At 35.8% G+C, this 68,191-nt stretch overlaps 2 protein-coding genes across 2 annotated transcripts; one reads left to right on the top strand and one right to left on the bottom strand.

Annotated features, from left to right (window-relative positions):
* Positions 1 to 3,103: 3,103 nt before the first annotated feature.
* LOC149207783 (uncharacterized) lies at positions 3,104 to 3,841 on the top strand. The gene has a single exon (XM_089398147.1). The coding sequence runs from the start codon at positions 3,104 to 3,106 to the stop codon at positions 3,839 to 3,841; it is 738 nt and encodes a 245-aa protein (XP_089254273.1).
* Positions 3,842 to 31,642: 27,801 nt separating this feature from the next.
* On the bottom strand, positions 31,643 to 37,699 carry LOC149207782 (uncharacterized). Its single transcript, XM_089398146.1, has 7 exons — positions 37,520 to 37,699; positions 35,885 to 37,429; positions 35,033 to 35,206; positions 34,250 to 34,609; positions 33,683 to 34,201; positions 33,316 to 33,372; positions 31,643 to 31,771 (listed from the first exon to the last, which is right to left on the bottom strand). Exons 1-7 carry the CDS (start codon positions 37,697 to 37,699, stop codon positions 31,643 to 31,645), a joined length of 2,964 nt encoding a protein of 987 aa, XP_089254272.1.
* Positions 37,700 to 68,191: the final 30,492 nt, after the last annotated feature.

Here is a 68,191-nt window from a genome sequence, read left to right as displayed (position 1 = left end):
GATTCTATTTTCTTATTAAACAATATTGTACTTATTTATGCATTCAAAAATGTAGATTAAAAAATAAAAACACATATATAAAAAAAAAATATAAATCTATTTAGAAAAAAAAAATTAAATCTCTTCAAATTTAAGACATCAAGATAATTAATGTCTCTTAACACTAATCAGTAATGCCAATTTAAAGTTTTACGATATTGTTCTTAAACAAAATGGATCCAATTTGATTTTGGTAACTAATTAATAGCATATTATGAAATTTTATTCTTCCTTTTACCATTTATTGAATTTTGATAGTAATTTTTCTATATTTAAAAGAGCCATACAAAAGAATAGTGAGATTCTATGTATCAAATTTTAAATTTATTATATTAAATTTCCACCATAATTATGTAGGGTACGCCTTATGAGTAATATTCTTAATATCACCAAGTAATACCAGGAAAGTATCTTATTTTTTTATTATTTCAAACAAATAAAATGTAAATTAGAAAATAAATATATTTTCAAATTTAAAATCTAGAATAAAATTTATAGGTATCTTTACTTTAATAAAGTTATTGTTGTATATATAGGCCATAGTTTAAGTAATAAAGGAAAGGTTTTTTTCGATGGTATTTTTTTTATTTGAGTTTAATCCAATTTTAAAATTTTAAGTTGAAATTGTTGAATATTTAGAGTTCTATTGTTTTAAATTTATTTATGTATTTAAATATGTATTTTAAACATTAAATATATATAACAATTAAAAAAAGTTTTTTAAAATTAATTTATACCTGTTTTTAATACTCTTAAAAAATTAAAATTAATTACCCATTATAAAAAATTATAAAAAATTATTAAATAAAATTGAAAAATCAACTATGCCTTTAAAGTTATCCCTTCCATTTCCATTGATATATTATACGATGCTCATATTATATTTATGAGAATTTATTAATATAATCCTTATCCTCTGGAATAAATATAATGTGCAAATGAATCAAAATATGATACAACGATAATAATATCAACCCTAAAGGGAAAACAATATCAAGAATATCATTCATACATTGTTATTGTAAGTAAAATCTATTTAAAATTAATAGGATTATTTTAATATTTTTTATTCAAATTTGGGTATTTTTATTATTATTTTATTATTATTGAGCACAAAACCTTATTCTATAACTTAATAAGAAGGGACGTTTAATTTTATAAATTTGTATATTGATTTGATATTTATTTCTTTAAAATAAAATAAAAATTATGCTCTAAATAAAAAAATAATAACTGTTTTTAATAAAAAAAAATGAATATGATTTAAAGAAATAAAAATTAAAAAAATAAAATATGAGTAAAATGGTTAAAATTTGTATTTTTAAAAAAATATTTGAAACTATTTCAAGATATGCGTTAACTAATTTATGTCTTTATCAACTTCATATATATCTATCTATCTATCTATCCCTATCTCTCTCTCAATATAAATTATTTTAATATTTTATATAAAAATATATTGAATACAGGTTATAAATATAATATTTTGATAAGAATTAATATTGGCATATACTTATAATTGTATTAATAAAAAAACTATTTTATTTTACACTCATAAACATGTTATGTAAAATATTTTAATATCAATTTTATATATATTATATATAATTTAAAAAAGATTATGAATATACCATGAATAAAAATAAGTTTTTGTGATTAACATATATATATATCTATATACCATTCACAAATACAATTTCAACAAACATTATATTTTACACTCTAAAATTCAAACATTATATTTTACACTCTAAAATTTTTTACAGCTGAAGAACTTTAATGCTTTTCCAAACAAAATTTAAAAATTTAAAAATTTAATACTTTTCCATTAAATTTGGAAGTTAAGAAATTTGATGCTTTTCCAATCACTTAAAATAAATTTATGTTGGTTCCATATTTAAATCCAAGTAAAAAAGACTTATAAAAAATGTTTAAGATTACACCTGCCGACGGCTATGAACTTTCTGAGCTGATCATCCTCTGGATATTCATGAGAATTTATTAATATAATCCTTATCCTCTCGAATAAATATAATGTGCAGAGATTTAGTTCGTTAAAATGAATCAAAATATGAATAATATCAAGTCTAAAAGGAAAACAATATCAAGATTATTTTTCATACATTGTTATGGTAAGTAAAATCTATTTAAAGCAGAGAAAAAAGAAAGGGATGCTTATGAAGTTGGATTTGTCTAAGATCTATGATCAATAGAATTGGAATTATTTAAGAGCGGTTTTAGCAGCTTTTGGGTTTGAGCCCAGGTGGATTGCATGGATAATTAGTATGGTCTCCACCCCGAACTTCTCAATTTTGGTTAATGGGATACCTACAGATACGTTTAATGCCACCAGGGGCATTAGGCAAGGGGATCCAATTTCTCCGTTTTTATTCATACTAGCTATGGAGGGATTAAGCAGAAAACTCAAGAAGGAAGTAAGTGAACGATGGATCAAAGGCATTAGATTGTGGGGAGATAATCTAATCATCACACATCAACAGTTCGTTGATGATTTGATGTTGTTTGGAGAAGCGTCGCTTAGAGAGGTAAGAAGTTTCAAACATGTCTTAGAAGTTTTTATGAACGCTTCAGGTATGGCGGTTAATAATGATAAATCTTGTACTTTTATATTTAATTCGCCTGAAGCTGTCAAGGCTCATTTAACCAGAGTTCTAGGCTTTAGACAGGGAGAGCTACCCACAAAATATTTGGGCATTCAGCTGGATATAAACTCAAACCGCATCAAGAATTGGGAAGGCTTATTGGATAAGATCCGGAAAAGATTAGATTGTTGGACGTTTAGAATGCTGAATATAGCAAGCCGAGTTATTCTTCTAAAATCGGTATTACTATCTATCCCCATATACCCTTTGTCCATTATGGCTGCCCCCAAAGGCATTTTTACTAAATTGAGAGAAATTTTGGGTAAATTTCTTTGGAGGGGCCCACAGCAGCAAAAAAAATGGACTCTGGTTTCATGGAAGAATGTAATCAAGAGGAACGAGGAAGGAGGCCTTGGAGTAAGAGATCTGTAAATCGTAAATAAGGCCTATTGAATCGATGTATGTATACTCAGAGTCTGTGGGAAGAACTTTGGGTACTCTTTGGTAAGTCCAACAGGGATCCCGACAGTCTTAGGAATACCATACTTCAATGGGGAAAGGGGAATTTTCAAAGTAAATTGGTCAGGAGGATATGGAATTTAGCGGTTGGTTTTGTAATATGGGAGGTGTGGAAAGAACGAAATCGCAGAGTCTTTCGAGATAGAAGCTGCCACGAATCAAGAATTTGGGATGAAGTATGTCGATCGATTAAGGAAATGGTCTTATCTGAAACCTGGAGTGACGACGATTGGAAATTAAACCCAGAAGAACAGCAAATACTCTCCAAATTGAATACTGACTTTACAATGTTATATCCCAATACTGACAGGAGTAAGAGATATCAACCGCAGAGCCCAAATCGTTTTCGATTTCCCGGAGAAAGTCGTATTAAATTGACCTTCGATGGGGTGTCGAAGGGAAACCCTGGGCAAGCCGGATGGGGAGGTATTTTTAGAGATAGTAGAGGAATTTCGAGGTGGGCATATGCTGAATGGGGAGGGGAAATGTCGAACAATGAAGCAGAGTTATGGGGGGTTTTTAATGGACTTCGAATTGCAGCACGAAATGGATATAGAAACCTTGAAATTGAACGTGATTCCCAACTCACGATTGATATGCTAAGGAAATTGAGAGGTGGCAAAAGCTGGGACCATGTGGCGAAGAGCTGGCGGACAGCAGGGATCTTACAGGACGATTGACTATATTACGATCAATCATGTTTTAAGGCGAGGTAATAAAGCAGCCGATTTCTTAGCCAACTGGGCATGTGGAGAACCGAACAGGGAAATGGACGGCAGTTGGTTATCGTTCCAGGAGGATCCACGGTGGAATGATTTAAAACTCATCTTAACCCAAGATAATGATGAAGCGATTGAGTATGAAAGGATTGATTAGCTGCCTCCCCATAGTGGATTGGAGGGGAAAAGACAAGATCATTAATGAATGCACAGGGTTTATGCAGGCGAGAGTAACTCAAATTAAAATCCGGCATGGTGTGTATACTCGAACATTGGGAGGAATGATCATCCCGAGAAGGAATGAGGGTAAGGTACTGTGGTGGAGTGGTGGATGCGGCAGGCGGACAGGGACCATATCACATCATGATGCAAGACCTGAGACGTGTATTAATGAGAAGGTTTGGCAGCAACGACGTATCAAGGAGGAAAGGTGGCCGAGCAGGGCTATATTACTGCATGCGTGTAGCCGATCGGCGACAAGGATAAATTTGGGAGGGCATAGCAGCCAAGTGAGGGGGAGAGGTTCAGATTATCCGCTTGCATTCAGTCCGACGGACTTGGGAGAGAATATCAGCAGTGTTACGAAGTTACTGATACCCATAATGGTAGTGAACCCAGACAGGGGAGAAGGTAGGAGGACGCGAAGCCAGGGGGTAAGTCTGGATACGAAAGGGAAGAGTGCGGTTGAGGAATCATCGCAGCGCATTTTCCTTGACATACCGGACGAGTCGGAAGAGGAGGATTTTGATATTCGAGATTATATCGCAGAGGAGGAGCAGCGGCCGACCTCGGGTGGAAAGGTGGGTAACTGGAAGCAGCGCAGCGTTCCATTGGAAGACAGGGGAGAAACGGAGGAGGGTTCGGAAGAAGATGAAGAGGACGAGGGTGACAGGCGTGGAAGGAGTCGAGGTCGGCGGGGACGAGGTAACCTGAGGGGCAGAGGAAGGCCTGCAGCAAGTGGAGGTCGAGGGAACCGAGCTCGAAGATCTGCGTATGAGGAAGGATCAGCCAGTGGGGTCAGAGGCAGGAAGAGAGGGAAAAAGGATATGAGGAAGAAATTGCAGGAGGCTGAGGAAGCTTATATGCATGAAACCAACCCCAACATCCGGAGAATTATAGACCACTTAGAGGAGGATGCTCTGCAGGAACACTCTGAGCCTGAAATGGAAGATTGGGAGAGTTTTCTCCCTGACCCCGGGCACACAAGAGGGAGAATGTCTTTATACAAGCAGTCACTACATGTCTATTGGGGCATGAAGAGATTACTTGCCAAGGCCATGGAACAAGTGGCCATGGAAATGGTGGAGCTAGCTCAAGGAATGCCCACCCTTAAACGGGAGCTGAAGAATATCCAAGTAACTCTTCTCATGCAGGATAGAAAGATGGATAAGCTGGTGCAGTTGTTTAAAGCAAGTGGAATAGAGGTCAAGGTAGAAAGCGAGGCCAAGCCAGATGCAATGAAACAGTAGAACATGCAGATGTTGATAGGAGGTTTTTCTATACTTCTTTTTGTCTTTTTTGAAATATTAGATGGTCCTGCTTCCAGTTAAGAAAAGTCTGTTTGTAGTCAGGATAGAGGGGTTTTTAGCTTGGTTAGATAGACTGGACGTATACCTTTTTTGGATGGCTCTTAAAAACTTTCGATGATCACCCGGTTTCCCTTCTGGGCGGGTGGAGACCTGCGTGTGTATGTAATATTTCTTTTCAGTAATAGAATCATGCCTCAGTTTACAAAAAAAAAAAAATCTATTTAAAATTAATAGGATTATTTTAATATTTTTTATTCAAATTTGTGTATTTTTATTATTATTGAATAGAGAAGTTTATTCTATAACTTAGTAAGAAGAGATGTTTAAGTTTATAAGTTTGTTTATTGATTTGATGCTTATCTCTTTAAAATAAAATGAAAATTATGCTCTAAATAAAAAAATAAATGTTTGTAATAAAGCAAAATGAATATGATTTAAAAAAATAAAAAATAAAATATGAGTAAAATAGTTAAATCTTGCATTTTTCAAAAGATATTTTAAACTATTTCAAGATATATGTTAACTAATTTATGTCTCTATCAACTTCATATATATCTATCTGCCTATCTATTTTTATCTCTATATATAAATTATTTTAATATTATATATAGAATATATTAAATATAGATTATAAATAAAACATTCCATAAAAATTAATATTGATATACTTATAATTGTATTAACAGTAAAAATTATTTTATTTTACACTTATAAACATGCTATCTAAAATATTTTAGTATCATTTTTATATATATTATATGTAATTTAAAAAAAATTATGAATATACCATAAAATAAATAAGTTTTTGTAGTTAACATATTTATTTCGTTTTATATATATTCTATATACCATTAAAAGGATAAATTATTTTAATATTATATATAGAATATATTAAATATAGATTATAAATAAAACATTCCATAAAAATTAATATTGATATACTTATAATTGTATTAACAATAAAAATTATTTTATTTTACACTTATAAACATGCTATATAAAATATTTTAGTATCATTTTTATATATATTATATGTAATTTAAAAAAAATTATGAATATACCATAAAATAAATAAGTTTTTGTAGTTAACATATTTATTTCGTTTTATATATATTCTATATACCATTAAAAGGACAATTTAAACCAACATTATATTTTACACTTAAAAATTTTTACAGATTAAGAAATTTAATACTTTTCCAGTCAAAATTTGCAAATGTAAAAATTTAATACTTTTCCCATTGAAATTGGCAGGTTAAGAAATTTGATGCTTGTCCATCACTTAAAATAAGTTTATGTTGGTTCCATATTTAAATCCAAGTAAAAAAAGCTTGTAAAAAATGTTTAAGATTACACCTGCCGTATATATGTGGCATCCAGAATAACGGCTATGAACTTTCTGAGCTGATCATCCTCCCATGAAGTTTGTTTACTAAATGCTGCTGGATACCTTATGGGCGACCAGGAATAAATTATAACTATAATATCGAAGAACTTCACATTATTATATAATAATCTGCGGCATGAAACAAATTGCATTTAAAGTATTTCTATTTAATATGGCATCTCTCGCAAAAGACAATTTAATATTTAGCGGCGTGAAACAAATTGCATTTATAGTCTTTCTATTTAATATGGCATCACTCTCATCAGACAATTTAATATTTAGCGGCGTGAAGCTGGATTGGGCTCCGATTTGTCGCTCTCCGTCAATTTAAATGCAACCGTTATTCTCGAACGAGAAAAAATATCGAAGCTTACGTCCTTTGCTAAATATACTTATGTTGTTTATCCAAAGAAACCATAATCTTCAATAACCACCATGGTTTGCTTTAAAAGTCTATCAAATATAATAATGTGATTATTCAAAATATATATATATATATATATATATATATATATTTACAATATAAATTACAAAAATCTTAAATCTAAGAACTCTATTATTTATACATTCGATTGAAGAAATTTTGTTCTCTGAATTTTTTTATATTTTAGAATTTTAATCCGGTTGCTTCCCTTGCATTGAAGGTTAAGTTATTTTTATATCTTAGAAGTCTAATATGTTAAGCTTCATTAATTTTGCACAAAAGCTACCTTGATTTATGGAATTGCACATTTTCTTAACTTATGGAAACCAAGTGCAGTGGTTTCCTTAAGTTAAGAAAATCAACTGCAATTACTAAATTTATAATTGGGAGCTACTAAAGTGGTCCATTACTTTGATCTGATCTCTACCTTGATTTGTGGTTTTTCTAACACATAGCTTTTAGAAGCTTGATGGAAGCTTAGCTATATATTCGTCTGTTTGGTCCCCAAGCTCATATCTCAATCCCCTTCAGTTTTACACCATCTAGCTCAGATAGCAGAGCTTGGAAGTGCCTTCAGAATTCTTGTGTTCTTTTTCTTTTGCTTGGATTGAAGTTGTAGTGCAGAAGAAGTAGAAAGCAATTGGACTGTGGCCTTCATCAAAACATCACCAATGGCTGGAGGTAACTCGTATCCCTGGGTATTAAGTTTCAGTGATTCTTTTGAGTTCTTTCCGCATGCAGAATTGCTGTTTAAGTTTATTAGTTTTCTAACAGTTGGTATCAGAGCTTTTATTTACCTCTGCCTTGGTGTGGATTCGAATATTTTGAAGTGATTTTTTCATTTATTCGAATCGCTGGTGTTGTTTTTGCCGCTTCGATGCTTTCTCCATTGTTGCTCTGCAATTTCGTTTATAACCATTGCGCTATTTTCTTAAGCTCTTCCATGGTTTGGTGGTATTGATATTCAGAGCATTATTAAACTGAATTTGCGGAATTTTGGAGCCTTACCCATTTTGGTTATCAGGGTTTTGGAAGGCTTTTCCGTATTGGGTGATTCTATTTGGGCGCTAGCGTTCATTAATATTTTGAATTTGTTTGCCAAATTGTTTGCCAAATACGTGTTCAATTTGATAATCCCTCCAATTCGGGAAATAACCCCTCAATTTCAATTCCTCTACTAGTATCTCCATATTTAACTTAGTTTAGCACAATAGAAGGAATGACTGCCGTGATCAATTTTCTGGAAGTCCGGAAATCGTCTTCCTTTTCTGTTTTGTGGTAACGATCGCAAAAACTACTCCCTTGATTTATTTATTTTTTTTGAAAATCCTGCAAACTCCATTTACAAGCATAAAACAGAGCATCTGATTCTGTATTTATATTTCATAACTGAATCTTGTCCTTGAGGCTGTGGGACCAGTAGGATTGCTTCGCTTAAAGCAAATAAAGTGTCAGTATTGGCTGGGAGTTTTCTTGATTTATAAACATTTCTGTTCTGTTTGTAGTTTTAGGGAAACAGTTAATGTTAAATAATCAGCCGTTAGCTGCTCACCTGCCTGCGATTTTGCATTCTTTTTGTGCAAATGCTTTCTAAAGAAGAACAATACTTAGGTTCTATTTTATTCTTATAAAATGACCGAAACTCAATCTTTCGATTGAATGCACTTTAAGGCAGAATAGTGCTTATCAATAATACATTGCACTCTTTCCTTGGATGTTCTGATTTATGTTTATAAATGGACTGGATGCCATCCTTTTGTGTAAACGGAGCAGTTTTGAAGCAAAGAATTGAAGCACTTAATCCGCAAAATGTAAATGCCCGATAAGATGCCGGTTTCAAGCCTAGTCAGTTAAAATAAAATATAAACGATTATGTGATGAAATTTGTATGAATCTTAAAGTAATATATCATCACATAAAATCTTTAATATTTGGTAATAAGGAAAAAGGGCAAACTCCGAGTTTCCCCAAATCCACAATAATTGGACTTGAATATTCGGTCGTAGCATCATTTGGACTTTGATGGCATACGTAGCATCATACATAGCTATATGAAATTTGATAACATAACGGGTTAATTTCGTTTTCCCTATGTTTGTGAGTAATTTCGGCTTGTCTTGATTTTTAGTTGTTTCCATGCATATCTATAGGCCAGAATTTATATTTTTCGTCCTTTCTGGTTTAAAAACACTTTAGAGCTCTGCATATGTATTCGGTTGTTGGCCTGTGTGTTTTTTGGGAGTTTCGAGGCGGGCTACTCAAACGAACTTGGGGGTTTGTGTTTTTCGTTTGAGTTTTTTGGCCTCTGGTTCATTAACTTAAGTACTAGTTTCTTCATTTTAGAAACAGGATTCTCCGAATTCTATCAGATTTAAGCTATTTTTTCCCATTAGAATTTTCTAAAGGGAGAGGCTAAGGCTGTGATGGGGAAGATCTCTAGCGTTTTATTGACGGCTATGCCGCCGTTCCTGAGAATCTAGCAGCCGCAATGAAGCCCGTCGTATGATGTATTGGCATTGCCATATGTGGTGAAAGGAGGTCGACGGGTCGAATCCTCCGACCGATGCTCCTCTTGCATTTTTCAACGCATTATATATATCATATATTTAATGATTGGCATTAAAGTTTGTTTATCGTATAATATATGGTTACGATATTAATAAGGTCGTTGCGATATGGCTATGATATGGTTCAGAACCTTCGATTCATCACTTGACACATGTTCAAACTCTGACGGTTAAAATTACCCCCAATTTTAGCCTATATAAGAATTTAGTTTTTTGTTTTGAATATTTCGAATTTGCAGTTTTTGTTTGAAAATTAAAAGAAATAGTTTATGCATTCTTAAATATTTCAATATTTCAATATTTGAATATTTGAAATAGTTTAGTCCTTGAATATTTCAAATTTGCAGTTTTATTCCCAAATTGTTTAGAGCCCATTTTGTAATTAATTTAAGAATTAGTCTTAAATAAATTATGGGACAGTTAGACTAAGGAATGTAAATTTGATTTTGCTGGAAAAATATTACAGTTATATGGAGTTTATTAAAATGTCATTTTGACTTACTCCTTTCAGTAAACATTATTTTTTTCTCTGGTTAAGTTTTGTTTATGCAATAAAATAATGTCTAGTGATCCATATGATTTTAATTAATTAGAGAATAGCCACAACATCTTTAATTAAATAAAATTATATATTGATTGGCAAGATCACATAAAGATTATTTAGACATTAAATTGTAATTAATTACACTGAATATAATAAATTTTATCCCATAGGAATTTTTATTATATTTATGTGATTAATTAGGATAAAATTTCATAACCTACCCATAGGAGTTATGAATTAATAAGTTTTATCATAAAGTTTTATTGAATCTATTTGAATTGAAAATTTAGCCCACAGGCAATTTTCATGTCATTTGATTCAATTCTTTTTAGCATGTTTTACATTGGTAAAACATGAAAGTTCATAAAGTTTTATTGAATCTATTGAATTGAAAATTTAGCCCACAGGCAATTTTCATGTCATTTGATTAAATTCTTTTTAGCATGTTTTACATTGGTAAAACATGAAAGTTCATAAAGTTTTATTGAATCTGTTTGATTTGAAAATTTAGCCCACAGACAATTTTCATGTCATTTGATTCAATTCTTTTTAGCATGTTTTACATTGGTAAAACATGAAAGTTTATTAAGCTCAACATAAGCATGTGATTCTTTATTTTGATGCAGTAGTACAACCTGCAAATTTCTCTGAAATTCGTTCTGACATTCCCGAACTTAAGGAAGTAATCTCGTTTGTTTGTTATGAATCTAATATGGTTAATGTTAATATTAACACATGGTGAATTGATTCTGGATCGACAATTCACATTTCGAATTCCTTGCAAAGATTTGCAAAACCTAAGGAAGCGAGTGGGTAGTGAGCAAAGCATCTTATCAGGAAACAAGATGGGCTCGCATGTAGAAGCTATAGGAACATGTTATTTAACTTTAAGTAGTGGTTTTGTTTTGGAGCTAGAAAAGACCTTTTATGTTCCAAGTTTTTCTAGAAACTTGATTTCAGTTTCAAGGCTTGTACTTTTTGGATATTCCTTAAACTTTTCAGAAAAAATCTTTCAGTCTATTCTATAAATCTGATTATGTTGGGAATGGTATTTTGTCTAATGGTCTTTACTGCATTAATTTACAAAACAATGTCGCATATGATTCAATGCATGTTCACACTGGCACTAAAAGATGTGTTATTAATGAAGTTTCCTCTAAATTATGGCACCAGAGACTAGGTCATATCTCCATAGATAGAATTAAAAGATTGGTAAATGAAAGAATACTTAATACTCTAGATTTTACTGATCTTGAGACTTGTGTGGACTGCATAAAGGGAAAGTAGACCAACAAGTCAAAGAAAGGTGCCAATAGGAATTCAGACATATTAGAAATCATACATACTTACAGATTTTATTGTCCATCTCACAGCACTAGGATTGTGGAATCAAGAAATGCAAAGTTTCTTGAAAATGACTTGATCAGTGGGAGCGATCAAACCAGAAACATAGTTTCTGAGAAAGATCATTCAGAATCTCAACTTTCCACTTCAAGTGATAGATTGGTTATTATTCATAGCACCCCTCAAGTACGAACTGGTGTTGAACAACCAATTGTTGAAGTTCCACATGCTGCTGACGATATTCCAGTAGATCAAGGAGTTCAAGAGTTGCAAAGAACTTTTGAACAACAAGTTGAACCACATACTTCTCAGGAAGATGATGGTACAACATTAAGAAAATCTACTAGACCTAAGAGATCAGCGATTCCTAATGATTATGTTGTGTATATACAAGACCTGACATTGCATTTGTTGTGGGAATGTTGGGACAATATCAGAGTGATCCAGGTTTAGACCACTGGAGAGCTACAAAGAAAGTAATGAGGTATCTTCAAGGGACCAAAGACTACATGCTTATGTATATCCTGTTTGAGGCTGCTTTACATGGTGTATGGCTTAAGAATTTCATTTCTGGGCTTAGAATTATGGATTCTATCTCTAAGCCATTGAGAATATATTGTGATAATTCAGCTGCTCGTTTTATGGCTAAAAAAGTGGGAGTCGAAATAAACACATCGACATTAAGTATTTAGCTATAAGGGAACGTGTTAAAGAAAATAAAGTGGTCATTGAGCACGTCAGCACTGAGTTAATGATCGCTGATCGTTTGACTAAGGGCATGCCACCGTTTAAATTCAAGGATCATGTATTGAATATGGGACTTGGTTCCATTATGAAGTTTTTCATTGTATGGACAATGATATTTTAATGAAATTCTTAATTATTGGGATGGTTTTTCTCATATTTATGTGTACTTTAAGTTGATTTGAGAAAATTCATTTAAGAAGGACCAAGAATAAACATAAGGTTTATTCATTAAGAAATTGTTGCCACATAAATTATAATAAGAATAAATGCATAGTAATACATGGAAGATAATACTCGTCATTAGAGGACTTATCGCCATGATTCATGTATCTATTACTTAATATAGATTATCAATGGTTTTTAAGTTGAGACATTAAGTTTGGAAGTATGGACCAAGTGGGAGAATGTTAAGCTCCATTAATTTTGCACAAAAGCTACCTTGATTTATGGAATTGCAGCTTTTCTTAAATTATGGAAACCAACTGCAGTAGTTTCCTTAAGTTAAGAAAATCAACTGCAATTACTAAATTTATAATTGGGAGCTACTAAAGTGGTCCATCACTTTGATCTGATCTCTACCTTGATTTGTGGTTTTTCTAACACATAGCTTTTAGAAGCTTGATGGAAGCTTAGTTATATATTCGTATGTTTGGTCCCCAAGCTCATATCTCAATCCCCTTCAGTTTTACACCATCTAGTTGAGATAACAAAGCTTGGAAGTGCCTTCAGAATTCTTGTGTTCTTTTTCTTTTGCTTGGATTGAAGTTGGAGTGCAGAAGAAGTAGCAAGCAAGTGGACTGTGGCCTTCATCAAAACATCACCAATGGCTGGAGGTAACTCGTATCCCTGGTTATTAAGTTTCAGTGATTCTTTTCAGTTCTTTCCGCATGCAGAATCGTTGTTTAAGTTTATTAGTTTTCTAACATAATACAGTTGTTTCCTTGGCATTGTAGGTTAAGTTATTGAAGAACAATCTAGATTTTACACGCAAATGTCGAAAAAATTCCCGAGGTCTATAATCTATGCCGACTCTGAATTTATACGTGTCTTCTCATCATCATCTTTAACATTAGCTCCCAAGTCGTCCCTCCTTGCGTGCTCCTCCACATGAACGACCAGATTGTAGTTATGGCATGATGATTACATGAAATGCTGGTTTTGGGCTCATTTTCGCTAGATTCTGTTTAAAATAGAGTAGAGATTATTAAAAGTTATAAGTTTAGATTGTTTTGACTTGTAAAGGTTTATTGTTTCTGGTCTTTTCATTGTACTGAATTCGTTAATGTCTTTTAAATTATAAGGATTTTAAGGGAAAAAATCATTTATATCTATTAATTAAACAGTTTTATCATTTTTTATATTAAAAGGATCTATCCCCATTTTATATCACTAAATAGAGAAGGAAATATTTTAGCAAACAGATTTGTTTAATCTTTTGTATTTTAGTTTTTCTCTAAATTTGGTTATATAATATTAGTGGTTATATAATTTTAGTAGATATTGTGATTATTTAAGATATGTTTCTTACTATGTAAATAGTTTTAACACTTCTAAAAAAATTTAGTCCTTGTGTAAATTTCAAAATTCAAAATTCAAAATTATAGTTATAACAAATTTGTACACATTTTTAAACAAGTTTCACATTTTTTATTTTGATATTTCACCACAATTAACCTGTTTAGTGCTTGAAATATAATCGATAGAATTAACGTAATTTTGAAATTTTGTTTAGGTTGAATTGGATCCAAGCTCTGCAACTTAAACTGAAGTGAAAGTCTGCAGACATCATGGAAGCTCCGGCAAAATTATTCGCTTCACAAAGAAATTTAATTAAGGATTAGTGGATCGGAAGAGCTTTATGAGTGGATTCGCGAGTTTGGCTGCAGGTGTTCGCATGAGGATTTGAAATAGTCCTAAGAATCGGAAAGTATGTGGACTTACTAGCTGGGCCAAGACTCGGGGTCATTAAATTGCAAGGATTATTTAGAAACTAAAAAATTTGATCATTGAGTTCAGTTTAGGAATACTTGTGGCATGAATATTCATGGGATTTTTATGTATAACATAAAATATATGTAGTTGATTTTAAATTTTATGTTTTTTAATTAAAAATAGATCTTATTGTACTTTTAGGTTATTACAATTATATTTAAGTTTTTTATAATTAATTAGTTATTTTGATAGTTTAATAACAGTTTTATTTAGTAAATTAAATTATATTATAGTGTTAGTTTTATATTGAATACTAAGGAGAATATATAAAATGTTGTGAAGTGTAATTTTTTCATAAATTTTATTTTAATTTTTAGGAAATAGAATGTATGAATGATTTTTATTTAAAAAATAAATAAATATTTTGTTTTTCGGAAAAAAAAATAAATAAAATTAATTAATTAATAAAATTAACTATTTATATGATTATTTCATAATTTTAGTTAAAAATTTAAGAATTAATCTTTTAGAATAGGATTAAAATTTTTTGTTTTATTATTGTAAATCAGCTAAAAAATAAATTAAATTAAATTAATACATTGTATTTATTGATTAATATATTAGTACACTTATATTTATGTAAATTTTGCAATATCTTCTTTGTGGATTAATAATATGATTTTTGTTATTATTCATGAATTTGTGATGGCTAGAAGTTGGCACCATCAAAAAAAAGTTAGGAAATGGTTAGTAACAAATTCATAAGATGTTTCTAAATTTGTCGTTGAAAAAAAACATGGTCCACTTCTTTTCTTTCAAATGAGTGACATAGTTCATCGGCAAAAAAATTAATCCACACATTCCTCAGTATTGTTTTTCTCTCTATGTGATAAATATTACAAATGCTTTGGAAATGTCCATACCTTTCCATTATAGTAGGTTGGAATATAGAGATTGAAGAAAATTGAAGGTCAACATTGAAGCAAAACTGCGAGATAGGAAAATCAAAAGAATTTTTGAGTTTTTGTCTTGCAAGCTTGTGCTACTCGCAAGGGAGGCTTTTACTATGCTTTAGTATCTTTTTAGGGTAAGATAGGGTTCTATTATGGAAATGTTGAAGACATATTCCACTAGAATCTCTTCTGCAAGTTACCATGATGCACTTCCAAGAAAATATCGTGAAGATGTGAGTCGAGCATATTTTCAAAGGTATCTGCTAATGACGCTTGGAAATTTATGGTATGTTTATGCGATGAATATGAATATATAGCATTGTTAACATGAGATCAAACTAATAATCATTGGAATTGATGTCAGCAAGTTCATGGTACTGCTTGTCATATGGAGGTGTGATGAGTGCTTTGTAATGTGTGTTTGCTTTTATATCAAGATACTTATGACTAGACCTACTGGAGGTGATTTGGAGATGGATTTTGGATGTGATGTTAAATTGAGGTTGATAGGTTGTATTGGTTGAAGATGTTGCTACTGCGGGTGGTTGGATTACTGCTATATGATGCTTCTACAAGTGTAGGAAGCGTTGGAAATGTGTTGAGTTTTGGCTACATGTGTTGGACGTGCTTCTACTAGTCATGGACGTAGTTGTATGACATGATGTTGTTGCTGCAAGAGTTGGAGATGCTCCTACAGGTGAGGAGTTTAGACAGATTATGGTTGCTTCTTGAGGAGTTGGAGGTGTTGGTCTTGGTGTTGAGGTTGGTAGACTAGGCCTTGCATTTCACTAAATTGTTGGATAGGTTCTTGACCTATTTCATCAACTACAGACTTGTCATTGAGGCTTGGACAAGTGTTCAGGAGCTAAAGATGGTGTTCTGTGACCTAGTAGAGGATCTCAACTAAATTTCCATGGTTTTTCTTCTTCTTTAGTGAGATTCGCTGGCAAACAGACCTATGGGAGCGAATTTGATGTCATAGTTGCACGGAGCCAATGTCATGCATGTGACTGAGCATTTGCACGAGTTTTTATCCAGATTTCTTGAGCTAGTTAGCTACTTTTTGTGTTGTAGTGCGATTCTTATTTGAAATTTTCAGTTTATGGTAAATTTTGTTGGACCTCCATAAGTTAATTAAAGATGAAGATATCAAAAGGTAAGTGGTGTTAGTGGTTTGATAGAGTCAATGACTTAAATCTGATCCACTCAAGCATATGAATACAATTGTGAAGCCCAGTAGTTCTTCATAATTATTGAGTTGAGCATCTCAATTGATCTATATATTTTAGGAAGCTCAACTCTGGTATGTATGAGTGAGTGTGTGTGTGGAGGATTATGTGCAAGCAACACAAATTGTCTAGTGGAGAATTTTCTGGAGCAGTTTGTAGTTGTAGCAGCAGTGAGCCAAATTATGTTTCAATCGCCATATTTGTGCAATAAGTAAGATGTTGAAGTGTGGATTGACGTAGTGAATTGAGGATATTATATTGTAGTTTGTGGAGCATTTTGATTTTGGAGTTTTTCTTTTTATTTGGATTTTGTGAACTTGGATGGTACATTATTGTACTGTTGATGTTTTTTTGTTCTAAGTTCTAGTATGAAATGTATTAAATGAGACCTGAATAAAGGAGTGGATTTCGAGGACTCCAATTGAATCAATATAAGTGAGAAATTTTCTCAATCCAATGGTTGTTGATAGTGCTGAAGAAGGTGGGCAAGGATTGTTGATCGTGGTGGCTTCTAGAAAATCGAAGTCTGTCGACGCAATTGATGGTTAAGGAGTAACCAAGTGAGGATCGTTGATCGTGGTGGCCTTAAGAAGATGGTAGTCTGTCGAAACACATGAGAAACAATCTCCATTTGATGGTATCCATATGTGTATCTTGATGTAAAGAATTGCTTAACATAATATAATTTGAACATTGCAGCAGTAGAGGGTGGTTTTTTCCCTAGAAGAGGTTTTCTTCCATAAATATTTATGTGTCTCATGTTGAATACTTGGATGGTTTTACTTGTGTTTGATGCTTTATTATTTTCTTATGTGCTTCAGTTTATGCATGGTATAGAAAAATAAAAATTTGGAGAAAAGTTTTATATGTTCCCTCACTACTCATTCACCCCCCTCCCCCTAGTAGTGATCTAGTTTCCAACAATTGTTATCAAAGAGGGGCTCTCTGGTGCAACTTGATCATTCGAGAGTGGATCTTGGAGATTTCCATAGAAATTTGCATTTTTTTTAGAATGAGTTCTCCAAATAAATTGGTTCTTACTGTTGCAAATTTCAATGTAGGGAAAGAAAAAGTGAAAAACAAATTATTTCTTTATGGCCCTAACATTAGAGAATTGTTTGTGAAGGACATGATCGATATTTTCCTGCATCTAAAGTATTGAAAAAAATTTCTCAAGCAAGACGTATTATTTTTGAAAATCTCTATAATGTAGATTTAGAAAAAGTTGGAGATTTAAAACCTGCCAAGTAAATTTGGGATAGATTTCATATGCTATATGGAGCTAGTACAAAGAGAAATGATGAAGAGATTGAGAAAAAAAAAAAAATAGAATAAGGAAGCTCCACTTGAACTAGCTATGAAAAAGGAAAACAAATATGAAGGTATAAGCCGCAATGATATACTTTTGAGTTAAATTTATGATAGCGCTAATGAAAATGATTTAGATTTAGTTAGTGAAAGATATGATGGTCACAATTATTTGCTCCTTAAGGCTCAATATGAATCTTCCATGGTTGTTATTGAAGATTTTTCTAGTGAAATTAGTAGACTAATGTATGAAAGGAGCATAAGAATAAATTGCAAGATTGTGATGTAAAGAATAATAATCTCAAGGAAGAAAGTGCTACCTTGAGAACACAATCGGCAGAATAAAAAGGTTTAGAAGATGTCAATTTCAGCAAGAAAAAGATATGAAGAATTATGTTGAAACACTTGATGTTGTGATTGACAAATTGAGAAACGAGCTTGAGGAAAATAACTAGCAGTTGGAGAAAGTGAAGAGAACCATAGCACTAAGCAAACCAAGTAGCAATATTGAAAGGTGTGAGATAACCATGCATGCCTTAAATAATAATAAAGAATAACCAAAGAAGCCTACAACAAAGAAGGACACGAACAACAAAAGTAAGAAAGAAGAGGGGAAAAAATTCACCAGTATTAGAAAAATAGAAAACCAAAAGAAGCCTTTACATCTAGAAGACGATTTTCTCCTATAGTTGAAGGTAGTAGTTTTTAGATGAGAAGTCAAAACTCCTTTTCCCCCTTGATGGACAAGATCGAGTGCTTCAATTGTCACAATTTTTGGCATGTGGCAGTTGATTGTAGGAGGAGAATACAAACTTTCATGCAACAGTATGATCATCCAAAAGGAGGACCTACATTCAGGTATAAAATTTCTCCCCATGGTTATTGTTTTGCTTGTAAAATGTTTGGGCATAAATCCAATGATTGCAAATATAGCATAAGAAGATGGAGGTACAGTATTAGAAGCAATAGATCAATTATTTTGGCTACATATCTTGGTAATATAGAGTGTTATGTGTGCCATAAGTTTTGGTGCTTGACCAAGGATTATAAGATGCATAGATCTTTGGGTCCATTTGTTCAAAATCAGCAGTCAAGGGAGATGGTGCAACCAAGGAAAGCATGGAAGAAGGAGAAGCAGCTAGGAAGATGTGGCATTGCACTTTGTTCTTATGATGTGGACGATGTGAGGCATATAGATAGTATATTCTTAAACCATATGTCAGGAGATAAGAGATAATTTCATTTTCTTAACAAAACCAAGAATGCTCGTGTTGTGTTTGAAGGTAGTGAAACAACGAGAGTGTTGGGAAGTGGTAAAGCCAATATTAGTGAGAAGAGGACAAAGGAAAATGATGTTTGCCTCATTTAGGCTGAAAGCATAATATCTTCAATGTGAGCCAAATTTTTCATGGAGGAAAAGAAGTGGTTATCAAATCCGAAGGTTTCACCACCTCGAAAGAAGGATCAGAGAGAGTGATTGCAAGAGGAATCAAGACCCCAGATAATGTTTATGTGTTAAAGGGATAAGAGAAAAGTAGGAAGAGACCAAGAGAGTATTCTTCCTCATCAGACTCAGAGTAGATGATATCAGACACTACTGTGGTCCATTCTTGCATTTTAGATCTACTTGAGTGCAACAATAAGCATGAGAGTAGCATGTTCTCAAGGGGAGTTTTGGCAGCTTGATTCGGTTCCTTCATGCACCTTCAAATCATCTGAATCACTTCATATGAGGTATATCCACTTTAGGGGTGCTATGATTTTCAAGGATTGATTCTTTATGTTTATCACTTTTCTCTCATTATTTTGAAGCTAATGTATTTGTTGTATATGACTAGAAAAGACATGTCTATGGGCCTTGTTGTAAAATTCATTTATTGTCTTCCGGCTATATTGTTACTGATGGTTTTTAGACAAGTTGCATGTTGATTTATTGTGATGAGATTGGAAGTATGATATCCAAATGGTTGCCTTATGCACATGGTATAGGAGTGATCAAGGATCGCACATTTAGGGGGAGTATGTGTGCTTCCTAATAGATTTGCAAAATGCTGACATTGTTTTGATACATGATGGGTTTTATTGTTGTTGCCACACATTCCTAGTTAGATGAAATAGTGTGGTTGCATGGAAAACTTGGCATGATACTAGTGTTTTCATCGTTAGATCATTGTCATGAGATGCCTTATTATACTTATTGTTGTCATGGGGTTTTTGAAGACGTGATAGAGTTTTCTCATTTAGAGTAGATGTGCCTCATTGCTTATGTTTTCAGTTTTAGATGTATCATGTATGTTGTTGATATGTTTTAGATGATTGAATTATATGTTGATATTGAATGGACAGAAAGAGAATGATGTTGTTGATGATGTGTTGGCCATTCATTTGGTTGAGTCATATTGATTTATATGGCTTCTTATGTATGGAGAGATTGTTGTTGATCATGACAAAGATTCATTTGCTACTACGTCTATGATATATTTCCATGTTTCTTCTATTAAAAGATTTTATTTTTGTACGTATGTGGAGCATGGTGATATTGGTAAAACATATTATTTGTTGGGATGATGATTGCCAACGTGTTGACTAGCCATGTACTAGCATATGATGTTGTTAGTACTTCTATTACTGCTACTATATATGGGGAGCATATATCATTACTCATTGTTTCCATGTACTCATGTTATTTGATGTTTTGGATATATATAGAAGAGAGCACACTTATGTGCATTTGTAAAAGTCATGTCTTATCATTGTTTCATATTTTGGGCACATTGCTCGTGGAGAGACCCATGGTTTCTAATATGTCTAGTCATTATCTGTTCATGGGTCAATGGAAGTCCAAGTCATGTCTTATTTTTAATATCTTTGATGTAGCCCCACTTCATTGGGTGCATGATGTAAACTCGGGTCCATAGAGTCATGGTTGGTGATAAGAGAGTGTATAAGGGATTCATATATCATTTGTATATATTTGTCACAACCATGTATTTTATCCATGAAACATTATATTATATTGCCATTCATTATATATCTTGTCCAACTTAAGTTATATTCATGGTTCATAAGCGTTATATGGAATTCACATATACGGATAAAAACATTTTCCCTAGGTGGGTAGCTACACCTAGAACAACAGAAAGAAAGTAGTTTAACATTCTCCTATAATAGATAGATGAAATGAAGGAAATTACTTGTAGTCTTTCACTTCCTTAATCACCTTTGAATTGCTCCCGTCGCTCCCACTTGAAATAAACCCACTAAATTGGTACTTGTATCAAGAGAAACATAAACAACAAACAATCAAAGCATACATGATCTATCTACTATAATCCAATGGAATCGAAGACATTGAAACGCATAATCATCATAGATATGAAAAATAATATGAGAAAATGAATAAAATATTTATTAATGTAGAAGGAAGAATATCACCCAATACAGTTTGATCCTATGTCACTCCTCCAACTTCAGTCAAACCCTCGCCACATCAAAAGTGCACCAATCCAACAACATAACATTTCTTGACATGAACTCAAATCTCAAACAAATAGATTTTTCTTTCAAAACTCAAATTCTAGCCTCCTAATCAGCATGATGCATGCTCAATTTATAGGAAATGGAGGTGGTTTTGTCATAAATGAGGGTATTCAATGGCCTTCCAAACTTGGAGTTATCTTCCATGGAGCAAGGGATGAGAGGATAAGAGGTTAATGGATCCTTAGCCTATCCAATTTGGAGCTCATAGGAGGAGATAAGAGATGGGATCCTTCTATAATCACCTAAAATCAAGCAATACTCCTAGAGCCGTATGAAAATTTCTCTCAATCTTTCCTAGGGTAGGTCAAAGAGGGCCTAAGTGCACTGTAGTGCAGGCTTGAATGGATCTCCCTGCCCTGCTGCACATTTACCCATAACCAAGGCTGCGCTAGTGTCCCAAGGAGGCATTTCAACAAGGCTTCAGGCCAAGAAACTTTCATATAAGTAAGCATTCAATGTAATCACTTCTCTAGGGATGTAACAACTGAATTAGGGTATGTTGAGCCCTAATTGTACTGATTTGAATTTCAGGAGTGATGTTCCCAAATAGACATGTAACTGTTTCCCTCTAAAGCATGAAATTGAAAATGATAATATCGAGTGATATGCCTTACGATGTGACGAAGAGGATCTGAAGCAGACGGTGACCTGCATCGATTATAATAATATCATGATATTTTGAATTTTTTCATGAATTGTTGAGGGAAGGCAAACCCATACTCATCATATAAACTTTTCATTACATGTACATAGAGAGTCATCTAAAGATATAGACCCATGATAGGATGGCCATCCATGTAAAGCCATTATACAAATGATTTAGTACTTTCCTGAAATCGCAGCCGAGATGGATGAAACTAGATCCGGGGTCTTCTATCTCTTCCAATAGTTTGCTCAAGTACGAGTCTAACGATGTGAAAATGTGATCTGAATTCGAACATGGGAAGACACCGTCTGATTACCAACCAATGATGTAAGCCATTAACAAAGGCGAGAAAGATCACCGATAATGATAATGGTTATCAAGGTACTACAATACATTCTGCATGGTGTGAATAGATGTTTTGATGTCACACACCATACAAAGTCTTTCGGTCAAAGGCTAGTGATGTCAACCTGTCACCGAAAGCGAGAAAATTTCCATTGATGTATGCAAGACTCAAGGTACTGGAAGGGTCTTTCTATGTCAACTTCCCAGATAATGTGCTGATGTCGACAAGAAGTGACTCATCGTAGGAGGGTCTTGATGTATCCCCCACCAATGACACGAAACAGCTGTAATGATTTTAAAGACAAAATTTGACTGACAACACAAGGTTCAGGAATAACGGTCATGAAAATGAAGGTTTATGAGTATTGAAAAGGGTGAATTTTACTGAGTGACTTCTCTTGAACATGTCGAAGACACTGAATTAATTGGTAGCATTGACCCAAAACCAAAGTGATGGACAATGTGATAGACCATATGGATGATTACCATCAAGCAGATAACTTAATCCAAATAGTCATAGAGATGAAGGAAAGTGTCATGTTGAAGAGAGACTTTCTACTATAAAGTGATTTATCACTTTTCCCATTTTCCCGGGTCATTACGAACTTGTACCTCTTTATTTTTTAAGAAGCTTGAGGTTGATAGCATATGATTGTAGTATAATTCCACCCTTCAAGTGAATCCATTGCTATGTGATGTTTTAATGAGTCTAGCAAAGGTGAAACTCAGTCTTTTCATGATGGAAAAGTTTGTCGCTATTTGATGTTTTAACGAGTTTAATGACAATGAGAACTTGGTCCTTTTCATGTTTAGAGAGTTTGAAAAGGGACAAAAAGAAAACTCCACAAGTTATCTTTTCGTAAATTTGTCTCTCAAGCCCGAAAAAGCATAAAATAATACAAGAGAACCTATTGACCATGTTTGATCAACGTATTCCTTTTTCGTAAGTAATCTATCTCAGTCCATAAGAGGGTTAAACTTATACTGAGTAGATGTCATTTCCAATCCGTTTACGAGCTGAAAAGGACAGATGCTTGGGCAATATTTTTTTATTTTGAGAGTCTAAAAAGAACTTAAAGATGACTCCACTTAGACGAATGAGTGGTGTCTAGGATAGCGACTGATTCCGATGATGTTGGAACTTCTCAAAACATGTTGATTTATGTGAAGAGGCTAGCTAATAAGACCACTCATTGCGACTATTCCTCAAAAAGTGTAAAACAATCAAGTGAAAGCGTATCATTGGCCAAGAAAATAGTGATGATGGAAGGAGAAAAACCAAGGCTCATTTGATGGAAGAGGCTGATAGAATGGCAATCATGAGGGTTAAAATAGAGATGGGTTCATTTTTACACAAGCTTGAACCATAGGGAACTATGCTTGGATTCAATTTCATGCTTACTTAAGCTTGAAACGAAAAAAAGTGCTTGGATTCAGTTTCATTATTACCCAAGATTGAAACAACAAACTATGCTTGGATTCAATTTCATGTTTACCCAATATTTAAACGAAAAACTATGCTTGGATTCAGTTTCATGTTTACACAAGCTTGAAACAAAAAACTATGATTGGATTCAATTTCATGATTACACAAGCTTGAAAGGAAAACTATGCTTGGATTGGTTTACATGCCCCCAACATGATGACTTGATTCTAGGTGCATTCTCCCCAGGCTTCATTACATTTACCTAAGTAGACTACTCGTGGCTATCATGTGGATGGAGTGAAGGTTTATTTATGAGATCAAGTGAAAGAATCGAGTAGGATTTTACGAGATATAGTCAAAGACTTGAATTGGAACTTTTCTTCAGGGGACCTTGTTCCATCTTTTAGTAAGCTTGACACAAGATAAGCAACTCTGCTCAAATTACTTGTTTCATTTTTTAACAAGCTTGACATAAGACAAGCAACTATGCTCTGGGACTTTTTTCATTTTTTAATGAGGTTGACACAGTAAAATAACTATCCTCATATTCCTTGTTTCATTTTTTAATGAGCTTGACACAAGAAAATCAACTATTCTCATACCCTTTGTTTCATTTTTTAACGAGGTTGACACAAGACGAGGAACTATCCTCATATTCCTTGATCACGACCCATAAGAGGTCATGATTTCCAAGAGGTTCTCATCATATGGAATAACAATGCTCTAGAAAGGATACGTAGCAAGGAATCCATTAGAGAGATCTGGTTCTAATGCACCAGTATATAATGCACAACATTAGAGAATTGATGTAGGCACGAAATGAGTTGTCACATTATTGACCCATAGCGGGGAAGATACCATTAGGACAAAAGGACCATTTAGGGAAGATGTTTGACTGGAATCCATATTTGAACCTGGAAATGAAAGCTGGTCAATGGTGATAATTCTGTCTTCATGAAGGAAACACATCACTCAAAGAGTGTTGAAACAATAGCTCCAATGTCATAAACATAGTCATACCCAAGAAGTAAATTGTACTCTAAATGGCCTGGGACTACCATCACATTGAGATAAAAAAATTTCCCTCCCAAAGTAATAGGCAACTATGGAAGGATCCCTAATGGTTGATCGGTTCCTCTGTTAAAAGCCAACAGATTGTGCGTAATAGGAACAAGTGGCGATGAACTAAGCACTTGCCGACCAGTGGAGGAAAGAATACTCACAAATGCACCTTCATCTATAATAGTGCCAGATACAATCATATGATAAACTTGTACTATTATCTGGAAAGGCACATAAGAAGGAAGATGACATCCTGCGAGTCGATTCTAATCAAAGGAAGTGATTTGACTACTTGGGGGGGGGTACCATAAGAACAGGAGAATTACAGCGTTGAGTTATGAGAATGGGAGGATTTTCCTCATGTCTTGATGGAACATGAGTATTTCCTCCAAGCTCATTGGAATCTGAAGAAACGAAAAGAACATGAGCCGTATCATACTCACTCTCTATAGAAGAGGTACGATTAACTAAAGGTAAAATTGGGTCAACTATTTCCTTGACCTGTGATTGGTCTAGTATAGACTCGTGGGATTCACATTCATAGAGAGTGGTTTTGACATGCAGTTTATTCGAGCCAGTCAATTCATCAACTAGTGAAGGATTAAGGGAGAGTCTCCTCTAACTAAATGGAAGTTTCTCCGGAGAAGTAGGACGGTTATTGAATGCTTTTTGGGCTTCATGCAGATAGGGACAAAGGTGAATGGTGTCATTCCCTTCGCATAACCTACAGGGAAACTTAACTTTACCCTTCTTTACATGAAACTTACTACCACTAGTTGCTCGTGTGTTACCATCATGGTATCTAGAAGTTAATGACACAGGATGAGATGAACGAGAAGACCATTCCTCTAAGATCTGAGGAATAACAGAGAAATTTTGAAGAAGATGGTCTCTCGTACAAAGTTTGCGAGGATATCAAAGTTTTTGAGGCTTATCGAATGGTTTCTCAATAGAAGTTGGATTCGAAGAAATGGTTGTCTGTTTGCCCCTGTTGAATTTTCTTCTTCTCCTCCTTATTCCCTTTCCTCTTCTTCTTATCCACCTAGTTAGTAGTGCCAATACTTTCACCAGGTGAAGACGAAGAAGGGGAGGAAGAAACTACTGATGAAGAAGGTAAAGGGTCAACTTTAGGATTCACCAGAGCTTGATTGTGTCCAATTGTAGGAATATTCAGTTGTGGGGCCCAGGAGGTTGAGAACAACCATACTGGCAAGCCGATGGTAAGTCCGAGAAGGGACAATGTAGCCATATAAGGAGCACTAATATTTCTGAAATGAGGAAAAGGACTAGGATTCCCATCAAAAGAAATTCCTTGTTCAATGGACTCCGGAGTTGTTTCCATATGTCTCAACCTAAGATCAACTAAGTAGTGACGTGGAAGATGTTATTCGCGGTCAATTAATTTTATTTTAATCAAAATAACATAACAAAACAAAAGAGGGATAATCTAGATAAAAGAATTACCAAGTAAGTGTGAACTGCAATATATTGTCTCAGAGGAGCCAAAGATTTAACATACGTGCAGGTAATCTCCCTTAATGTGTGCTGGATGACGTTGACTTAGACATTAGTTGTAGATCTCTTCTTTTTTTTCAATTGACATTAGGAGGAACTTCTTGTTTCACAAATCCCCTTGTTTCATAATTAATCCAATTCACAAAATCCATGGAACTTTTTGGCATCTTTAAATTTTAATGATCTGATCAAGGAAAGAAGATTCATTCCGATGGCTATCGAGTCTAAATTTACGTAATGTATTATATAATAATGATGCTGCCTAAAATAACTTGGATTTAAAAATAAGAATGCCCATTTAATATTCGGCACCGTCAATCTTCGATCCGCTCCCGTTCCTAGCTCGCCCACCTCAGTCTCTTTTTAAATGTTCTCTGTATAGAAACAAATCAATACTTTTAACATTTTAATTCCCAACGAATTGTCAGAGCCACAAAGTGCAATCAATGCTGCATAAATTTAATGAAAATTAACGAAGTCGAATAATTAATTTCTTTTCTTTATATTCTAAACTCTACAATCAAATTAATATAATTTTTATTATACTGATTTCGATCATAATCCAGATTTTTTAATCCCACAAATGGAAATAGGAGATGGTTTATGCATTTAAATATACACACTACTCTGTGGGGTAGTCTTGATTATTAGTTCTTAATAATATATATTAAGAAACATACGTCCATGAAATAAAAAATATATAATTAATTGATAAAGTGACACACTCCAACTATATATAATTAATTGATAAAGTGAATATCAATTGAATATCGTAAAATGCAAAGGCCAAATGACAGATTGCAGAATAAAGTAAATCTGAAACACTTTCCGGAGAAAAGTCACGGCCATGAGTACAAAAGATATCAATATCTCGATACTAGTGATTTTATGACATTTATTATGGTTTATCAGTTTTTTTTTAGATATTTTAGATATTTTTGAAGTATAAATTTTTGGGGATTTCAAATGCATAATAGACCATGTTAATGGAAAGAACAATACTCAGCAAACTTCATTACAAGGGTGGTTGAGTCGTATAAAATGTATATAGAGTTGTTTTCAGAATTTTTAGAACAACCGATGAATTATCTAAAAAGGGACTACAGGACACAGAAGAAGACATGCACATCATGATAAAAATAGAAGCTAAAGAGACATTAGAAATTGTAAAAGTGCCGAGATAGATCACTGAAGTGGAATAAAAAATGCAGAACCTCATAACAGATATGTTTATATTATATTTATGTCTCTTTTTGAAGTTTTGTATAATTTTGTAGCTAATTTTGTATATAAATCATACAAAAAGGAATCCATTAGGTATGAGATCTTCAGAAATAAGAAAGAGCTGATCCACTTTTCAGCTTCTATATATAATACAAATATGGTGGAAGTACCATAATGCTGTATTCTTTGAATTACTTCACAAATGAATGCTGTATATATCCCAGATTTATGAGGACAATCTGTCCTTTATAAATATGCACTGTTTTAGTCCATAATAATAAAACAAACAATTTTTCAATATCCCCAATATTTTATTTACAAAACTCCTCAAAGATATACCCTTTTGGGATTCATGCCTCTATCTCGAACTGATGTTAGTTGAGTTGGGAATACAAGATAAGGGCTCTTGAATCTATGCCTATCCTTGTGCCTTCCTTTTTTTTTCCCTCACTCGTTGAGGTTCTGTCCAGACAACGTTAATGTTTAATCATTTGAGATTTGGAAATTTAATTAATCTTGGATAGCTCGATTTGTAAAAATTCTTCATGTGAAAATGCGTCAGTATGTCTGTATTTTACCGAGCTTAGTTTTGGGTCTGTCAAGAAAGTCATTTAAGAATATGGAATCAAATTCTGATGGAGGTACTGGCCGTCGAGGGATTAGTATGGTTCATGAGTCTTCATCTCTGTCCGAGCCTCCCCTGGCTGCTTGTAATTTTACTGGAGTCATTAATCACAGGAGTTTTTCAGCCAAGAGGCAATTTGGATCTCTAGAGGCCAAGATTCATGACAGTTGCATGGGGAAGGTGGTGTGAAAAGCGAAGGCAATAAATTTTTGAAGGTTTGGCTTGTCGAAGGGATAACAAATGCTACTGCTTTGCCAGCTTCGACCACGCAACCTCCCCGTTGTCAAGTTGAAGGATGCAACGTAGTGTTGAAAAATGCATTCCAAAGCCCCCAAAGTCATTTTCCTCGGAATCGAACACAGCTTTTATCAGCAATGCAGCCAGGAGAGGATTGCACCATCATTTTTCTATGATCCATACAAACTCGTATAATTTAATAATCGAAATGATTGATTGTGTGTTTATGTTCTGTGTTGCTGAACTTATCTAGATTGCCGGTTCCCAAAATATTGGGTAATCAGATGAGCATGAGATTCCCAAAATATTTAGTAATCAGATGAATATGAGCTGAACGCGCCCATATCAGTTAATATTCGAAAAATCAGTATTCAAGTTAAAAATATGATGCTATGCCAACAGTGCAGCAGCTACCTAGCCAAGAGAAGACTGCACCTTCATTTTTTCACGATTCGTACATACTTGTGTAATTTTATAACCCAAATGAGTAATTGTGCGTTTATGTTAAGGTTGTGGGTGCCTAGACTCCATGCCATGTCATAATTTGACGAAGCAAAGAGGAGTTACGGAAGGAGGATGGCGGGGCACAATGAACTGTGGTGGTAGAATTCATTAGATTCTTTGGCTAACTCTGGTGGGAAAGGTAATTTCGATATACATGAATTTAAGCTTCTTGCTACTATAAGATGGGGATGGAAATACATTCAAATGGTTTGGTGGTAGAATTCATTAGATTCTTTGGCTAACTCTGGTGGGAAAGGTAATTTCGATATACATGAATTTAAGCTTCTTGCTACTATAAGATGGGGATGGAAATACATTCAAATGGTTCATCAGTTGACAAACTTGAACTAGTTAAAAATTTTAATTTTATTTTTCTCAGGGTTTTAACTTTATTTTAAACTTTCTAATTCAAATTATTAGATTGCAAAAACCTACCTTGTTTATTCTTAGCCTATGCACTTTTATGATAATTTATAAATTTCTCCATGAAGCTACAAGTTAGGTTCATGAACTGAAAACCATGAATTCCTTGAATATTTCAAATCTAGTTTTGTGAGGGACTTGACTTCTACTCATAAGTTTTTAAAAATTATTAGAGTGAAAAAACCTACATTGTTTATCTTTTGATCTACATGATTATGGTAATTTATATTTTTTTCTATTCAAGCCTAGGTTAAGTAAAGTACAAGTTCAAAGTACAGATTCATGAGTTAATAACCTAAAATTGATTGAAAAAATTATTTGTAGTTCTGTGAGTAACTTGAATTAGGCATAAGCTTAGTTTCTCATGATTTAGGTCTGTATTTTTATGATAATTTATAAATTTCTCTGTGATGTAACATTCAGTTTTGATTATTTTCCCCATATATTTGGTCTTATAACACCTGGAAATTTTGAAGTGGTAAGATGGGTTGTATATTGTTTTAATTTCTTTTCGGTTTATATATAAATATAAACTAAATTCATTTTAATTTGAGAGTTTTGGTAAATTCATTTTCAATTCAATATTTTTAAATCTTGAGAAATTAAATGTGAGTTAAAATGGATTTATTTTGGATTTATTTTGTTTTGACACACTTTTATTTACTTGATAGTTTTTTCTATTTGAAAGCACGTTAATTTATGATTTTATTATATATTATTTATAAAGATTTTCAACAAGATCTATCTTAATTCAATATTTATGAAGTGTCTAAAGAGATTAAATTTAATTTTGAGTATAAAATTTGATGAAAAGTTTACCTTTCCACAAATTTATTCTTTATGTATACTTGGTAGATTCAAAATTAAAATGTTTCTTTATAATATTATTTTTATTATATTTTTTTATATAAAATTATTCTTATCTTTTGATTTTAAATATATATATGCTCTTAGATTTTTTATTTAATAAGTTCTATATTTTATCTTTTATTTTCTAGTATATAGAATTATTCATATTCTTTTTATCTTTTGAGTTATTAAATACATATGATCCTATATTTTTTTTCACTTACTGGTTCACGGATACCCGGGTCAGTGGGTAGCCGCTACGTCCAGGGTTTTTGTCACGATCCTTTTAAACACATTATATAAACAGTAAAAATTAAATTTTTTTTATAGTTATGGCGGTCAACTCATGAACCCACCCTCAAACTGTTAAGGAATATAATGTAATTGCAATCTAAGTTTAGACGTTGTGCACGTATAATAACCCTTTAATATACACCTACCCCCACTGAGTTGGTATTAGCACCCGCGCATATGCCATAACGATGACAACCTTGGTGTCATGTTAGTCTTAATGGTTGACCCAACACGCATAACTTGATTGCCCAGATGGAGGATGGAGATCCTTCCAGCTCATCCCTTCCGTAACCAGGTGGCAAGGGATCACGTGAACTCATGTGGTTGACTCACTGTGATTTCCGCGCCAGGTTTCCCGCTTTGATGGACGGTGGAGATCATTCGAGCTCATCGTATGGCTCAGATCAGTTCGAGGGTTCCACAGGCATACATAAGGTGTCCGGGTTCTCCGGTTCAACTCATTTGTTCACTTCGTCTCGACCGAGAGCCTCCTCGGCTTGTCAACCCTTCTGCATCGTCTGCCTTCAGGTATCAAACCCTGGCATTCCACACCTGGTATTTCTTTACAGTTTACATTTCAACCCTTGAAGTGATTTAGTATTCGGCTATTCAGGTTTACTCATGGTGATTATTCTATGTGCAGGTGGATTGACCGGTTGCAGCCTCCTTCCGCCGCAGGGGTTTGTCACCTTCATGACACAGGTAAGCTCATCACCTCTTGTGGTTTCTGCGTTGAGATTCGAAGTGTTTTTGCTCTGGTCTGGGGTGTGTCTCATGACCCTTATCCTTCGTGTCTCAGGTTGGTTATTATACTTCAAATTTATGGTTACTTTTGAAAACGGCCTTCTTTGCCGGAACCTGTACTGCGGTGACAGTCAGGGTTTAGCTAGGGTAGTCATGGCTTCCATGCCATCCACATGATGTATATCTGGTACCAACTTTGGTCTACGGACATCCTGTAAATGCATTGAAGTTTGTATATACTCTGTTAAAATTCGTCTGAGCTATGTATGGTCTCATATAGTAATGATTTGGCACAGTGGTTAACTCATTCTGGTTACGAGAGTGCCTTAATACTCTACAGGACCTTTAAGACTTTGTTATTAGTTTATCCCTGATTAAATAAAAGGTTGTTCTGCATACACGGGTTTGTCATATGTTTAATAGCCGGATCTGGCTTGGAACCACCGATGTTTGCTATGAGACGGTTCAATTCACTGTTTAACGCTATTATTGTCTAATCGTTTTCCTTTGCTTACTGTTCAATACTACCCAGAAGGGTTTATGAGGCGGACATACTTTTCTATTTACAGTATTATAATAACTTACCAGTTCGTCTTAGTCTTTGCATGCATTCGATTCGTATGTTCCTCTTCCATTTCTTATGGTTAATGCAGCCTTAAGGGTGTGGTCTTGCATTCGGTAAATGAATGCATAGGCAACCCTTCATCCGCGTATACTATCATTTGTAACCGGGACTCGCCGGAGTTTTGAAATACATATATACTTTGTTTAGCTCGGTTCGCCGGGGTCGGATATACACATATGCATTCAAATGTTTCAGGGTTCTATTATTGCATTTTATTCTGTTGATAACCCGAGGATAGCTTTCTGTACGTTTAATCTATGTATTTACATACTGGTTAATTAGCTCGGATTTGTATATCTATGCGGTAACCCTTGATGGCATTCAGCTATCACGTACTGGCTTACACCTTGTTCATTTCCTTTACAAATCTTTCATTCGGATGAGGTGTTTGTCTGACATTCCAGAATGCCTATTTCGACTCTGTTCCGTAGCCGAGTCTCTGACTGTTTTATTTTCTTCTAATAATCAACACACTACTACGGTTTCCTCTACCGCCAACCGCCCCTTAGGGTCTGGTTCTACCATGGAAGTTTATATTCAACTACCAGATTTATTTTATTGCAGATGAACAAAGATACTGATACAACATTAATCTTTAATAACGACTACCATTAACAAATGAAAGAATACAGATTAGTCTATTCACCTTCAGTCTCAGTTCTTCATGCTATAACTTGATTAGGAAGTACATACCTGGGTAACCTGCTACCGATATTCCTACTTCCAGAAGTCACCTGCAACTGATTTGCTCTTATCCTCCCAACCTTGAGATCCACTTGCACTGGATCTCCCCCCGAGCCATCTTGCAGGCCTGCAGCCCTCAACAAGACTCATGCACAACCGTGCTGGGTTATCTGATCACAACCAGACTTAACCTCTTTTCCTCATTCTGTGCACAACCGTGCTGGGTTATTTGATCACAACCAGACTTAACCTCTTTTCCTCATTCTGCTCTCTCTCCCTGGAATTCTCCTCTCTGTCTGTTCATCAACCGCCCAGAGGTTTTCCTCCCAGGACTTTTCCTTGGGTGAGAAGCAGTTACTTCAGTTTCATAACTGATTCTATTTTCTTTTAATAGAAAATCCTCCTCCAGGAGGCTGCCAGCATTTCATGAATATACACATAAAAATAATCTGATATATATTCATTTCATAATTAACTAATGTCATTTAATGATAACAAGTCACTATTCATACCAATTTTTACCACAGTAAATGTTCCAGAATTACAAGTTACCGGGGTCATTACATCTTCCCCCCCTGGGATTGGACATCGTCCCGATGTCTATTCCCATTAAATAAATTTGGGTAAGCTTTTCTAATGAGTTCCTCGTCTTCCCATGTAGCCTCCTCAGGCCCATAGTGCTGCCACAGCACTTTAACTTGGGTAATAACCCGTTTCCGCAGCCGCACTTCTCTCCGGTCGAGAATGCTCTGAGGTTCGACCAGGACCTCGCCTTCCGGTTCAACCTGCAGACAACCATACTTAATTAGTTCCTATTAAGTTTAGCTGGATAATCAAAACAACCGGATTAATTCTTACCCGCACATCTTGCCATCGAATAACATGTTTAGGGTCATAAACATATTTCTTTAGGACCGAAACATGAAACACATTGTGAATCCTAATATGACTGGGCAGGGCGAGTTGGTAGGCCACTGGCCCCACTCTAGCCAAGATCTGAAAAGGTCCAAAATATCGAGGTGCCAGTTTGGTGCACCCACTCCATTGCAGTGTGCTCCTTCTAGTTTGAATCCTTACAAACACATGGTCACCAACCGTATACTCTGTGAATCTCCTTTTCCTATCCGCAAAGCTTTTCTGTCTGTCTTGTGCAGCCTTTAAGTTTGCACGCACTCTTTTCACCATATCCTCCATGTCCTTAAGCATTTCTGGACCCAAACTCAGCTTGTCTTCAGGTCCACCCCAACTTGAGGGTGTGTGGCACTTTCGTCCATACAGGACTTCAAAAGGACTTAGCTGGGTAGAAGTATGATAACCATTGTTATATGCAAATTCGACCAGGTGCAAATACTCTTCCCACTGACCTGGTTTCAGCATCACATACGCCCTCAACATGTCTTCCAACACTTGATTAACTCGCTCCGTTTGACCATCGGTCTGCGGGTGGTAGGCCGTGCTAAAGTTCAGCTGCGTACCCAACTCCGCAAACAATGTCCTCCAAAAAGTGGAGGTGAATTTCACATCTCGATCTGATATGATTACCTTTGGCAGCCCATGCAATCGGAACACATTTTGCATAAAGAGGTGAGCAATTTGTACCGCCTTGTAAGTGGACTGCACAGGTATAAAGTGTGCCGCTTTACTCAGTTTATCAACCACTACCATGATAGAGTCATTACCCTTCTTTGTTCGTGGCAACCCCGTTATGAAATCCATGGAAATGGTTTCCCATTTCCACTCCGGAATAGGCAAGGGCTGAAGCAGTCCAGCTGGATGCTGATGTTCTGCCTTAATTTGCTGGCATTCTAAGCACCGTGCCAGGTACTCAACTACCTGTTTCTTCATTCCTGGCCAATAATACTCCTTCTTGAGTGCCGTGACCATCTTTTGGTACCCTGGGTGGCCAGTGTAGTGGCTGATATGGAACTCATCTAAAATCAGTCTTTTAAGGTCATTTGAATCAGGTACATACAATTTCTTATTGAAGCACAGCATTCCATCGTTATCTAGTGTATAACCTTGCTGTAATATTTCCTTTACAGCTTGCTGTACTTGCTGTTTTAAGTGCTGGTATTCAGAATCGCGACTTGTTGCTGTTTTTATTTGTTCAACCAGTGAAGTTCGCCACTTGCTAATTGATAATTCACATAAACAATGAACCTCACGACTTAGCGCATCAGCCACTCGATTTTCTTTGCCCTTTAAGTGCTTTATTTTGAAATCAAACCCACTCAGGAAATCTTCCCAACGGCCTTGTCTTGCATTCAAGGTAGGTTGGCTGAAATAATGGGTTAAACTGTGATGATCAGTTAACAACAAGAATTTCCTCCCTAGGAGATAATGTCTCCACATTTTCAGTGCATGAATAAGAGCTGTTAATTCCAGATCATAAGCAGAGTATCTCTGCTCATGCTCCTTTAACTTCCTTCATTCGTAAGCTATTACCTTTCCCTCCTGCATTAATACTCCTCCCACACCCTCCTTACTGGCATCGGTGCACACCACATAATCCTTATTAGGATCAACTATACTCAGGATGGGTGCAGTGGTGAGTAAGTGTTTCAAACGCTCAAAGCTCTGCTGACATTCTGATGTCCACTTAAATATCTTCCCCTTTTTCTGCAATGAGGTGATAGGATAGGCTATCCTAGAAAAGCCTTCCACAAACCTCCTGTAGTAGCCAGCTAACCCCATAAAGGATTTGATATCAGCAACATCTTTGGGTATGGGCCATTCCATAATAGTTTTTATTTTCTCGGGGTCCACTGCAATTCCTTCTTTAGTTATCACGTGGCCCAAATACTGGATTTCCTCCTTAAAGAAATCACATTTACTAAACTTGGCGTATAGCTAATGTTCTCGAAGAGTTTGTAACACCATCCTCAGATGTTTCTCCTGTTCCTCTTGAGAACGAGAGTATATCAGAATATCATCAATAAATATCAGCACAAACTTGTCCAAAAACTGGTGGAACACGCTGTTCATCATGCACATAAAGGTAGCAGGTGCATTGGTCAAACCGAAAGGTAGCACTACAAATTCGTAGTGTCCATAGCGTGTCCTGAAAGCGGTCTTAGAAATGTCCTCATCTTTTATCCTGATCTGATGATAACCAGATCGCAGATCAATCTTGGAAAATACTTTTGCCCCTTTCACTTGATCAAAGAGTTCATCTATCCTGGGTAAGGGATACTTGTTTTTGACCGTGAGCTTATTTAGCTGTCGATAGTCTATACACATACGTAGGGTGCCATCTTTCTTTTTCACAAATAATACTGGAGCTCCCCATGGTGATACACTGGGACGTATGTACTGTTTATCCAACAGTTCTTGTAGTTGCATTTTCAACTCTGTTAACTCTGGTACGCTCATCCGGTATGGTGCCCGTGATACTGGTGCTGCTCCCGGTATTAACTCTATAGTAAAGTCTATGTCCCTCTTTGGAGGCAGCCCTGGTACCTCTTCAGGAAAAACATCTACAAATTCCTGTACCACCGGGATATTGCCTAATGCAGACATCTTATCTTTCTGGTTTGCATAACCAACTTGTATGGCGTAGATCTGACATTTCTTTCTAAGGCACTTGGCTAGCTGAGAAGCAGTGATAGGCCGAATCTGGATAGGGTGTTTAATACCCTGCAATTCTTGTTGCTGCCCCAAATCATCCTTGTAATAAATGGTTTTGGTTTTGCAATTTACTAAGGACCAATGCTTTTCCAGCCAATCCATTCCAATCAAGATGTCATAAGATCCTAATGGAAGCACATTCAGATCTGCTGTCACTGGCTGTCCAGCTATGCTGAAGGAACAATTATTAATTTTAGCTAGAACTCGTCTTTTGGCTCCCGTAGCTAACTGTACTAACCATGGTTTTTTGAACCTTTCTGATGATAGCTTACAATGTTCCACTACCTTTGGGCTAACATAACTTAAAGTAGCACCTGGATCAATAAGAACAGTTATAGACAGGTTTGAAATCTTACCTTCAAACTCCACCATGGTCGGTTGATATTCCGCTTGCCGGTCCTCCAAGGCTGCGTTAATTCTTGGTACGCTGCGTGCCACATCCCCAACGGTTGAGGCTTCGTGGATCTGAGATATTTGGTCGCCTCCTTTACGGTGCGGGCAGTTTCTAACATAATGCGGTCCTCCACAACCCCAACACTGGACTGGAGGTCTGGTTCCTTCGATCTCTGATCTGGCAGGCGGTTCACTAACTCTGCTTTCACTTGGCTTGGCCCGGAAGGTACCCTTGGTTGTATTTCTGTTAAACTGTCCCTTTCCAGCACTCTTACCGCCATTTCCACGACTTCCTTTGTTATTACCAGCAACTCTGTTGCTTTTTCGGTCATTCCATCTTTTGCTTGAGATATCTCCTTTTTGTTTGTTATGATGGTAAGAAATCCTTGCTTTCCGAATTGCCTCGTCCATGGTTCGGGGATTGTCAAACTCTATTCGTTCCCCTATATAGGCTGGTAGACTGCTCACAAATCTCTGTACCTTGGCCTTTTCTTCTTTGATGTATGGCACATAGCGAAGCAGGGAAGTGAAGCGGTTAATGAATTCATCCATGGACTGCTGCCCCAGCCTTAAGTCATGGAATTCTCGTGCCTTCTCGTCATAAAAACGCTCAGTTAGATATCTTTCCTTAAAGTATTTCTGGAATTTTCCCCAGGTGATGCTCTGCTCACTCACTCCTTTTACAGTTGTAATCTCTTCCCACCACAAGGTTGCTTTACCCTGTAGCTGGAAAATGGCCAGCCGCGCCTTCAGATTTTGGTCATATTCATACAGTTGGAAATACTTGTTAATGTTTATTAACCAAGCCTCTGCCGCTTCTTCCTGCTCTCCATCGAAAAGTGGAGGCTTGATTTTCCGGAATTCTCCCTGTAATTCCATTTTCTGTCTCTTTGAAGTCTGCTGTTCCAGTACATTGTCAGAGTGGTCTTCCTTCTCTTCTGAAATCTCAGGTGCGTACTCCCGCTCTTCAGTTCCCCTTTGTTGTTTTGCACTGGGATTGGCTAATGGTGGATTTTGTTTATTTGACAGACTCCTTAATATTCTTTCTTGCTCCTCTGTTAATCGCGCATTGTCTTCTCGTAGACGCGCCATTTCACCTTTCAACTCTTGAACAGTCTATAATATCGCCAGATTGGTACTGCGTGTCTCAGCACCAAGCTGTATCCACAATTCTGGGTTTTCCTGAGGGACGCTGCCTGCTCCCTGCATTTCCTCCATCTTACTTGTTGACTGCTAGCAGATTGTTGTTTCTGTATAGATTTCGTAATGGATAAACAGCAATCAAGTTAGTTACCTTTGTTACTTCCTCTTATATGCACTATATAAATTTTTTTTACAGATGGGCTTCACTACTCCAGAGGCCACAGTTTTGGAACCTTGCTTTGATACCACATTGTCACGATCCTTTTAAACACATTATATAAACAGTAAAAATTAATTTTTTTTTATAGTTATGGCGGTCAACTCATGAACCCACCCTCAAACTGTTAAGGAATATAATGTAATTGCAATCTAAGTTTAGACGCTGTGCACGTATAATAACCCTTTAATATACACCTACCCCCACTGAGTTGGTATTAGCACCCGCGCATATGCCATAACGATGACAACCTCGGTGTCATGTTAGTCTTAATGGTTGACCCAACACGCATAAATTGATTGCCCAGATGGAGGATGGAGATCCTTCCAGCTCATCCCTTCCGTAACCAGGTGGCAAGGGATCACGTGAACTCATGTGGTTGACTCACTGTGATTTCCGCGCCAGGTTTCCCGCTTTGATGGACGGTGGAGATCATTCGAGCTCATCGTATGGCTTAGATCAGTTCGAGGGTTCCACATGCATACATAAGGTGTCCGGGTTCTCCGGTTCAACTCATTTGTTCACTTCATCTCGACCGAGAGCCTCCTTAGCTTGTCAACCCTTCTGCATCGTCTGCCTTCAGGTATCAAACCCTGGCATTCCACACCTGGTATTTCTTTACAGTTTACATTTCAACCCTTGAAGTGATTTAGTATTCGGCTATTCAGGTTTACTCATGGTGATTATTCTCTGTGCAGGTGGATTGACCAGTTGTAGCCTCCTTCCGCCGCAGGGGTTTGTCACCTTCATGACACAGGTAAGCTCATCACCTCCTATGGTTTCTACGTTGAGATTCGAAGTGTTTTTGCTCTGGTCTGGGGTGTGTCTCATGACCCTTATCCTTCGTGTCTCAGGTTGGTTATTATACTTCAAATTTCTGGTTACTTTTGCAAACGGCCTTCTTTGCCGGAACCTGTACTGCGGTGACAGTCAGGGTTTAGCTAGGGTAGTCATGGCTTCCATGCCGTCCACATGATGTATATCTGGTACCAACTTTGGTCTACGGACATCCTGTAAATGCATTGAAGTTTGTATATACTCTGTTAAACTTCGTCTGAGCTATGTAGGGTCTCATATAGTAATGATTTGGCACAGTGGTTAACTCATTCTGGTTACGAGAGTGCCTTAATACTCTACAGGACCTTTAAGACTCTGTTATTAGTTTATCTCTGATTAAATAAAAGGTTGTTCTGCATACACGGGTTTGTCATATGTTTAATAGCCGGATCTGGCTTGGAACCACCGATGTTTGCTATGAGACGGTTCAGTTCACTGTTTAACGCTATTATTGTCTAATCGTTTTCCTTTGCTTACTGTTCAATACTACCCAGAAGGGTTTATGAGGCGGACATACTTTTCTATTTACAGTATTATAATAACTTACCAGTTCGTCTTAGTCTTTGCATGCATTCGATTCGTATGTTCCTCTTCCATTTCTTATGGTTAATGCGGCCTTAAGGGTGTGGTCTTGCATTCGGTAAATGAATGCATAGGCAACCCTTCATCCGCGTATACTATCATTTGTAACCGGGACTCGCCGGAGTTTTGAAATACATATATACTTTGTTTAGCTCGGTTTGCCGGGGTCGGATATACACATATGCATTCAAATGTTTCAGGGTTCTGTTATTGCATTTTATTCTGTTGATAACCCGAGGATAGCTTTCTGTACGTTTAATCTATGTATTTACGTACTGGTTAATTAGCTCGGATTTGTATATCTATGCGGTAACCCTTGATGGCATTCAGCTATCACGTACTGGCTTACACCTTGTTCATTTCCTTTACAAATTTTTCATTCGGATGAGATGTTTGTCTGACATTCCAGAATGCCTATTTCGACTCTGTTCCGTAGCCGAGTCTCTGACTGTTTTATTTTCTTCTAATAATCAACACACTACTACGGTTTCCTCTACCGCCAACCGCCCCTTAGGGTCTGGTTCTACCATGGAAGTTTATATTCAACTACCAGATTTATTTTATTGCAGATGAACAAAGATACTGATACAACATTAATCTTTAATAACGACTACCATTAATCAATGGAAGAATACAGATTAGTCTATTCACCTTCAGTCTCAGTTCTTCATGCTATAACTTGATTAGGAAGTACATACCTGGGTAGCCTGCTACCGATATTCCTACTTCCAGAAGTCACCTGCAACTGATTTGCTCTTATCCTCGCAACCTTGAGATCCACTTGCACTGGATCTCCCCCCGAGCCGTCTTGCAGGCCTGCAGCCCTCAACAAGACTCATGCACAACCGTGCTGGGTTATCTGATCACAACCAGACTTAACCTCTTTTCCTCATTCTGTGCACAACCGTGCTGGGTTATCTGATCACAACCAGACTTAACCTCTTTTCCTCATTTTGCTCTCTCTCCCTGGAATTCTCCTCTCTGTCTGTTCATCAACCGCCCAGAGGTTTTCCTCCCAGGACTTTTCCTTGGGTGAGAAGCAGTTACTTCAGTTTCATAACTGATTCTATTTTCTTTTAATAGAAAATCCTCCTCCAGGAGGCTGCCAGCATTTCATGAATATACACATAAAAATAATCTGATATATATTCATTTCATAATTAACTAATGTCATTTAATGATAACAAGTCACTATTCATACCAATTTTTACCACAGTAAATGTTCCAGAATTACAAGTTACTGGGGACATTACAGTTTTAAACACTGAGTGGACGCCACCCGAAGGGCAACAACACCCATCGCCCTATTTACTGACCTAACCCCAAGAGCTTTCGGGATTCGACCCTCTGACCTCCCATTGGGAAGGCAGTTGATTTGACCAATTGAGCTAAGTCTTGGGGATATATGATCCTATATTTTGTATTTAATAGGTTCTATGTTTTTATATAATTCTTTATTATAATATATGTAAGTTAAGTTTCATATATAGAGAATTTTTTTTAGAAAAAGAATATTATGAATATGAAATTCTTGTATATCTATTAAGAGTGTTGAAATATATCATTATTATATAGTGTCATTATTATTTGAAGATAAAGTCGTAGATATGAAATACAAATCATATAAATATAATTAAAAACAAAAATAAATATATCTATTTAATTAATTTTAATTAAAAACTAAAAAAAAGTTTATTCTTGTTCTCAATCATATATATATATATATATATATATGCGGAAATATCCGTATTACATGTAATTTACCTATATTGTAATATATATATAATTGAAAATAATAAAAATGTGTGATTATTTCAATTCTTAATATAAAATTAATACCCGACACAAAAATATAAATTTGGTTATAATTAAAATATTTCAATAAAAGGAATCATTATTAAAACAATTTAAGTATGCTTACTTTATCATTATTTAAATTTTTGTGTGTTTTCAGGTATAGTTTTTAGTCATTTTAAATCTAGAAAAGATTTATTGGAATTATAAGTTTAAGTTGTGTATTCTACACAATCCAAGTGTTCTCTAAAAGAGATTCAAAAGATTTGATCTCTCTTGGTTCTTCATAGCCCTCTTGAAATAAAATTCAATCATAATAAATCAATAAAATAATTATTAATAAACATTTTAACTACAGTTCGTACTCTCTCATTATTCTCATTTTGGTCCCTTTTCAGGTATAGTTTTTAGTCATTTGAAATGTAGAAAATATTTATTAGAATTGGAAGTTTAAGTTGTGCATTCTATACAAGCCAATTGCTCACGAAGGTTTTCAAGACATTGAATCCATTTATGCATTCAAAAATGCAATTTCTACAACGAATTTTTTTATGTTGCACTCTAAAAGAGATTCACAGCTCAAGAGATTTGATCCCTATCACTTCTTGATAGACCACTGGAAATAAAACTCGATCATTCTATAAATTAAAAGGCTACAAACATTTTTTTATCACTAGGATTATGTTTTCAAAAGCACTTTGCATACTTCAATCATAGTACATTGTTTAGCATTAGAGATATTAAATGCTTCTATGATTCCTTAAGAAGCACTTTTGTTCTTTAACCTTTAATTCCTAACTTTTTTACGGTAATCCACACTTTACAATTGAAAGATAAAGTTCAATTAAGAAGACAGTAAAATGCTAAAGGTTTGTTGGTAAACCTACTTATGTTTAGAAGAGAAATTTACGAGCTTCGAATATAAAACATTGTCTTCATTAAATGCATCAAATAATTTTGTAATTCTTTAAAAAGCACTTATTGTTATTCAACCATTAGTGCCTAACCTCCATAGGGAATCCACACTTTTGCAATCAAGGACATACGAAAGTTCAACAACTAAAATGATAGTGAATTAAAATATTGATTTGTAGAACATTAATACAAATACAAATATGTCTAATTAGCTAAACTAACTATGAAATAAATTAATTTTCAACACAAACCAAGTAGACAACCCTACCTACTGATTTGTGCTACAAAGGAAAACTATAATATAAGTACTTTATTTAGAAATAAAACATAGAATAACATCATTTATATTAAAAAGGGAATACATAGATTCACATTATAATTATAAACACATTCAACAACATGGATCCACATATATTTGGTCATCTAACTACAACATACACCAACATATTGGACGATTTGAACAACTCTACAATACATAGATTGATTGCTTCCTTGACTAATATTGACCTTTAACCTTTGATTTTTCTAGAGGTTATATAATATAGGGGAGGGTGTATTGAAGAATGAATAGCTCCTAAGGACATGGACTTGTTAACTAATTACAGTCCATCGAAAGAGTAAATCATAATCCCATTAACAAATACAACTCTCGTTGACATGGGTAAATACTTGTATGTTGGCATATGATATTTTCATGATAGGGAATGCATAAAGATATGCATGCCACTTTCCAAAACCTCGAAGTTGGTTGAATATTCAATTGTTACTATGTTGTATGCAGTTGCACTTTGCATTTGACTGGAGCACTAAGTGTGAGTTGGTGCCTTCCTTATCTAACATGGGAGCCATCTCAAGCCACCTAGGAGACATCTTGAAACACCAACATTGATCCATCTCAACTCACCTAGCAACAAAAGCCATGTGGTATATATCACCGTAGGGGTGCATAGATATGACAACTAATGACTTGGGTTATTAGGTATTTTCTAGGTTACATGATTCAACACTCACAATAGAAGAAAAAATATATAGCTCAAATAACTCATTAAAAATAAATTAAACATGTTGAATTTAACAACATCATGCCTCATCAGCATGTGATAGTCATAATGCAAGTGATTGTGACAAAAGAAGAATGATAATATGCTCTAAGAGCGAGTAGAAAGGGAAAAAATCACTATTATGATAGTAGTAAAGACCTCAAAATGAAGGCCCAATGTCTCTCCCACGCTTGAGACTTCACAAGTCATCATGCAATCTTGGGTGAACAACCAAAGCTAGATCCATAAATCTTCCTCAAAATGGATCAAAACTATGTTTCCAACGCCTCCCATAGTTATCATAATGATAGTGTATATTTCACATATCTCATATTAATCTAGTTTAGTACATTTATAACACTATTGTAGCGGCTATGACTACCCTCCAATTTTTTTCCTTAGATTCGTTTTGGAGCCTCCCTACCAACAATCCTTAGCAGCATGCCTTTCACTGTCAAGTACATAGGCTTTAGCTAATTCTTAATGTCTTGACAGCCTGTGCATGTCAGTTTTCTTCACTCCCTCCATAGGCTTCCATCCTGAAATTAGGTTATTTGCTAGCTCAACAGCTCCCCCAGAAAATTTCACAATTCTATAGGGGAGCCAACCTTTCCAACAGAAATTGCGCAATTCTAGAGGAGAACTAGCCTTCACTCGAGTAATTACACAAATCTCTTCAACAACCCACTGAGCTCCAAAATTGTACAGAATAGTCACATAGGCTTCCCGCAAGAAATTATGCAATATGGCCCGACACTAGGCCTCAGCCTAGAAATTGCATAATTTTAGGAGACAGCCACCTACTGACCCTAGAAATTGCACAAGCCCTCAGGGACATCTAGCCCAGCTCAACCCAAAAACTGCAAAAATTTTCCTTCAAGGCTTCAGGCTGTTGCATGTTCTTTTAGTTTGATGGTTCCCTCCGGGACCCAACAAACTTGATTTGCATGCATGGGTTTCTTTTCCCCAAATAGAAGAAAGAAACATGCAAAAAGCATCCCTACATTTTAGGGATCTATTTTTAGCAGTTGTAGGTTACATGCAAAGATTGTTTTAGAAAATTCCCTCCAAGTGTCGCTTTTTCCTAGATTTTTGGCATGCGCGTCATTGGCCTCAAACTTATTTATTCGAAATTGTAGAGCTCATTCTACACATCAATATTGGGGCTCTGACATCCCACAACACATCTAGGAGTCTTTGGCCCATTATGCTTAAATATTTCTGGGTAAGTTCGATTTACATCTCTTTTGCAACATTTCTATCGCTTTTTATGCTTTGTCTTATGTGAGTGTTGTCTACTTGACTTCTGTGAACATTTGTTGTCCTTTGCATGCATCTTAGACTGTATAAGCACCATTTCACTTTTTGTTTGCATCTCATTGTTGCCACATGCATGACACTGTTTTGCACTGACAGTCGCTGATACGACGACCCGTCTCACACGTACGCATGTTTTCCCATTTTCTGAATCTTACATTTGTTGTTTGCATGAATGATCATTCACTCTTCATTACACTTAGTTTCTCCATGCATTCGAAGATTCACATGTTTTCAGTCGCCTATCAATAGGTCTGAGCAACCTTGGCCTAGCATTCGAAGATTCACATGTTTTCATTCGTCTATCAGTGGGTTTGAGCAACCTTGGCCCAGGCCTTTCCTTGCCTGAATAACATTGTGCATTTCTAAGAGGGAAGGCTCTACCTTCCTCCTAGAAAATATGAAAAACTGGCTAGACACTGTACTCTAGGCTTGCCCTGTGGAATTCTAAGAGGCAGTGCTTTGGTGGGCCAGAAAATTGCGCAATGCAGCCCTTGGACTTGCATGCCTTGCTAACTGAAATTGCACATTCTGCAATCTCAGCCCCCAACAGGTTAGCCTAGATTGTGCATTGCCCATTTCCAGTAGCCAACCAGCCTTTAGATAGTTCGGACTATCTTTTTCACAGCTTTAGCAGTCAGTTTCCTAGTGTCCCGATGAAAATTGTGCAATCCATTCCATCTGTCTCCCAGATATGTTTCCTATCAGTCCTCAAGTTTTATTTGGTTTTCAACTAAAATATAGCTTTCCATGAATGTCACCATGTCTCCATGCATATCACGTGTTCATTCATCTCTTAATAGTTTAGGTCCAATGGCCCCCAAGAGAGCATGGTCGAAGGACACCAACGGAAGTGCAACTGGAGATGCAGTTGAGAAAGTGTTTATGATTTTTCTGATTTACGAAGACACCAAGTTGCTCGTAGACAAAGACATCAAGTTAAAATGGAAAGATATCAACAATACATTCTTAGGAACATTTGGGGAAGATCTTGAAGACTGCAGGGTTTATGTGTATATTCAGAAGTCTGGCTTATATCAGATTGTATGTTGTGAACCCGCGTTTTCATGCATGGACATGATACATTGGATCATCTAGCACACTGATCCCGAGACAATGATGTTAAGTAGTGTCAGTGGGACAGATATTTCTACCTTCAGGGCACAGGACTATTAACAAATGTAACACTTATCGCAATTGGTGATCATAATAGAGACGCTCTTTAGAAAACCCAACAACAATGCAAACTCTGGGGATATCTTGAAGAGCTGGGTGAAAGATCTAGATAGTTCAGGATGACACCCAACCATGTTTACAAGACAAAGATACTATGAAAGGCATATCAGTACTTGCTCATCTTTGCATCTCGCTCATACGCCAAAAATAGCACTAAGATCTTCCCTGCAGTGTTGGGTGATCGTGTTGGACCAACTGGCTAGTGAAAGAAAACCATGCAACTGGTCCGACATGTTGGCTCACACGATGAAGGAACATGTAACAGGAGCCCAAAAACCACCCAAAGGTTAGCAAGTAGTGATATACATGTCTGCATACATTTTGGATGCAATCTGTGCCCCTGAAAAATTGCCAGGCTAGTGTTGGGCACGAAAATAAACAGAAAGCTCTGTACTTTTCCGAATGCAACTTCCGCAGAGTCATCACACAGTTGTCAGACTATTTTGTTACCCTAGTGTTCAGGATGATATTAGAGTAAGATCCACCTTGCCTGTCACAGGCAGTAATGGATGCATTGATCGATATAGAGGATTGGTATGCATCATGTCTTGGCACCTTCATATGGATGTACAATGTGAAGAAGCCACTGCATGTTTAAACAAAGTTTTCCATGGACAAGCTTGTCATGCAAGAAGTGTTGTACCACATCTTGATAGGACTGGCAGCTTGACTACATCAGAAGAAGAAGGCATCCTATCCTGCTCTTCCATTACGGATCGGGTTGTACGAGATACATAATCTCAAGCATGGTGAGGCCAAGATAGAAGAGTTCAAAAGATTTACTTTCGTTCCGAGACTCTTCAATCCATATAACCAACATTTCTTCGTAAAGGACCTTTGTGTGAGAGTGCAATTTTCTTGTATCCAAGGGATGTGTCATTGGGCCGAGGAAGACCCATGGTGATATTTCCACAACTTCTCCAAGCTCAATGAATTGGTCGGCATAACTGTGGAATGGTTAGCGAAGTAGCATTTAGGAGAGCACTATCATCAGCAGCAACAGGGGATAACATACTTGAGCATGACAAAGGCAAGAGAAACATTGTTGACAATGTAGAGGTATAACAAAGCTGCAAATTCAAGGTAGGCCCACTTGTGGAGAAAGTATCTTTGGAGATAGAGCCGAAGAGCCGATAGCGTGATAGGAGGAACATGCAAAGGTAGATAGATAAACAGAGGATGGAGGAAATAGTGAAGTCGTTGCAAGAGTTGAAGTAGAAACTCTGGGAAGAATAAGAGTTGTGTAGAAAGGAGAAGGAAGCACAATAGCGATAGACATAGAAAGAGGTGAAGCATGCACAGAGTGATGAAACTACACCCATACAGGTTGTAGACTCATCCGGGCAACTGAGACAAAGCAGACATGGTGAGCAGTCGTAGGAGTAGTTCTTCACTTAAGAGATTGAAAAGATACTTGAGTAGATGGATATGGAGATGGAGCAGCCAGAGTTAGAACAAGATATTGACCTCACACCCCACAACCAAGTGGTCAACCCACCGACTTCGCTAGGTCCGGAAGTAAAGCGAGTCTTGAGCGATCAAGGAGATATTGAGATCCTCAAAGACAATCCAAAAGTAGAGATGCACAATATATCATTCGACGAGTCACAACATTGAGTTGTACAATTATGTTGAGTGACTACTTCGGATGTCCGCGCATCTCCCGCTCAGTCTGAAGAATGAGTGATCTTATCTAATGTGTGCAAGCATCTAGCAACATTGGTTGATGCTACTAGAGCATATGCCGAAGCTACCAGCTTGAGTGTTCACTTCTTGATAGCAGAGAACAAGCGAATGTATAAGGAGTTACGAATGACCAAGCATGGAGGAAAACATGTTACAACATCCTCCAGAGCAGAGTTGATGAGAGAAATAATGAATGAGGTATTGTCTCTCGAGACAGTCATGCAAATGTTGTATTCATTTGGCAGTTGTATTCAATATTTGGCACCATGCATAAGTCAGTTCTCCATCTCAACGGTTGGCATCAACATTATGCTAGGAGAGCATGCATCTTTCCAGATTTGGACACTATCCTCAACTGCATGTAGACATGGACAATGAGATACAAAGGAGCCACATTACACTTGCCCAAGTTGATGGAGCCCAAGGCTGTAGAGCTGAAGGCATGCATCCGGAGTCAGATTCAAAACTATGAGTAACTCCCTTAGCTCATCAATAGTTTACAGGCTTCACATGCATGGGTGTTCAGAAGCATGGATGTTGTTGTGCATGCACACGTGATCCCATCTATTGGGACACTCACCGAGGCAAAGAAAAAGAATCAAATCTGACTGGATCTAGACACGTACTTTGATAAGTTGATGCACATAGCCACCAGCGCAAACACTATGCATTAGTATATTACTAGTCTAGACGCATTGAAGACAATGATGCACATGTTATCTGATGAGTTGGATAGAGGAGACAAATTAGTGTACCTGGGTGCAACAGAGGTAAGAGTTCATTTCCAATAAGATGTCACCACAAAGATGGAAAACCCCCAATCATTTTCAAATTTTTGGCCGATATCACTCTGCAACACCATGTATAAATTGATATCTAAACTAATAACTATAAGGATGAATCTAATTCTAACTAAGCATACTACTGAGGAACAATTCAGGTTTAGAGAGGGTACATAGATTTAAGATGCAATTGGTATTACTGAGGAGATTATGCACTCCATTAAATCCAAGAATCTAAATTCTTTCCTTCTCAAGGTGGATTTGACCAAGGCATATAATTGTATTGACTATGAATTTCTTAAATTGATTTTGATCAAAGCAGGTATGTCCTCACCTAAAATTGGTTGGATTATGGCTTGCATAAAGACCACGAATTTTATTGTCATCACAAATGGACTCCTTTCCCATTTATTCTCGGCCCATTGTGGTTTGAAGCAGGGATGTGCTCTATCTCCAATGTCGTTGCTCATGGTTAGTGATAACCTGAGTAGAAAAGTGCGGGATGATAGAGTTCACTGACCAATCTCTAGAGTATTTAGACTGATTGAGATCACCTACTTGATGTTGGTTGATGACCTCCTTTTCAGTGGACATGCTATCATTTTTGAATGGAATGCTATTCATAACACCATTTCATCCTTTGGAATGGCATCAAGTCTATGGATGAATGGACCGAAGTCAATTCTCATTCATAATGGAACTGCAGGTACAGTGGTTAAGGACATCAATTTACTATTCGGAGTTGGTATCAGACATATTAATGAGGGTCTCCCATACCTAGGTTTCAACCTAAAGACTAACAACTATTGCACCAAATATTGGGATTGGTTAGTTGACAGGTTCCACAAGAAGCTAGATTGTTGGAAACAACGTTGGCTGACTATGGGAGGTAGAATGATCATGTTAAAATTTGTTCTACAAAATATAGTGGTATACTGAATCCACATTTTTCTATTGCCAAGGGAGGTAATTAAAAAGTTACAATGCGTCATGGGGCATTTTGTTTTGGTTGGAACATTACCTCATGGGAAGTATCTTTGGTCAAATGGTCTCTCATTGCTAGGCCCATGGAGGAAGGTGGATGGCGAATCGTTGATCCTTTTTCCTTTAACACAACACTAACCATAAAGAACATGTGGAGGGCTTGCTAAGGCCAGGGAGGAAGGTAGATGGGGAATCATTGATCCTTTTTCTTTTAACATAACACTAACCATAAAGAACATGTGGAGGGTAGCTACGGGGACTGTAATATGTTCTCTAGTCATTAAAGACAACTATATGTATGGTGAAAACCTGTATAATGCTAGTTGAAGGTTTTCCTCTCGGTGAATGTAAAAATAGATTTGATAATAAAAATCTTACTTGCATATGTTTTAAGTGTCTTCTGCTGGTGAATGTTATTTAATGTATTCCACACATTAAATGTTTAATATGGTTATGAAGTGAATGTTAGGCATAGTTCGGGAAACATGTTAATGAAAGAAAAAGTTATCTATTTGGCCGATGCATCACGAAAGCCAATTTACGAAAAAAGAATTTGGGGTGTGACAAGTGCTATCAAAGATGATTGCAAAGACCACAAAAGTATGCAGTCTGAAGTTATGGAGAAATAATGGATTCATAGTTTGGGTTTCGTACACTTGGTGGTTCATGGCGAGACCATCCAAGCACTCGTGGACACGGGGCCCACACATAACTTCATGATGACACGATTAGCAAGAGAAGTTGGACTAAATATTTTCCCATCGATTGTGGAAGTCAAGGCAGTGAACTTAAGAGCTAAAGTGGCGGGTTTGGCATATGAAGTGACTGTGTAGATTAATGACTGGCAAGGTCGGTTGGACTTCACGGTAATGGACATGAACGGTTTTGACATGATATTGGGGCAGGATTTCTTGAATGGCAATAAAAAAATTATTGTTCCCTTCTGTGATGAGGTTATGCTGATTGGAAAATCACAGACTTGTACTTTGCCTACTCATAAGCAAAGGAAGGAAGTCAAGGTGCAACATGTTTCTGCACTAAGTTTGGAGAAAACAATGTAAACTTTGAAATGATAACTATAAACTCAAAATGGGAACTCTGGCCAAAAAACCCCGAAAAAACATCAAAAATAGTGCTAAAAACGAAAAGTGTGTATACTGGAACGATGATTTTTTTTAGGGTCAATTTTGAACATGTTTCAAAAATGGCAGTGAGAACAAAATTTTCGTGCAAAAAACACCCTGAAAACGAAAAAGTAATGATATTGGAATGATGATTTTTTTTAGGGTCAATTTCAACATTTTTAAAAATGCTAGTAAAAACGAATTCTTATGTGCCAAAAAAGGTTGTTTATGAGGAAAAAAAACACTAATGTTTTTGGTAGAATAATATTTTTCTTTCCTAGGTATAAATTCAACATGTTTTCAACCATTACATGCTAGATACAAAAGAAATTGGAATTTTTTCAACCATACAATTAGAAAACCATGACATTATGAACAAATTACATGACTAAATAAATTCAAATGTCACTATTTGTATATTGAATGAAGCATACATTATATCTCTAATCTAATGTTGCATTGTAGATATTCTAAACAATAAAAATTATCATAATTAAGACATATAATCCAACAAAATAAAAATGACTCATAAATTCTCATTTAGCACCATATGGAAATAAAAATCTTTATTTCAAGATACAATGCAAACATAAGTTATATAAAATGTCTTATACAATTATTCGAAATCACTCATATTTTCTTGCACACCATTAGAATTCACATCTTCTGATGAGTGACTAGATGCTGACGAAGATGTTCCATATTCTTATCTTTCATCAACTAGTGCCCCATCTAGTCCACTTGCATGCCCACCATTTCATGTTTCAAAATTGTTCTAGATCTATGACTGGTTTCAGCAAACTCCCATCTCAACACTGTTCTTTCTGGTAACAACCTTTTCAGAATCTCTATCATCTTGAAGCAAAGAGTTCCTCTCTTTGTTAAATTGAAGTCATAAACAAGTATGTCAACATCCTCCAATTTTAATATGTCTGTGCGGTGGCAATTCATATTTGTACCCTTTCTTTTTCTCTCTCCACCATCTTTTTTGTCAACTACCACCTCTGGCTTATACACACCATTGAATGGGTGTGTATTTGTGGCATACCAATGTACTTCAACACTTGTCACATCCTCAATTTCTGTAAAGACCTTTATAACTTTAGCAACCCAGAATGGATAGCCATTGGGATCTCCATCTGCTAGCACTACAATCATGAAACCCTCCTTAATATGCTGTAATGAACCCTTGTAAAGGTCTTCCATGGCTTCACGTTGTGCATGAGGTCTTCTGGAACCAATATACATCTCTCGTTCCTCTGCCTGTGAAGAATTAATGATACGTTGAGATTGTTGTTGTTCAACAATGCTTATTTCTTCATGTTCATTCGACACATTTTATGGCCAAATAAATGGATTTTTCAAAGGTATATATTCATTTGTTGTTGTTGAAATGATATCACTTTGATTATTGAGAAATGACTCCCACCAAACTAAATCAGCAATGTCAAAGTACTCATATGTATATCTAACACATTTTTTAATTTCTTCTACGCAATCAAAATAATTTATATCTCTATTCTGTATGCATGCATTATGAACTTCACCAACTGATTGTAATAACAATATTTTTGATGCAAATATTGGATGACCTGGAACGAACTTCAAAAAATCCAAACTTGATGGCGGTGCCCATTCTACTGTAGTTGAATACTTCTTGCCCCATATTAGTGTTTTCCCATCAACTTTTTTGATATGAAATTGATCTTGGGAGCTAATGTCATTAAGTTTTTCAATGCATTTCCCCTGACCATGCGATCCCAGAATAAACCTTCGCATGTCAACAGTTTCTTCCAACACATCAAAAGTAGGCTCTAGCATTTATGATTTCTTAATACATTCAACTAATGATTGCAAGCTCCCAACTTCGTTCCTCCTCAATGTGACTGAAAAATGACTGAACATCTGATCAATATGGTCATGAGTGTCCCCAACAAGAACCTTTATTGAAAAAATAATGATGGAAAGACTGAAGAAGCAACGTAATAAGAATGTTTAACTTGATCCAACTCTTACTCATTTCATTTGGAATGGGTTAGACACTATTCAATATCAAGTAATACAAGGCGATTGTGAAGACATTACTAAACTCATATCTAATAAGGATTATGTTAGGCCCCTATACTACTAGTGTAACCCCTTATTATTTTTAGTACAACCCCCTTATTATATTGATGTACCCATGTAGTGCCCATATTGTTACTATTGTGCGCCATAGAAGCGAAATATTGTTATTATTGTGCCCTTACATTATTATTGTTTTGTTGACTCTGATTATATTATGACCCCTTAGACTCCTATATATAGGAAGGAGGTCTTTTCATTTGTATCATCAACGAATTGTTCATTTGTGTAATGTAAAGGAGGTTTCCCCCTTGAAGAAGCTGAATTATAAGTTGTTGATCTATCTTTTCTATCTTTTTGTGAGCTGGTTTCATAACATTTAGTATCAGAGCTTTGGATTCCAGGGTTTCACTGCTCCAAATAGGTCATCGTGGCATTTTGCTATAACCTTTTTTTGTGAAGTTTCAAAAGCTAAGAAAAAAACCCATTTGAGAAGAAATCGGTCTGAACCTTGTCTCTGAATTTTAGATCCTATATCGCTATATTTTTGGAGATATAATTTGAGGAAGTTAGGATTTTTGTAGACCCCCGAATTACATTCCAAACAAGTGACCTGGGGAAAATCGTTATAACTTTATCTCTTAGCATCGGATTGAAATTTTATAAGAAGTTTTAGAAAGAGGACAGTACGAAGTTTCTTTTGTACATTTTTTAGATCTAAAGGTCGAAAAAGTGACACGTGTCATGTCGTACAAGTTTGCTTTACTGAACTAGTCTATAATCAGGTCATTGTGGGATATTTGGCATAACTCCTCCTTGGAGAATCCAATTTGGATCAGACTAGTGGAATTCGAAAGAGGACATAGAGGGCTACTGCAGGTCGCAATTTCAGAACTTAAAGATATGAAAGCACAAAGTTAAAGTCATTTCAAGGTCAATCTCCTAAATTAAAAAAAAATAAACAAGATGATCTATATTTTGATCTACATGGTGTACCACTGTTACAAAAGGTATGTATTGAATCTTCATATTTAGAACCAGATCAACTTTTATGGTATAAAGGGCTTTGTTCTCGTAAACAACTTGTTACATGGTCAATTTTCACAGAGGAAATGATAGCACATTATGAGGATACAAAGAGAAACACCTTCTTTAGAGCAACACCACAAAAATTGGAAAGAGTAAAAGGGCATTGTTACATAGTGGAAAGTAAAATTATGGTGACAAGGAAGTCTACCCCTCACAACTATAACGATGGAAGTGTTGTTTCTCCTAGCCTTCCATAACCTACAACGATTACACCACAAAAATTGGAAGAAAAAAGAGAAAAAGGGCTTTGTTACAATTGTGATAGCAAATGCACTAAAGGTCATAATTGTGCTAAGAAGAAATTATTTTACATAGAGTATGAAGAGGAGGAAGAAAAGGATCAAGAAACATCAAAAGAAGAGGATATACGCCAGGACCCAACCCTAGAGAAAGAAGAAATGAATCGGACCGTAGCTTGTAAAGCATTGGCAAGAATTACCACTCCTCAAACTCTCAAGATAAAAGGACATATCAAGAAGAAAAAGGTTCTGGAAGTGAAATATATCATCGAGAAAGAAGAAATGAATCCAACCATATCATGTAATTCATTGGTCAGAATTACCACTCCTCAAGCTATCAAGATAGAAGGGCATATCAAGAAGAAAAATCTTCAAGAAGTGAAAGATCACATCGAGCATCAAGAAATGAATCTAACCATATCTTGTAAAGGATTGGAAGAAATTACCACTCCTCAAACTTTAAAGATAGAAGGACATATCAAGAAGAAAAAAGTTCAATAAATGAAAGATCACATCAAGCGTCAACAACAAGTTCTCCAACTTTTAAAGGATAACGCCACTTTGGTGCAAAATCGAATGAAACAACAGGTAGATAAACATCGTAGTGAAAAATGTTTTGATGTACGTGATTGGGTATTTTTATTGCTACATCTCAAGTAAGCTATTTATGAGAAGGAAATGTTGTCAATACTATATTCACTTAAGAAATGGCGACCTTACCAAATGGGAAGACAGAAGGAAATGTTGTCAATACTATATTCACTTAAGAAATGGCGACCTTACCAAATGGGAAGACACTTCAAGGTAAAAATGGATCATGATAGTATTAAATACCTTTTAGAACATCTATTATCTTTAGAAGAACAAGAAAAATGGGTGACAAATATGTTGGGTTATGACTTTGACATCATCTATAGAAAAGGGAAGAAAAATTTTGTTGCAGATGCACCTAGGAAAGGATGACGATGTGGAAGCATTGTTTTGTGCTATTTCTATTATCCAACCATATTGGATAAACGAAGCAAGGGATGAATGGAAGAAGGACAAAGAATTATGGCCACTCATTCAAAAGTTCTAGAAGATCCCTATTCAAACAATATTGACAATACTTGAAGAGGAAGGAAAAATCATATTGGAACCTGGAGCAGTCACAAAAACAAGAACCCAATAGCTACAAAATCGATCAATTTCAGAGTATCTCATTGAGTGGAAGAATTTACCTGCTGAATATTCCACATGGGAGGACAATATTTTTATACGGAATCATCAAGAACTACTCAAGCGTTGAGGACAACACTTTTTGAAGGAGAGGAGCATGTTAGACCTCTATAATACTAGTGTAACCGCTTATTGTTATTAGTACAACACTCTTATTATATTGATGTACCCATGTAGTGCCCATTTCGTTACTATTGTGCCCCATAGAAGCCCAGTATTGTTATTATTGTGCCGTTACATTATTATTGTTAAGCCGACTCTGATTATATTATAACCCCTTAGACTCCTATATATAGAAAGGAGGTCTTTTCATTTGTATCATCAAAGAATTGTTCATTTGTGTAATGTAAAGGAGGTTGCCCCCTCGAAGAGGTTGAATTATAAGGCGTTGATCTATATTTTATATCTTTTTCTGAGCTGGTTTCATAACAGATTATGCCCTAGTTATTGCAGATACTCTCCATGGTTTCAATATTCCAAACATTGACTATGATAGTGACCCTTATACTTATCAAGCTCTTAGTAAAGCGGTTGTGGGATTTCTAGAAGTCACGTCATCACCATTATGGAGATTTGTGAGATTTCATTCACACACACAATTGGCAATGTTATTGTCAAGCTTCAAGGGGAAAACAAATTCAAGGATGCAACTTACATGGTAAGACGTTTAAAATGTATATTTGATTAATGTTGAAAGATTCATTTATGTACAAGTTAAGTGAAATTTTACTATTTCACGTTACAGGCAAAAGTCAAATTTTCTTAATCGTGAAGATCAACTATTTATAAATGATTGTGAGTTCATCCATATTTTGAGTTGGGCAAAAGATGATAGCTATATGTCTATGATTTTTAATCAAGTAAATGGAAATAGTCATAGCCAAATACTGACTTATGATGCTATTATGAGAAAACTAACATATGAAGACAAAGAAGCAAAAGGATAAATAGTTAACATTTATAAAAAACCATAGTTATTGATTAACTATCTTATAGACATATGTTGAAGTGAAGGAGATTTGGTTCTGGATTTATTTTTTGGCTCAAGTAAGTTTTATTATATGGAATTGAATTTCAATATGTTATTTCTTAATCAATATGTCATTGTACTAATTTACTTCATTATTTCTTTTGTGCTTGGTAATTAGGTACAACACTAGCATCTTGCCTTGAAAAAGGAAGAAATTGCATCACAATTGAAAAAGATACAATATAATGCAATTACATTCAGCAAAGAATTAATGCTTTTCAATTTCTTCCAGATGCAATGCAAGAAATTGGGTTGAAGAAATGGGACTTTAGTTAATCACGTGTGGCAAAAAAGGCAAAGGAACCACAACCACGATTACACGGAATGATTGGAAAGTCATACATTGGGAGATTTGCAGACATCAAAGATGCATTAGAAGAGGAAAATGAGAAAAATGAAGCAAAAAATATTGTGCAAGAAGACAATGATGAAACTCTAGAGGACGAAGAGTTTGGATTACGGGACACTATTGATTAAATTTAAGCTTGGAAATCAAGCAAATTTTTTGTAACTATTAATTAGTTATACTTGTAATGTTTTGACTTTGACATTTTATGAGAAGAATATACACTCAATTAAGGTTGTTATGTGTTCAATATTTGTATTATGTGATTTTCGCATTAGTTTTTAAGTTAATCGTTATTTTTTGAGAAAAATGTGATTATTATTATTATTTTGACATGAAATTCATAAAAAAAAACTATTATTTATCCATTTTTAGTTAAAAATTTCGCATAAAAATTGTGATTTTGACATGTCATTTCTAGCAAAAAATTATCAAAATGTGTAGATTTTTAGTTATATTTATGTTAAAAATGGTTATTTTTATGTCAATTGTTAATAAATATTGTTTTTTAGAGACAATTATTTCATGTGGATTAAAAAATTAATTAATGATGTATAAATATGTAGAATAACGAAAATTCAAAATATCGACCTTCTTCTTTAAATATGCAAAACAATAAAACCCTCACTACAAAAAAAATTAAAATAAAAACAAAAAAATATTAAGAAGAATACCACTTCAAAAATTATTAAATTTACCAAATAATTATTTACATTTCATACATTAGAAAATTAAAAGTAAAGCAAAAAAAAAAACATTTAAAAAAATGGCATGTTGTAGAATTACCACTTTTTAAATCAGCATCAAAATCACTACCACTATAAAATGCAATGTACATAAAAAAAATTATAGTGGCAAAAGAGGAAGGGAAAATGGGACAAGAAGTGATCATGAAGTTAGGGTGCATAATAAAGAGAATGCAACACCATCGAATAAGTTCACTGCATCTGACAGAGGGCAGGGATTTTGACATGACGAGTAGAACAAGGATGCAGGCTGGAAGACTATAGAGTGTTGGATTTATGGAAAAGATCATCACAAGAGAGATTGTCTATAGAATCAGGCTGGTAGGCCTCAGATATATAGTGCAAAAGAGTCAAATACTATTCGGGATGTTGCTCAAAGAATTCCTTGTATCTATGCATCACGGGATAACAAACATGGAGACCATCAGGAATCTATCATTGAGATGGATGGTAATATTTTTGATCAAGTTGTTTCTATTTTGCTATACCCTAGATCTAATTATAGTTATGTTAGCCCTAACCTGGTGGATAGGTGCAATGCATGTAGAGTCTTCGTTAGTGTATCTAGCTATAGGTACAAAGAAGCAAGTTCACCATTGGGTAAGAGCTTGTGCATTTAATTTGAATGGTATGCCTACCTCAACACATTTGAATATACTACCATTGGGATCATACAATATGTTGTTAGGAATGGATTGGTTGTGCCTTTATTGAAACACTGTGGATTGTTATGACAAAAAATTTTAGTGCTTGTATGACAATGGGGAACTAAGAGTTTTGTGAGGTAAGAATAAAGTGACATCAGTTAGTATGGTGACAGTTATGTAGGAAAAGTGCAGTTGTAGAAAAGGGTGCGTGTTATTTTCTGTACATATATGTAGTGAAAAAGATAAGGAAGTTGAGGATGAAGATGTTCTGAGAATGTACCCAGTTCTACAATAGTTTGAAGATGTGTTTCTCGCAAATATTTCAGAGTTTCCACGTCACAGGGAACTAGATTTTTCTATTGAGGTTGTGTCAGGGGCAGCTCCAACATCAAAAGCACCTTACAAGATGATTAAACCTGAGTTGATAGAGTTGAAGTTGTAGTTGAAGGAAATGTTGGACAAGGGATACATTAGGACAAGTCTATCACCATGGGGCACATCGATATTGTTTGTGAAGAAGAAAGATGGTACTCTCGTGATATTCATTGACGACAGGAAGTTGAACGAAGTGACCATCAAGAATAGGTATTTGTTACCAAGTATTAATGACTTGTTCGATCGGTTGAATGGAGCAACAATGTTCTAGAATATTGATCTTTGATTTGGATATCATTAGGTACGCATTAAAGAAAAGGACATCTACAAGACAACTTTCTCGACCACATATGGGCATTATGAGCTTGTTGTCATTCCATTTGGTTTAACTACTTCTGTAGCTACCTTTATGTGCTTAATGAATAGTGTATTGCATCTGTACTTGGACAAGTTTGTTATTGTGTTCATTCATGATATATTGGTATATACGAAAAATCAAAAAGAGCATCCCGAGCATTAGGAGTAGTGTTGAGATTTTTGAGAGAGCATCAGTTGTATGTTAAGCTCAACAAGTGCAACTTCTTTCGGACTGGGGTACACTACTTGGGACATGTAGTTTCTAAGGATTGTATAGTAGTGGACCCAGAGAAGATAAGAGTTATCATGGAGTGGAAAGCTCCCAAAAATGTAGTTAAGGTGAGATCGTTCATAGGATTGGAAGGTTACTACAAGAAGTTCATCAGGAAATTCTCACAGATTTCTTATTTTATTACATCGTTGTAAAGGAAAGGTAAGAAGTTTGAATCGACAAAGGAGTTAAGGGCCAGTTTTAACTAGCTCAAGCAGTTGTTGACACATGGACCAGTGTTAAAGATTGAAAATCTTGACAAAGAGTTTGTAGTATGCACAAATTATTGCAACAGAATACTTGGCGAAGTCCTTATGTAGGATGGAGAGGTGGTATGCTATGAGTCATGAAAACTATATAAGAACGATAAGAACTACCTCACACATGATCTCGAGTTGGCACTTATCATACATGCATTGAAGTTTTTGAGGCACTATCTTCTTGGCAGTAGGTTTGTATTGATGAGTGATTAGAGTGGTTTGTGATATCTATTTGACCAACCATATCTGAATGGTAGGTAGGCTCAATAGTTGGCTGCAATCAATGAGTTTGATTTTGATATCAGGTATATCAAAGTTAAATAGAATAGGGAGGTAGATTCTCTTAGCAGACAGATACAAGTAAGTAACTTAGCAGCTATGAGATCTTATCGAGAAGACCTAGAGGATAGGATCTTGAAGGTAGGTCAATAGGATGTTAGGCATATGGATATTTTGCACCGGTTGTAATAGAGTTCAAATAGTGGCATAGGCATAGGTACAGGTGGTAGTACAAGTACAGGTGTAGGTACATTTGGTGGTATAGGTATAGGTATAGGTTATGATATAGGTAGTGGCAGAGATATAGTTATAAATGCAGGTGCACAGGATGTGGACTATCATCTCACAATAGATGGATTGGTTAGATTTAGAGACAAGATATATGTGCCAAATAATAGATAGCTCAAGAAGGTGATCGAGAGGGAGTTTCATGCAAAACCATATTCAGGTCACCGAGGCTATCATAAGACATTAACTGTAGTGAACAAATTTTAATATTGGCTAAATATGAAGAAGGATGTAACAAAGCTTGTGGCTAGGTGTTTTTATTTTCAGTGGGTGAAGGAAGACTGTAAGCATCCAGGTGGACTACTACAGCAGATTGTGATTTCGGAATGGAAATGGGAGGTTACTTCCATGGATTTTATGACAGGGTTGCCGAGGCTAGTGAGACAACATGATTCCATCATGGTAGTGGTGGATAGGTTTAAAAAGGTTGCGCACTTCATTCCAATTATGTACACATTCTTAGCTATCAATGTAGCAAAGGTGTCATATGGGACGTGGTCAAATTGTATGGAGTTATGAAGGATATTGTGTCAGACAAGGATGTGAAATTCACTTCCAAGTTTTGGAAGGAGTTGTTTGCAGGTTTGGACACAGCGTTGGCCTTCAATACAACTTATCATCTGCAAACATATGAAGAGGTAGAGAGGACCAATAAGATATTGGACGGCATATTGAGGATGTATGTGATGCATGAGCTATGGAAGTGGGAATATTACCTTATACTAGTAGAGTTTGCTTACAACAATGGGTATCATGAATCTTCGAAGATGAGTCTATTCGAGGAATTGTATGGGAAATGTTACAATACTCCCATCAATTGGAATGATCTAGTTAATAGAGTGTTTATTGGACTAGACGTGTTGGCGGAAATGGAACAGGAAATGCGGGTAATCAAGAAGAATTTGATGATACGAAGAAGAGATATGTAGATCGAAACAAGTTGTTCAAGGAGTTCTAGGTTGGGGAATAAGTGTCATTTTGTATCAAACCAAAGAAGATCCCCTTACAGATTGCATTATGTACCAACCTTGCACCCCAGTTTCATAGACCCTTCATTATTATTGAGAGGATTGAGTAAGTAGCCTATTGACTTGCACTGCCTCTGATAATGAAATTCCATCATGTTTTCCATGTGTCATTACTTAAGAAGTATGTTAAAGATGTTGATGATGTGATTGATTGGTCTGTATTGCAAGTGTAGCCAAGTGGAGAATTCCAACTAAAGCCTCAGTGTATATTGTAGAGAAAGACTCTCATCCTATGGAACTGAGCAATTGAGTAGGTTAAAATGTAATAGAAGAATTTTGGGCCCAATGAAGCTAGATGGGAGATGGTAGGTCATATGCGGGCTATCTATCCTTCCTTATTCGTTGGTTGAGCGGATGTTTTGAAATATGTCTTTGGTATATGTTTTCGGTACATTTTTTGGTGATGTTTGGTATATGTACATATGTATATGGATCTAAATACTTCCATGTGCTATGTTATAAAGCTCCAATAAGTGGTATGGGTGTCATTTCATTATGATGTTATACTTGTTATGTCATCGTGTTGGTTTTCTTCTTAGCAAGTTGATCATTATAAATATTGCAACAAGCTAAGTCATAAAGCTCCATGGGAAGTATGATTTTTTATAAAAACCTTGTTAGTTGTGGGTGTTTTTGAACATAAAGGATGGTGTTCCCCCAAGGTGGAGGGTTTTGTAACAACCTTGGTTAAAATTCCATGTACTAAAAGTTAATAAAGGAAAATTAGTAATCATGATTGATGGGACACTTATTCCAACCTAAATGTTGGGAAAAACATCTTAGTGGGTGTTCATTTGGTTTGTTATGGCTAAGGAAATTGGAAAAGGTAATGTCTATTTCTGGAAAGGTAACGGCATTTTGCCACATTTATTTATGAAAGTAATGGACATTAGGAGAAAAGGGAGGTGAAAGGTCACAGGTTGCATGTGAGTAGGAAATTGAAGGAAAATAATAGAAAATGAAGAAAGTAGAGGCCTCATTGATAAAAAGGATTCTAAGGATCAGTTCGTAAGATTTTTATGGGTTTTTGTGGGGCTCTCACTATTCTCTCTCACTCTCTCTCATACTTTTGGACACTTAGAGTTTTCTTAAAGCACTATTGGATGAGTGTAGCTTAATTGGAGTTTTGGAACTCACTCTCTACTCTCTCTCTCATACTCTTGGACACTTAGAGTTTTCTTGGAGCACTCTTGGAGGAGTGTGACATACTTGGATATTTGGAACTCTCTCTCTATTCTCTCTGGCTCATACTCTTGGATACGAAAAAGTATTCTTGGAGAACTCTTGGAGGAGTGTGGCATACTTGGAGTTTTGGAGCTAGAAGGAAAAGGAAGAGAAGTAAAGTTCAAGAGGACATCGAGATCAATAGCTATAACGACGTTTTCTTGGAAGTACCAAGTTGCATGTATGTTTTCCTCACTAGTTTTAGAATGCATGGCATATGCATGTGGTTTATATGTCATGATCTATCACTAGCATGGAGGATTACCTCGATTGAAAGTGGATTTTCCTAGCCCTGCCATTTCCTAAATAGCCACAGTGTCATGGGTTCATTTCTTTTTTTTTAGTCTATTCTCATGTTTCATTTAGCCTGAGTTGAGTTACTAGTTCCAAGAAGCCCTGGTTGGACAAACGCTCCCGAAGCCCTATGACAACTTGCATTGAGTTATCAGTCTTGGAAGCCTTAGTTGGGAAAATGCTTTGGAAGCCCTTGTTGGGTTGAGTTACTAGTCTTGGAAGCCTTGGTTGGAACAAATGCTTTGGATCCCTGAAAGGATTAGGTAAGGACCAATATGATGATGGTTTTGTGATGTCTAGCTGTGAGGTGTAATCAATGTTTGATGGGTTGAGGTGGCTAGCCTATAGAAGCCCTGGATGATTGTGGACTGAATTGTTTTATGAGATTGGACATTCATGTTGGAATATGGCATGGGGGTGACTGGTTGAAGAGAGTTTTGGCTCAGCCATTCCTATGGTCGGGTGGTTCATGGAAGTGCCACAACTGGTTGGCCTGTGCATCATTAATATGAGGTTATTTCTCCTTTTTTATTTTAAGGGTAATGTATTGGTTTATATGTAGATTATATGGTTGTTGTTTCCTTGTTATTTTTGTTGTTATTATGTTGGTTATGATCATGTATTATGGAAGTAGCTATGTGTGGCTCTCATCATGTTTTCACTTGTAAATGAATGAACAATGCATTTATGTCGTAATGGATGAAACTGTAGATAATGTGCTAAGGATTTAATGCTTGTTAGTGATCCTCGGATGAGTATGAGACCCCTATGCTTAGATTTGTCATTTACACCTATATATTACATATTTGTAATATGATTGACGAAATGCTTGTCATGGCTAGTAGGGGTCCAATCAAGGGCTTGTTTAAGTAGTTGTATTTGTATCATCATTTCCTTCTTATCTTTCTGTTCTAAAGGTTTCATTGAATTTTGGGCAGTGACCTGGATTCTAGGCCTGAAAAAGTGGCTCAAATACTAGGGACGTTGGCACAACACAGATAAAGATAGTCCGTAGATGATGGTATGACATGAAGTGGGAGCACCCAAAGCCTTTTGGACGTTGTGATTCCCATATAATGGGAGCGTTTGGGGGTTAAGTGGTCTAAAATATCAATGGGACCTAGTGGGTGGTTACAAAAAAGGTTGGGATGTTTCCTAGGAGTCTTATTGTTGATGTGGAAGGTTTGTATGGTGTGTGTCCATCGGTTTCCCTTTCTTAATGTGACTTAGGAGGATGAATCATATCATAGTAACTTCTCATCACATTTTTACCCAAGTTGGCTGATTACTTGGGTAGACTTGGGAGGAGGGTGTTATAATGAACATCGAGAATTAGGTTTGACAACCAATATTATAGCTTGTAGCAGTGCTCAGGTCAATTTCTTCTATTTTAGTTTTATTTGTGCTAAGTTTTAAGCCCATTCGATATGAATAGGCTTTGGAACTGAATATAACCATTATTTTGAACAGACCTTGGAAAATAATATTAAGGAAAAAATATCACATTTTTTCCATGTTCTCGTAAGTAATACGTGTACAGTTTCAAAAGGGATCATTGAAATATCTTTAGATTCCATGAATGTCATTGGATACGGAAGACTTGATTTTGTCGTAATATTATAGGCCGAAAACATTCTCATTATATACAATGTTTCAAACTTTTGGCATGCCCCCCTTATATTAAGGGAAGAAAGAGCTCTATAATGTGGATTATGTGATCGAGCTTGGCTTTAGTGCTTATTTAATTGGCCCTACTACTGATCTTGTTGTGCATATGGTTACCCAAAGTTTTTTATTTTTTCCCCTGAAGTGTTATCAGAGAAGGGATATGATGGGGACAAGTGTTGTATGTTTTCCTATGTTCCCTTAGTTTTTCTTTCATTTCAATTCATGATCGACTTGTGTTTAGTATTTTATGTCATCATCAATTTTTCTAATAACATGGAATGTGTTTGTGTAGTTTTTGTCTATTTTGTAAGTCATTTAATAAGGTTGGAAATTGTTTCCTTTTTGTTACATTGGTGGTGTGGTTCGCACCCTTACTTCCTTTTCTTCCTTTTGTAAGTTTCTAAATGCAATCCTTTTTTATTTCATAAATTTCTAAATGAAATCCTTTCCACTTTTTTGAATGTCTCCATTCATTATTGGCCTAGGATTTTATATACAATAATCGAGCAACAATATTGAATTTGAAAGAAGTTTCCACGATAATAAGATGTTGATCTTTAAGTTGTTGATACTATTTTGAGCATTTTCTATAATGACAAAAGTGTAGCTACAAATATCTGCATATGTTTTTTGGTGGATCCAACAATCTAATTTCATCCACATCTTAAGGACTGTAATTGTAATAAGTTTTTATTCTCTGCTTTCTAGAAAGAGAAGTTCCAAAAAGACTTTTGGCATATTTTTCTTGCACTACATGATATAAACACATTTATGGAACCATCAACCCCTGCAAATTCTAATGCTTAGTAATTTGACTAATGTTATAGGATGACTAGATGATTATGTTTAAGAAATTATGCGTCATGTTTCATCCAAATTTTCTTTGCAAGGGAGAAAACGACCAGTCGATGGGTGAGGAGATTAGGGACTAACACTCTATTTTGGGATAGGGCAACATTAAAACGACTTAGAAGACTTAACGCGAAGGGAGAGGAAAAAAATGACTTTGGGATGTTGTTTATACCTCTTCTACTATATCATTTTGTTAAAGAAGACGCCACTTTGGAAAATTAATATGGAAGAAATTTTTGACAGATATTTGGTACATAATTTTGTTTTATTAATACAGTATTTTCTTGGAAATACCAAGAATGTGGAACATTCAAGAATCCAAGGATATTGTCAGGCTAGGAAGAAACTCCATAAGGCAAAAAATGATTTGTGTGTCTTATTTCATCAGGTAGGTCTTCATTATATATATGAGGGAGAGGCTGTTCAGTTCATCTCCCAATGACTGCTCATATTTCTAATTTATCTATTTACATAAATTCACCCAATCACAAGGATTAGGTGTCAACATTCCCCCCCTTAATATGAAGGGATGTTGGTGAGTCCAAGCATCATTCTGAATCGTTCAAGCTTTTCTCTTCCAAGCGCTTTGGTGAAGATGTCTGCAGTTTTCTCATTTGTGGAACAATGATGGAGATGGATTGTTTTGGCCTCAACATGATGTCGAATCAAATGATATTTATTATTGATGTGCTTCATTCAATCATGGAATTTTGGGTTCTTGGCCAACTTTATTGTATAGGTATTGCCAATCATGAGTGGAGTTGACTGTACTTGTTTTACCTACAGATCTTCAAGAATTTTCTTGAGCCACACAATTTCTTTTGTTGCTTTAGCTGCTGCCACGTATTCGGCTTCTGTTGTGGAATCTGCTGGAACTGATTGTTTGCGTGATCTCTAGGGGATAACTCCTGATCTAAGACTTGTAGCATATCCTGATGTTGATACCCCAGTTTTTTGTCTCCATTGACGTTTGAATCAGAGTATCCAATCAAGCTGAAGTCATCCACCCATCTATACTTGACTCCAAAGCCTTGAGTTCCCTTCAAGTACCTTAGAATTCTTTTTGTAGGAGACCAATGTCCCTCACAAGGCTTCTGCATAAACCTGGAGAGGATTCCAATAGCAAACGAAATGTTTGGTCTGGTAGTAGCTAGGTAGTTGAGACTTCCTACCAGTTGTCTATACTTTGTTGCATCCTCAAATTCTTGTCCTTCAATAGATGTGAGATTTAATTTTTGTTCCATTGGAGTAGTAAGAGGATTGCACTCTGTCATGCCAAACCTATTCAACTGATCTCCAATGTATTTCTTTTGAGAAAGAAATATGGACTTTGGATGTTGGGTTACTTCAATGCCAAGATAGTAATGAGCATAGCCAAATTAGTCATTTCAAAGATTTTCCCAAATTCCTTCTTTATGGATGCAATGTAGCTTTAATTCTTCCCTGTCTTCAAAAGATCATCTACATATACCACAAGATATATAACTGTTTTTCCAACTTTCTTGACAAATAAAGTTGCATCATCAAGATCAAAATGTTTGAATTTGAGTTTCAGAAGATGCTCAGTTAGTTTTTCATACCACGCTCACGGTGCTTGTTTGAGGCCATACAAGGACTTCACAAGTTTTCATACTTTATGTTCATGTCCTTTCACAACAAATCCTTTAGGTTGGGACATAAAAACATTCTCTTTTAGATCTCCATTCAAGAAAGCAATTTTTACATCCATTTGATGGACTTTCCAATCGTTATGAGCTACTAGTGCAAAGAGTGTCCAGATGGTAGCCTGTTTTGCTGTGAGGGCAAAAGTCTCCTCATAATCGACCCCTTCCTTCTGTGCAAAACCTTTTTCCACAAGCCTAGCTTTGTGCTTGTCAAGTGAGCCATCAACTTTATACTTGTTCTTGTAGACCCACTTGCAGCCAATTGGTTTGGTTCCTAATGGAGCGTCAATCATCTTCCAAGTGCCATTCTTTATGAGGGCATCATACTCCTTTTGCATCACTTCTTTCCATTCATCATGAGAAGAAACTTCTTTGAAGGAATTTGGTTCAAAATCTGTAGACAAATTCAATTCACAATAATAAGAAACATCCATATCGACAGGTGAAATAGAGTCATCTACATCACCTCCATTTTTTTGGTTTGAATTCCTGGTTCCTGTCTTTCCAACTTCATCAGGATGAACACTTTCAAGTGTCTTTGTTAGCCACTTTGGAGGACCTTTTTGAGATGGTCCAGGCTTCTCCGTTGATTGAGTTGGGACTTAATCAAGATTGAGTCTCCCAATTCTATCAATCAAATCACTTAATGCATCATCTGTTGTTGGAGTTTCATGTGGGGGAGAATGTTCCTCAGAAGAAGATTCCACATGTTGATCTAGTATAGGAATCCCCCCTTCAAGATGTGGAATCTGATTATCAAATTCTTGAAATGATTTTGCTTTTGTGAATCTATCCAAGCAATCAAGTTGTCGCTCAGCAACATTGTCAATTTTGGATGATTCAAGAAAAATTACATCTCTAGATACAAAAGACTTCTTATTTACTTCATCATAGAGGCGGTATGCTTTGGAGGTGTTTGAATACCCGAGAAAGATACACTTATGACTTCTAGCACCAAGTCTGTTTCTATGTACCTTTGGTATCAAGGCATAATTGGTGGAACCAAAGACCCTGAGATGCTTTATCGAAGGAACATGTCCATACCACATTTCATATGGAGTCTTGTTTCTTATAGCATTAGCTGGGCATCTATTCTTTATATATGCAACACATAGAATAGCATCAACCCAAAACATTATCTTTACATTTTTGAAGAAGAGCATGGATCGTACTGTTGGAGAGGTAAATCCCCTCTACGGATAGAGGCGATCCCTACTAGCCCAGCAGGGGTCTAGCAACAATCACACAATGCTGCTACGCATGTTCCTAATTACAATTAAACAAGAGGTAAAGAGCACCTACTTGGATTCCTGCGCTGTCGTTTGACGAAGAGATGTTGCCTTCGCTCCTCCGCTTCGGCTGGTCACAATCCTCCGCGATCTCCGCGAATAGATACCTGCACACACGAAGGGGAAACAAACACAAGCGTGAAATCTAGTAAAAGCAACCATACATCAGTCAGAAAAGATGTAATTCACATTTAACCATTGCGTAGACAAATGAGAATGGAACAATAATAGCAGTCATCTATTATTAATCAGAATAGAGAAGAGTACAACCAAATGTTCTGACGTCGGTAACCTTCTCAGGAGGGGCCAATCAGCATGTATCTCAAGCATTCACCTTTGAGGATGATTCTCCCAAGACAAACAACTCTCTCTCTCTCACAAATAGTACAAAACAACCTTCCCTAAGCAATCAATCACTGCCACACCTAGCACACCAAACCTATAGCAGCAATCTGAGCACTACAAGCTCTGTACAATCCAAGCTATTCCAAGCTAAGTCTAACTATCCAAACTAGCTGCCCATGGTAATGGTGAGAGTTTATATAGGAGAAGGAGTCTCCTATAAGGGTGGAAGGATGAGCTTATCTTCAAGGGAAGTTGTTGCAAAGGGTCGAACAGACATGCCATAGAAGGGAGTCGACATTCACAAAGCTAACAACCAAGCCTGGAGTTATCTGGAAGGCTGGTTGTTTGAACAAA

The sequence above is a fragment of the Pinus tabuliformis genome, chromosome 1_2 (genome assembly GCF_031772625.1).
Source record: "Pinus tabuliformis cultivar Carrire ecotype Pingquan chromosome 1_2, CPIR1, whole genome shotgun sequence".
NCBI lineage: Eukaryota > Viridiplantae > Streptophyta > Pinopsida > Pinales > Pinaceae > Pinus > Pinus tabuliformis.
Note: the sequence above shows the minus strand (reverse complement) of the source record. Positions and strands in the feature narration are given on the sequence as shown.

Coding starts and splice junctions, on each gene's coding strand:
- LOC149207783 (XM_089398147.1), top strand. CDS start 3,104: ATGTATACTCAGAGTCTGTGGGAAGAACTTTGGGTACTCTTTGGTAAG.
- LOC149207782 (XM_089398146.1), bottom strand. CDS start 37,699: ATGGCGCGTCTACGAGAAGACAATGCGCGATTAACAGAGGAGCAAGAA. Junction 35,207..35,884: donor AACAGTACATACGTCCCAGT/GTATCACCATGG, acceptor ACCTCATTGCAG/AAAAAGGGGAAGATATTTAA. Junction 31,772..33,315: donor GCATTCTCGACCGGAGAGAA/GTGCGGCTGCGG, acceptor GAAAACGATTAG/ACAATAATAGCGTTAAACAG.